Source organism: Pristiophorus japonicus, chromosome 14 (genome assembly GCF_044704955.1).
Source record: "Pristiophorus japonicus isolate sPriJap1 chromosome 14, sPriJap1.hap1, whole genome shotgun sequence".
Classification (NCBI taxonomy): domain Eukaryota; kingdom Metazoa; phylum Chordata; class Chondrichthyes; family Pristiophoridae; genus Pristiophorus; species Pristiophorus japonicus.
Window position 1 is genome coordinate 53,070,997 of NC_091990.1, and position 72,089 is coordinate 53,143,085.

The window sequence follows — 72,089 nt, forward strand, 5'->3', positions numbered from 1 at the left end:
TGCTGCTCACGATGTGGTCTACATTGGGGAGACCAAGCGTAGATTGGCTGATCACTTTGCAGAACACCTCCGTTCAGTCCATAAGCGTGACCCCGAGCTTCCAGTCGCCTGTCACTTTAATTTTCAGCTCCACTCCCACTCTGACTTTTCCATCCTCGGCCTCCTACACTCCTACACAAAGAAGCTCAACGTAAGCTCGAGGAACAGCACCTCTTCTTTCGTTTAGGCACTTTACAACCTTTTGGACTCAACATCGAGTTCAACAATTTCAGACCATAACCTCTGCCCATCATTGGCTCCATTTCCTTTTTTTAACCTCCCCCTCGATCCTATGTATTTTTTTCTCGTTCTGTTTCCAATGGCAGCTGGTAATTATTCCGCCATTCACACCCTATCCAGACTCATCTTTTTCTAATTTCTGCCATTACCATCTCAAGTTGACCCATCGTCCCCTTTGTCTCTCAAATCTCTTCTGCCTTCCACCCTATCATAGACCTTCCCTTTTGTTCTTTCCTCCCCTCCCCCTTTCAATGCTCCTTAAGAATCTGTTAATTTCGAACTTTCGCCAGTTCTGATGAAGGGTCGTCGACCCGAAACATTAACTCTGTTTCACTCCACAGGTGCTGCCTGACCGCTGAGATTTCTGTTTTGATTCAAGTTCCACTACCTGTGCTATCTGGAATAGGCGACAATCTAACCTTGTGAAGGGGACAATAATAAGCAGGGATGATAATAAGAACCGGTGACTTGTTTTTGGAGTTCTACTGGGCTGAGGCACAGGGAGCAGGCTGGCACCTGTGGAACTGTACCTGCAGGGTGAGGCAGTCACTTCAGGAAATGTTAGGATTACACTGGTTTGAAAAAAAAAATCTGTTGAAATAGCTCAAATATCCTGGCATGAAGACACAACAAAACTCACACAACCTGTGACATTTATAAAGCCAGCAGCTTTCAATATGTGCGAGATTGTGACCGACAGGGAAGCTACATACAAGTCGAGCTCCCACCACCACACAGTGTCTGCAGTGTGTACCATCTACAAGATACACTGCAGCAACTTGCCAAGGTTTCTTCGACAGCACCTTCCAAACCTGCATAACCTAGAAGGACAAGGACATCTGGCGCATGGGAACATCATAACCTCCATGTTCTCCTCCAAGTCACACATCATCCTGAAATGTGCTGCCTACTGGTGGGTGAAAGTCCATGTTGGGAATCACCGTTCCTGACTCAATGGGATAAAATTTGACTTTGTGTGATAGTGTAGAATGTGTGCTAGGCAGCCTGTTATACATCTCTCCCGATTTTGGTTGACTTCAAAAATGGGGAGAGATGTAAACATAGAAAATAGGAACAGGAGTAGGCCATTCGGCCCTTTGAGCCTGCACCACCATTCAATAAGATTATGGCTGATCATTCCCTCAGTACCCCGTTCCTGCTTTCTCTCCATACCCCTTGATCCCCTTAGCCGTAAGTGCCATATCTAATTCCCTCTTGAACATATCCAATGACTGACATCAACAACTCTCTGCGGCAGGGAATGCCACAGGTTAACAACTCTCTGAGTGAAAAAGTTTCTTCTCATCTCAGTCCTAAATGGCCTACCACTTATCCTAAGACTGTGTCCCCTGGTTCTGGACTTCCCCAACATCGGGAACATTCTACCCGCATCTAACCAGTCCCGTCCCGTCAGAATCTTACATGTTTCTATGAGATCCCCTCTCATCCTTCTAAACTCCAATGTATAAAGGCCCAGTTGATCCAGTCTCTCTTCATATGTAAGCCCTGCCATCCCGGGAATTAGTCTGGTGAACCTTCGCTGCACTCCCTCAATAGCAAGAATGTCCTTCCTCAGATTAGGAGATCAAAACTGAACACAATATTCCAGGTGAGGCCTCACCAAGGCCCTGTACAACTGCAGTAAGTCCTCCCTGCTCCTATACTGAAATCCCCTAGCTATGAAGGCCAACATAACATTTGCTTTCTTCACCGCCTGCTGTACCTGTATGCCAACTTTCAATGACTGATGAACTATGAAACCCAGGTCTCGTTGCACCTCCCCTTTTCCTAATCTGCCACCATTCAGCTAATATTCTGTCTTCACGTTTTTGCCCCCAAAGTGGATAACCTCACATTTATCCACATTATACTGCATCTGCCATGCATTTGCCCACTCACCTAACCTGTCCAAGTCACCCTGCTGTCCCCCTCACAGCTCACACCGCCACCCAGTTTAGTGTCATCTGCAAACTTGGAGATATTACACTCAATTCCTTCATCCAAATCATTGATGTATATTGTAAAGAGCTGAGGTCCCAGCATTGAGCCCTGTGGCACTCCACTAGTCGCTGCCTGCCATTCTGAAAAGGACCCGTTTATCCCGACTCTCTGCTTCCTGTCTGCCAACCAGTTCTCTAGCCACGTCAGTATATTACCCCCAATACCATGTGTTTTGATTTTGCACACCAATCTCTTGTGTGGGACTTTGTCAAAAGCCTTTTGAAAGTCCAAATACACCACATCCACTGGTGCTTCCTTGTCCACTCTGCTGGTTACATCCTCAAAAAATTCCAGAAGATTTGTTGAGCATGATTTCCCCTTCATAAATCCATGCTGACTGCTTTCCAAATGCGCTGCTATTTCATCCTTAATAATTGATTCCAACATTTTTCCCACTACTGATGTCAGGCTAACTGGTCTACATTTACCCACTTTCTCTCTCCCTCCCTTTTTAAAAAGTGGTGTTACATTAGCTACCCTCCAGTCCATCGGAACTGATCCAGAGTCGATAGACTGTTGGAAAATGATCACCAATGCATCCACTATTTCTTGGGCCACTTCCTTAAGTACTCTGGGATGCAGACTATAAGGACCCGGGATTTATCGGCCTTCAATCCTATCAATTTCCCTAACACAATTTCCCACCCAATAAGGATATCCTTCAGTTCCTCCTTCTCACTAGACCCTCGGTCCCCTCGTACTTCCGGAAGTTTATTTGTGTCTTCCTTAATGAAGGCAGAACCAAAGTATTTGTTCAAATTGGTCTGCCATTTCTTTGTTCCCCATTATAAATTCACCTGAATCCGACAGCAAGGGATCTACATTTGTCTTCACTAATCTTTTTCTCTTCACCTATCTATAGAAGCTTTTGCAGTCAGTTTTTATGTTCCCAGCAAACTTCTTCTCGTACTCTATTTTCCCCCTCCTAATTAAACCCTTTAACCTCCTCTGCTGAATTCTAAATTTCTCCCAGTCCTCAGGTTTGTTGCTTTTTCTGGCCAATTTATATGCCTCTTCCTTGGATTTAACACTATCCTTAATTTCCCTTGTTAGCCATGGTTGAGCCATCTTCCCCATTTTATTTTTACTCCAGACAGGGATGTACAATTGCTGAAGTTCATCCATTTGATCTTTAAATGTTTACCATTGCCTATCCACCGTCAACCCTTTAAGTATCATTTGCCAGTCTATTCTAGCCAATTCACACCTTAAACCATCGAAATTACCTTTCCTTAAGTACAGGACCCTAGTTTCTGAATTAACTGTGTCACTCTCCATCTTAATAAAGAATTCTACCATGTTATGGTCACTCATCCCCAAGGGGCTGCGCACAACAAGATTGCTAATTAGTCCTTTCTCATTACACATCACCCAGTCTAGGATGGCCAGCTCCCTAGTTGGTTCCTCGACATATTGGTCTCGAAAACCATCCCTAATACACTCCAGGAAATCCTCCTCCACTGCATTGCTACCAGTTTGGTTAGCCCAATCAATATGTAGATTAAAGTCACCAATGATAACTGCTGTACCTTTATTGCATGCATCCCTAATTTCTTGTTTGATGCTGTTCCCAACCTTACTACTACTGTTTGGTGGTTTGTACACAACTCCCACCAGCGTTTTCTGCCCCTTGGTATTCCGTAGCTCCATCCATACCGATTCCATATCATCCAAGCTATGGTGGTTTGTACACAACTCCCACCAGCGTTTTCTGCCCCTTGGTATTCCGTAGCTCCATCCATACCGATTCCACATCATCCAAGCTAATGTCTTTTCTTACTATTGCATTAATTTCCTCTTTAACCAGCAATGCCACCCCACCTCCTTTTCCTCTCTGTCCATCCTTCCTAAATGTTGAATACTTCTGGATGTTGCGTTCCCAGCCTTGGTCACTCTGGAGCCATGTCTTCGTGATGCCAATTACATCATACCCGTTAACTGCTATCTGCACAGTTCATTCATCCACCTTATTCCGAATACTCCTCGCATTGAGGCACAGAGCCTTCAGGCTTGTCTTTCGAACACACTTTGCCCCTTTAGAATTTTGATGTAATGTGGCCCGTTTTGCTTTTTGCCTTAGGTTCTCTGCCCTCCACTTTTACTTTTCTTCTTTCTGTCTTTTGCTTCTGCCCCCATTCTACTTCCCTCTGTCTCCCTGCATCGGTTCCCATCCCCCTGCCATATTAGATATGAGATAAAAGGGGCTTTCGATTCGCAGTCACCCATTTTACACAACTGGCAAAGTCAAAAACAACCCAATTAAAAATTAATGTTTGTGATTATTTTCTGGGGGGGGGCGGGTGGCGGGGTGGTAGCTGCCACTTTTGGTCCTAACTGCAAAGTAACTTATCGTGATGTCGTTAAGCACAACAGCTAAAAAGGAAATGTTTGGAGTACATAAGTGGTGCTTTCTGGGCTTCACCACCACTGGAGCATGTAAAATTTTGTAATTAGAAATGGGTTCACATTCCAAAGTCCAATTTACAGGAAACCAATACTCAGTCCAAAGAGGAAAGTAAACAGGACGATAATGATGATCTGCCCTCTAAAACCCTCAACATGATTTGTAAGTATGACCTGATATAGCTGTTCATAATGTGCCTGTGACACAGTTTCAACAGTGCATCAACCTTTAGTTTTACCAAACGCTCTACATTTTAATTCTTTCTGTCGTGCTGTTTCAGCAAGTCAAGTATCCAGTGGGAATTTACTCAAATATAGATATGTTTGAGATGGAAGTATTGGATTTTAAACAAAAGCAACTTGATGATGGATTTTGTGCTCAAGTCTCTGGAGTGGGACTTGAACCCACGACCTTTTGACTCGGAGGCGAGTGTGCTTCGCAGTATTTGATATTTTAATGCAGACGCTATCTGATTTAAAATAGGAATTTCATAGCAACATGCTAATGCACTCATTATCAATAACACACAGCACAATTTCAACCCATATGTGGTCAATAGCGGCAAGGGGTGACGTGGCGGTGGGAGGAGGAGGGGGGCGAGGACACAAATCACCCTGACCTCTTGAGGCCATTTTCCGAAAGCACAACAGAGCTCAACATGAGGAATAGTGGAGGGATTGGTACTCGGGAGGAGCCAAAGTTACTGCATTAAAAAACTTCATTCCTCTGTCCTAGCATCCCAGGAGATCATCCGAATGGTGTGACAGGGCTAGGAGGGTCCTTTACCCAGGTGTCACTCTCACTATTCCAGGAAAGAGCCTGGTGGGAGTTAAATGTTTGCTGTATTTGGGGAGGTGAGGCTTGCAAGCTGTGGAAAAATCGTGTTAAAAAGAAATGAAAGAGAGCATTGCATCAAGCCACAGACTTGTAAACAGAACGATCTCCAAATCACCAGTGAAGAAATAAAACCCATTCTCCAACACGCTCATCCCTCAGTTTAATGAGCGCACATAATAATAAAATAAAATAAACTGCAAAGGAAATAGTGAAATGAGTGTCAGTAGAACCACCTGTTGTCAATAAATAAAGACTACCCAGGGTGCAATTTGGATCACCACTGGAGCACTGAAAGGGACAACAATTACTACATCCTGGGGAAATAACGCTGCAAATAAATATTCGCTCTCAAAAGTCGCTGTGGAGCCTTGCTGTGAACAATTGCGAAGTAATGTCCCACTCTCGGCCCAGCCAGATAAATTACCAAACGAAAAGTGCATCGAGTGTGTAGCTAGCTCACAAGAGGGTGACTGATGCTAAATGCCGGCCTTAATTACCGATTGTTTTGGAGAGGAAGGTTTCTGAGTAATCACTCGCTTCTTTTAAATGCTGCTTCTCTCCGCAGGCAGTTTGTCCATATGTCACTCTCCATCTGGCTTGCTATTATACACGGCTTCTTTACTAATCAAAATAACATCACAAACAAATAAAAGTTTACATCAGGAGAGCAGTCAGAGCTGCACTGTAATTAAGATTTGTTTCTCATTTATAATTTCTCTTCTAAAATCTATAGACAAACAGTCTGTGCATGTAAAATATACAGCAACAACACACAAATTCTCATCCACTGGATGCACTTTTAATTAAATATTTCATAATTCTCAATGATAATACATTCCATTGAGAAATAAAAACTCCATGGGAAAAATGGCTAACTAAAGAGGTTAATGATAGTATTAGATTAAAAGAAGAGGTTTATAATGTTGCCAAGAAGATTAGTGAGCCGAGGATCGGGAGAATTTTGGAAAGCAGCAAAAAATTGATCAAGAGGGAGAAAATAGAATATGAGACTAAACTACCAAGAAATATAAAAATAGATTGTAAGAACTTCTACAAGTGTGTAAAAAGGAAGAGAGTAGCAAAAGTAAATGTGGGTCCCTTATAGGCTGAGACAGGAGAAAGTATTATCGGGAATAAGGAAGTGGCAGAGACATTAAGCAAATATTTTGTATCTGTCTTCACAGTAGAAGTCACAAAAAACATACCAGAACTACTGGAGAACCAAGCATCTAATGAGAGTGCGAAACGTAAAGTAATTAATATCAGTAGAGAAACTAATGGGACTAAAAGGCAAAAAAATCCCCTGGACTTGATGGCCTACATCCTAAAAGAGGTGGCTGCAGAGATAGTGTATGCATTGGTTGTGATCTCCCAAAATTCACTAGATTCTGGAATGGTTACAGTGGATTGGATGGTAGCAAATGTAACCCTGCTATTCAAGAAAGGAGGGAGAGAGAAAACTGGGAACTACAGACCAGTTAGCCTGACATCAGTCATTGGGAAAATGCTGAAATCCATTATTAAGTGGTAACGGGTTACTTACAAAATCATAATATGAGTAGGCAGCGTCAACATGGTTTTATGAAAGGAAAATCGTGTTTGACAGATCTATTAGAGTTTTTTGAGGATATAACTAGCAGGGTAGATAAAGGGAAACCTGTGAAGGCAATATATTTGGATTTTTAAAAGGCATTTGATAAGGTGCCACATGAAAGGTTGTTACACAAGATAAGGGCTCATGGGTTTGGGGGTAATATATTAGCATGGATAGAGGATTGGTTCAAGGACAGAAAACAGAGAGTAGGAATAAACAGGTCACTTTCAGGTTGGCAGGCTGTAACTAGTGGGTAATTTAAGGATCAGTGCTTGGGCCCCAGCTATTTATAATCTATATTAATAACTTGGTTGAAGGAATGGAGTGTCCTATATCCAATTTGTTGATATAATGCTAGGTGAGAAAGTTAGCTATGAGAAGGACACAAAGAACCTGCAATGGGATATAGACAGATTAAATGAGTGGGCAATAAGGTGTCAGCTGTGGCTCAGAGGGTAGCACCCTCGCCTCTGAGTCAGAAGGTTGTGGGTTGAAGTCCCACTCCAGGACATTGAGCACATAAATCTAGGATGACACTCCAGTGCAGTGCTGAGGGAGTGCTGCATTGCTAGAGATGCGGTCTTTTATATAGAGATAGTGGATGCATTGGTTGTAATCTACCAAAATTCACTGGATTCTGGGGCAGTCCCAGCGGATGGGCAAACCACAAAAGTAACGTCCCTATTTAAAAAAGGAGGCAAACAAAAATCAGGAAACTATAGACCAGTTAGCCTAACATCTGTCATTGGGAAAATGCTGGAGTCCATTATTAACGAAGCAGTAGCGAGACATTTGGAAAAGCATAATTCAATCAAGTAGAGTCAGCATGGTTTTATGAAAGGGAAATCATGTTTGATAAATTTTCTGGAGTGCTTTGAGGATGTAACGTGCAGGGTGGATTAGGGGGAACCAATAGATGTGGTCTATTTGGATTTGCAGAAGGCATTTGAATAGGTGCCACATAAAAGGTTACTGCACAAGATAAAAGTTCACTGGGTTGGGGGTAATATATTAGCATGTAGAGGATTGGCTAACTAACAGAAAACAGAGAGTCGGGATAAATGGATCATTTTCCGGTTGACAAACGCTAACTAGTGGGGTGCCGCAGGGATCGGTGCTGGGTCCTCAACTATTTACAATCTATATTAATGACTTGGATGAAGGCACAGAGTGTAATGTAGCCAAGTTTGCTGATGATACGAAGATGGATGGGAAAGCAAATTGTGAGGAGGACACAAAAAAATCTGCAAAGGGATATAGACAGGCTAAGTAAACATTTGGCAAATGGAGTATAATGTGGGAAAATGTGAGGTTATCCACTTTGGCAGAAAAAATAGAAAAGCAAATTATAATTTAAATGGAGAAAAATTGCAGTATAGAGGGACCTTGGGGTCCTTGTGCATGAAACACAAGAAGTTAGTATGCAGGTACAGCATGTAATCAGGAAGGCAAATGGAATGTTGGCCTTTATTGCAAGGGGAATAGAGTATAAAAGCAGAGAAGTCCTGCTACAACTGTACAGGGTATTGGTGAGGCCACAACTGGAGTACTGCGTACAGTTTGGGACTCCGTATTTAAGGAAGGATATACTTGCATTGGAGGCTGATCAGAAAACGTTCACTAGGTTGATTCTGGAGATGAGGGGGTTGACTTATGAAGATAGGTTAAGTAAGTTGGGCCTATACTCATTGGAGTTCAGAAGAATGAGAGGTGATCTTATCGAAACTTATAAGATAATGAGGGGGCTCAACAAGATGGAGGCAGAGAGGATATTTCCACTCATAGGGGAAACTAAAACTAAATAACATAGTTATTAGAATAAGGGGCAGCCCATTTAACACAGATGAGGAGGAATTTTTTCTCTGAGGGTTGTAAATCTGCCCTAGAGAGCTGTGGAGGCTGGGTCATTGAATATATTTAAGGTGGAGATAGACAGATTTTTGAGTGATAAGGGAATAGAGGGTTATGGGGAGCGGGCAGGGAAGTGGAGCTGAGTCCATGATCAGATCAGCCATAATCTTATTAATGGTGGAGCAGGCTCGAGGGGCCAAATGGTCTACTCCTGCTCCTATTTCTTATGTTCTCATATTCTTTTGGATGAGATGTTAAACCAAGTCTGCCCTCTCAGATATATGTAAGACTCCATGACAGTATTTTGAAGAAGAGCAGGGGAGTTAGCCCCAGTGTCCTGGCCAATTATTAAACCTCAATCAACATAACAAAAACAGATTATCTGGTCATTATCATATTGCTGTTTGTGGAAATTTGCTGTGCGCAAGTTGGCTGTTGCGTTTCCCACATTACAACAGTGACTACACTCTAAAAGTACTTCATTGGCTGTAAAGCACTTTGAGACTTCCAGTGGTATTGACATGTGCTCTAATTTTTCTATTGGGCTAGCCTTTCCATTATTGTGCAGATCACCCAAAAATGGGCGTTATTTCCAGCGTTGACGATTATTATGGGTTTTGAGATCACCGGATTATCGCCCATTTTCAAACCCCCTAGTTTCCACTTTATAAAATGGGCGTTAGCGGGAGCGACGTGAAATGGGCATTAGCGCTATTTTTTTTTTCTTCTGTCATAAAATGTCGGCATCCATAGCAGCGCCATAGCAATGGTCTTTTCTCACGTTTCAGGAGGTCAGGATTAATCAATACATGCGCAGAACAGAAGAGAGAGAGAGAGCAGAGGGTGGGGTGGGGGTGGGGTAGGGTGTTTTTTTGACTTTTAATAATGAATAATTACAAATGTTATCATTAAAAATGTTTTATTTAACATAACATTGTTGCGCATTTTCTCAGATAGCTGTAACGTTAAATACTGGTGATTCCTTAACATGAAAGGGGATAATTAAACATAACTTGAATCAACTTTAACTTTAACTGTCAGCAAGGTAATGCACACCATTCATTTATAAGCTGCAGACACAGCAGTCTTGCCGCTTTGTAAATACCACCAACGTTATTTCAAGCAAAGTGCTCATTTACGAGCTGCTGACGTAAGAGTCTTGCAGCTATGTAGCCACCACGGCCCTTTCCTGCGGTCTGCTGGCATATCTCACCGATGACCTCTTTCCAGAAGCACAGTCTCCTAAGGCAGATGTTATCGGACAAGTTCAGGTAAGACTGCTTCTCTCCAAGTGTGTGGGGTGTAAGTTCTCGTCCTCCTCCTCTGACTGCCATCTCTTTGATTGGGCACATAATGCTCTTGAATATACCTTCTACCATCTCTAGTCTGCAGCATGTGTGTGGTCATCAAGACAGGCTGAGAAATTCTGGCCCCAAAATAATAACAATCAATATTATACCTATTGTTCACAAACAATAAATTTACATACTAAAACACCTAAAATAATTTAAATTCATCCACAGTATGATAAGACGTTTGTTCAGATTTTCAAATCAGCTTAAAATAACTCCAGAGTACATCAAAACTCCCCAGAAGTTGCAGCAGCCTTCTATATGAAAAGTCCTCCGATTTACAAAATGGCGTCCATAACGCTGGGTTAAGGTCAGGTGAAAGCAACTTTCTTTCAGCGTTTTTTTCGGCAAGCAATATTTTCGCCGATATGTAGGTGAGATGCCAAAAGTAGCACTCGGCGATATTATGGGCGTTAGTTTCCGCTATTCTGACCGTTACGGCAAAAAAAAAATGGGCGTGTGGTATTAGTAATTCTCGGCGTTAACTAAATGCCGAAAGTAACGCTGGACGATAAGTGAGCGATAAATGGCCGTTAGTTCCCATTTTTTTGCGAAATGGGCGATATCTAGGCGGCATGCCTCATCCCAGCATTAAAATGAACGTTAAGTGGGCGGTAGCGATGCAAAACTAATGGAAAGTCTATCCCATAATGTGGGGAAATGTGAGGTTATTCAGCAAAACAGATTGGGGGAGGAATTCGGGCCGTTAGCGCCCTTAGGGGGCATAGAAACATAGAAATTAGGTGCAAAAGTAGGCCATTCGGCCCTTCGAGCCTGCATCGCCATTCAATAAGATCATGGCTGATCATTCAACCTCAGTACCCCTTTCCTGCTTTCTCGCCATACCCCTTGATCCCTTTGGCCATAAGGGCCATATCGAACTCCCTTTTGAATATATTTAACAAACTGGCCAAACGACTTTTCACCGGGCGCGGTGCCGCTAACGACTCCTGCTAAATTCCATGGCGGTAATCAAGCGCTGCACTCAAGTGAGCCGGCAATGACGACATCATCACCGTGCCCAGCAACCCGTTTTCTCCCCGGAGTAAAAATTTGGGCGTGCCCCTGAAGCTGCACTGGGAGATGCCAGCGACAGCTTCAGCGGGCGCGAACCGGGCTGTAGGCCACTCACTGGGCGCTCGTTAAAGGGGAGGGGACGTCTCGTTGCACGGTGGATCACAGGGTCCATGCCATGATCTTGCAGCCAGGCACTCCGCTTGAGTCTAACATGTGATTGATACCATGGCACCTCTCCCCCTGGTGGTCCAGGTAGGGACCCACAGAGTTGGCAGCTTGGCCCTCCCCGTTTATTAAGGGGAGGGCCCTTTCTATGCGGCAGTGCTATGCATCCCAACATGTGGTGCTGCACCCCTCTCGAACACCTTCCACCCCATTTGCGCCCCACAGAGCAAGTGGAGTGTGTTATTTTGCGATCCACTTGCTCTCGGGGGTGGTAACCCCATATCGTGAGTGGGGCGGGACTTCTGTGCCTGGCGCAGGAAATCCCGCCACGCGGCTGTTACTGCCCCCAAATGGGGTGCTATGCAATTACCCGCCCCCACCCCCGCCCAATATTTTTTAAATGGTGAGAAACTATTAAATATTTGTGTTCAGAGCAATTTGGGTGTCCTTGTACACGAAACACAGAGAGTTAGCATGCAGGTACAGCAAACAAATAGGAAGGCAAATGGAATGTTAGACTTTATTGCAAGGGGGTTGAAATACAAGAGTAAGGAAGTCTTCCTACAATTATACAGGGCTTTGGTGAGACCACACCTGGAATACTGTGCACATTTTTGATCCCCATCCCCAAGGAAGGATCTACTTTCCTTGGAGTCGGTGCAACAAAGGTTCACTAGATTGATTCCTGGGATGAGAGGGTTATCCTATGAGGAAATATTGAGTAGAATGGGACTATATTCTCTATAGTTTAGAAGAAGTGGAGGTGATCTCATTGAAACATATAAGATTCTGAGGGGGTAGACAGGGTAGGTGCAAGGAGGATGTTTCCCCTGGCTGGATGGTCTAGAACCAGGGATCACAGTCTCAGCATAAGGGGTCAACCACTTTGGACTGAGATGAGGAGAAAGTTCTTCACTCAGAGGGTTGTGAATCTTTGGAATTCTTGACTCCAGAGGGCTGTGGATGCTCAATATTTGAGTATATTTAAGGCTGAGATCGATAGATTGTTGGACACTAAGGGAATCAAGGGATATGGGGATTGGGCAGGAAAGTGGAGTTGAGGTCAAAGATCAGACATAGACTTATTGAATGGTGGAGCAGGCTTGAGGGGCGTTACAGTCTTAGATGTTATGTGGTGTTTCCAATCGATAGAATATTTTTTTCCCTCTGCACATCTCCCATCCTTTAGTCCTTAAATTTCTCGCTCTCTCTGCACGGCTGAAGCTGGGACAGTGTGAGTTAAAGAACGAGAGTGAGAGTGAGAGTGAGAGTGAGAGTGAGAGTGAAAGAGCGAGAGTGAGAGTGAAAGAGCGAGAGTGAGAGTGAAAGAGCGAGAGTGAGAGTGAAAGAGCGGGAGTGAGAGTGAAAGAGCGAGAGTGAGAGTGAAAGAGCGAGTGAGAGTGAAAGAGCGAGAGTGAAAGAGCGAGAGTGAAAGAGCGAGAGTGAAAGAGCGAGAGTGAAAGATGAGAGCGAGAGTGAGAGTGAAAGAGTGAGAGTGAGAGTGAAAGGGTGAGAGTGAACGATTGAGAGTGAGAGTGAAAGGGTGAGAGTGAAAGAGCGAGAGAGTGAAAGAGCGAGAGAGTGAAAGAGCGAGAGAGTGAAAGAGCGAGAGTGAACGAGCGAGAGTGAACGAGCGAGAGTGAAAGAGCGAGAGTGAAAGAGCGAGAGTGAAAGAGCGAGAGTGAAAGAGCGAGAGTGAGAGTGAAAGAGTGAGAATGAGAGTGAGAATGAGAGTGAAAGAGTGACAGTGAAAGTGATTGTTTTCTCCCAGCATCCATGGAATCTTCCTTTTGGCTCTACATTGTTCAGTAGATAAAGGACAGACAGGCGAACAGAATTCACATTTTACATATTTCTATTAATAATACAGAAATAGAGAGAGAAAGAGAGAAAGACCTTGCAGTTATATTGTACCATTCATGACCGTAGGATATCCCAAAGAGATTTACAGTCAATGAAGTATAGTCACTGTTGGATTGTAGAAACACAAAGTCACAATTCACTGACCCTTTTTATAATGAAATAGTTACTTGATTAATCTGAAAATCTGAGTGCTAATGCTAGTTTATGTGTTTAATAAAACAGTAGGGGCCGAAATAGCCCCTTTTCCTAAGGCCCATGCCCGCCTGAAAGCGGCAGGCAAGGGTCGATATGGATTGGCCACCGAGTCTCCGTGGAGCAGCTGCCATTTTATAAATTGCCCTTCCTCAGTTTTGGAGCAATGTCCGTGACCGCTCTGCCTGTTTTCCCGCCGCAGTGTGCACGCGCTGACCCCATACCAACCGGCGCCCACCCCTTCCCGATATTGACCTGCGGGAAATTGCCTCTTTGGAAAATTGCCTTGCGGGAGCATTGTCGCCCGTCGGTGGCCCCGACGGCTTTTGCTGTCATTGCCCTTTCTGTGGCTGGGTGACACAGTCGCCCTTACAGGGTGGTGGCAGTGCCCGTGACTCCAGAGCTTTTTTTGTCGGACAACTGCCAGATGGGGCTGACAATTATGGTCGCGGAATTTGGCCAGGCTGCTTGTTGACACCCCCTCTTGGGTGCCAGGCCGCTGGCCCAGCCAAAACCCTCCCTGGTGGCCCAGTGTTTGCTGCAGAGTTGTCAGCAGCCCTTTAACTGAAGGAGAGGGACGTTGTGACACGCCAGCGCGATGACGGTCATCAGCACGGCGCTGATGGCTTGCAGAGTCGGCCACTCTGCCCCGCCCCCACGATGTTGCTACTTCTGCCCCACTCCGAAAAAAAGCGCAATGTGCTGAATTTCTCTGGTTTGGCGTCCCATGCATTGGGGCGACCGGAACATTTCAAGAGCGGTAGATGCGACTCGTTTCGAGCAGTGGCCGATTTCGGCCCCAAGAATATATGTCGCAAACCAATAAAACAATGCTTTCAGACAAAGGCCAAGAGATTCGATAGTGCAGCGCCAGTTTTTTGGGCAACAGGGCACAAATGTCATGTGGGGCCTCAGTCTGCACCAGAAGTGTGCCGCATGCCATATTGGTTAAGTGTCCTGGACAACATATTTGCTTATGCAGATTAGGGGAGGGGAGGGGGGGGGGGGGGGCGGTAACGCCTGCGTTTAGCCACTTTGTGAAATTGGTTTGCGACTTATCGCCGCTTTAAGCATACTGCCCCAGTGATGGCTGCCATTTTTTATCAGGAATCTGCCAGTAACAGGTGGTCTTAAGGAGCCCAATTTCTAGGCCAATCCATTTTAATGATGTTGATTGAGGGATAATATTGGCCAGGACATCTGGGATAACTCCCCCGGCTCTTCTTCGAAATAGTGTTATGGGATCTTTTACATCCACTTGAGAGAACAGACGGGGTCTCGGTTAATGTCTCATCCGAAAGACGGCACCTCCGACAATGCTGCACTTCCTCAGCACTGCCCTGGAGTGTCAGCCTGGACTTTTGTGCTCAAGTCTCTGAAGTGGAACTTGATGCAGACCAGCCACAATCTAATTGAATGGTGGAGCAGGCCCGAGGGATTGAATGGCCTGTTGCTGTTCCAATGTATGAGACAACAGGATCGGACATGCTCACTGGGCTAGCTGCTCTTTCCCTGTCCTTCTTTGTCATATATTTGTCTGACTATCTCCTTTCGCAATGCTTGCGATTCTGTGATAATTCCGCTGGGTACACTTCCCCTTGAATTACAGTGGAGTCTGTCATCACATCCAATTTCTGCAACAACTCATTTGACTTCCAGCAACATAAAGTCCTTCCTCACATTTGCATTTGCCTTCAACAGCTTTCAGTGACACATTGCCTTTGTCTGTAAATATAGATCCAGCTTCTCTCATCTGTCTGGGTTTAATTTAATACCTGTCTGGCACCTCGCATTGGAGTGAGAATTTATTTAGTCATTATGTATAGTGACATTATAAATGTGTCTGCGAGGATTTCTCTGCTCACTATTTCTTGTGAAATTGTGAACAGGTTCTAAAACAATCTCTAAACCAGAGTTTGGTTAAATTTGGTCCTTTGTAATAGCCTCTGCCCTCCTTGAAAGCTAATTCTATTTTTTGGAAGTTTTGGTGGAATTTGATGATTCATTTGTTGAGGTCGATAAATAATATAACAACATATATATATGCCTTTACCTCAGAAAAATGTCCCACTGTGCTTTTCAGAGGCATAATCAAAATAAATGGACACTGAGCCAAAGATAAAGCTATTAGGAAGGCAGGCCAAAAGTTTAGTCAGCGATGTTATGTTCATAATAAAGTAATGTAACTGACTACTGTAGACGTGAGTAAGTGTGACCTTAGCTCCTTTATTCTAACTCCAGAGTGTTGGTACAGCATGGGAGACCTGCTTATATACAGTGCTCCCAAGGGATGCTGGGATCTGGTGGTGGTATGATACTGGTTACATAGGGTTGCATATATATCACTCCCTCCCAAAGTCAATAGTACACTTATTTACAGGATGAGATGATCTGGGGCCTTTCGCTCCCTCGTCGATTATCTTGGTACTAATGCAGGTGTAGGTGAGTTGGTTGGTTGTTCGCTTGGCTGTTGTGCAGCTGGGCAGCTGGCCTTGCTGGGCTGCTGGGGATGGTGAGTTCAGCTTCGTGGTCAACCGTGATGTCGGTTGCCACTTGTGTGTGTGTAGGAGGGCCGAAGTTGTTGGTGTCATCTTCAGGTTGCTCGTGGCTGTGAATCGCAGTTTAGTTTGGTCCAAATGCTTTCTGCAAGTTAGTCCATTTGCGAGTTTGACCTGAAACACCCTACTCCCTTCTTTGGCTATGACAATGCCAGCAAGCCATTTGGGACCATGTCCATAGTTGAGTACAAATACAGGGTCATTGGCTTCAATATCGTGTGACAAGTTTGCGCGATCATGGTACATGCTTTGTTGACGCCGCCTGTCCTCGATGTGATCATGGAGATTAGGGTGGACAAGAGAGAGCCTTGTTTTGAGCGCCCTTTTCATGAGCAGCTCGGCTGGGGGAACCCCGGTGAGTGAGTGGGGTCTGGTGTGGTAGCTGAGCAGGATTCGGGACAGGCGGGTCTGCAGGGAGCCTTCCGATAAGTGTTTCAAGCTTTGCTTGATGGTTTGGACTGCCCGTTCTGCCTGGCCGTTGGATGCGGGCTTGAACAGGGCAGATGTGACGTGTTTGATCCCATTGCGGGTCATGAATTCCTTGAATTCAGTGCTGGTGAAGCACGGCCCACTGTCACTGACAAGGACATCAGGCAGGCCATGCGTGGCGAACATGGCTTGTAGGCTTTCGATGGTGACAGTGGACGTGCTTACAGACATTATTACACACTCAATCCATTTTGAATAAGCATTCACAACAACCAAAAATATTTTGCCTAGAAACTGCCAGCAAAGTCAACGTGGATCCGAGACCACAGTTTGGAGGGCCATGTTCACAAACTCAGCGGTGCCTCCCTGGGTGCATTGCTCAGTTGAGAGCAAGTGTTGCATTGGTGTATGCAAGACTCCAAATCTGAGTCGATGCCGGGCCACTACACATGGGATCTGGCTATAGCTTTCATCATTACTATGCCTGGTTGGGTACTGTGTAGGTCGCGTATGAATATTTCCCTGTCTTTCTTAGGCAAAACCACGCGATTGCCCCACAAAAGACAGTCCCGCCTGTATGGACATTTCGTCTTTGCGCAGGTGGAACGGCTTGATCTCTTCATGCATCTCCGCTGAGATGCTGGACCAGCTCCCATGGACGACAGTTTTTTCCAAGGGACAGTAAAGGATCCTGGCTGGTGCAGGTTCTTTTCTGGCAGGCCGTAACGGGTGACTTTTCATTTTCAAATGCATCCATCACCAAGAGCAAGTTTGCAGGCTGTGCCATTTCCACCCCGGTGGTGGGCAATGATAGCCGATTGAGAGCATCAGCACAGTTTGCTGTGCCTTGTCTGTGGCGGATTACATAGTTATATGCAGACAGCGTGAGCACCCATCTTTGGATGCAAGCAGAGGCATTGGTATTAAACCCTTTGCTCTCTGAGAATAGTGATATGAACGGCTTGTGGTCAGTTTCTAACTCAAACTTAAGACCAAACAGATAATGGTGCATTTTTTTCACCCTGTAAATGCATGCCAGAGCTTCTTTTTTATCATGCTGTAGGCCCTTCCGGCCTTAGACAAACTCCTGGATGCATAGGCAACTGGTTGCAATGTTCCCGATTCATTTGCTTGTTGTAATACACATCCGACCCTGTACAAAGACGCATCGCAAGCCAGCACTAAATGTTTACATGGGTTATACAGAACAAGCAGTTTGTTGGAACATAACAGATTTCTGGCTTTCTCAAAAGCAGCCTCTTGTGATTTCCCCCATACCCAGTCATCTCCATTGCATAGCAACACATAGAAACATAGAAAATAGGTGCAGGCGTAGGCCATTCGGCCCCTCGAGCCTGCACCACCATTCAATATGATCATGGCTGATCATGCAACTTCAGTATGCCATTCCTGCTTTCTCTCCATATCCCTTGATCCCTTTAGCAATAAGGGACACATCTAACTCCCTTTTGAATATATCTAACGAACTGGCCTCAACAACTTTCTGTGGTAGAGCATTCCACAGGTTCACAATTCTCTGAGTTAAGAAGTTTCTCCTCATCTCGGTCCTAAATGACTTACTCCTTATCCTTAGACTGTGACCCCTAGTTCTGGACTTCCCCAACCTCGGGAACATTCTTCCTGCATCTAACCTGTACAATCCGGTCAGAATTTTATATGTTTCTATGAGATCCTCTCTCATTCTTCTAAATTCCAGTGAATATAAGCCAGTAGATCCAGTCTTTCTTCATATGTCAGTCATGCCTTCCCGGGAATCAGTCTGGTGAACCTTTGCTGCACTCCCTCAATAGCAAGAATGTCCTTCCTCAGATTAGGGGATCAAAACTGTACACAATATTCAAGGTGTGGCCTCACCAAGGCCCTGTACATCTACAGAAAGACCTCCCTACTCCTATACTCAAATCCCCTTGCCATTTGCCTTCATCACCCCTGCTGTACCTGCATGCCAACTTTCAATTACCCAGGTCTCGTTGCACCTCCCCTTTTCCTAATCTGTCACCATTCAGATAATATTGTGCCTTTCTATTTTTGCCACCAAAGTGGATAACCTTACATTTATCTACATTATACTCCTTCTGCCATGCATTTGTCCATTCACCTAACCTGTCCAAGGCACCCTGCAACCTCTTAGCTTCTTCCTCACAACTCACACTGCCACCCAGCTTAGTGTCATCTGCAAATTTGGAGATATTACATTCAATTCCTTCATCCAAATCATTATGTATATTGTAAATAACTGGGGTCCCAGCACTGAACCCTGTGGTACCCCACTAGTCACTGCCTGCCATTCTGAAAAGGACCCGTTTATTCCTACTCTTTGCTTCCTGTCTGCCAACCAGTTCTCTATCCATGTCAGTACATTAACCCCAATACCATGTGCTTTAGTTTTGCACACTAATCTCTTGTGCGGGACCTTGTCAAAAGCCTTTTGAAAGTCCATATACACCATATCCACTGGTTCTCCCTTGTCACTCAACTAGTTACATCCTCAAAAAATTCTAGAAGATTTGTCAAGCATGATTTCCCTTTCATAAATCAATGCTGACTTGGACCGATCCTGTCACTGCTTTCCAAATGCACTGCTATTACATCTTTAATAATTGATTCCAACATCTTCCCCACTACCGATGTCAGGCTAAACGGTCTATAATTTCCTGTTTTCTCTCTCCCTCCTTTTTTAAAAAGTGGGGTTACATTAGCTACCCTGCAATCTATAGGAACTGTTCCAGAGTCTAGAGAATGTTGGAAAATTACCACCAATGCATCCTCTATTTCTAGGGCCACTTCCTGAAGTACTCTGGGATGCAGACTATCAGACTTTGGGGATTTATCGGCCTTCAATCCCATCAATTTCCCTAACATAATTTCCTGATTAATAAGGATTTCCTTCAGTTCCTCCTTCTCGCTTGACTCTTGGTCCCCTAGTGTTTCCGGAAGGTTATTTGCGTCTTCCTTCGTGAAGACAGAACCAAAATATTTGTTCAATTGGTCTGCCATTTCATTGTTCCGCATTATAAATTCACCTGATTCTGACTGCAAGGGACCTACATTTGTCTTCACTAATCTTTTTCTCTTCACATATCGATGGAAGCTTTTGCAGTCAGTTTTTATGTTCCCTTCAAGCTTCCTCTCACACACTATTTTCCCCCTCCTAATTAAACCCTTTATCTTCCTCTGCTAAATTCTAAATTTCTCCCAGTCCTCAGGTTTGCTGCTTTTTCTGGCTAATTTATATGCCTCTTCCTTGGATTTAACACTATCCCTAATTTCTCTTGTAAGCCACGGTTGAGCCACCTTTCCCGTTTTATTTTTACACCAGACAGGGATGTACAATCGTTGAAGTTCATCCATGTGATCTTTAAATGTCTGCCATTGCCTATCCACCGTCAACTCTTTAAGTATCATTCGCCAGTCTATCCTAGCCAATTCACGTCTCATATCATCGAAGTTACCTTTCTTTAAGTTCAGGATCCTAGTCTCTAAATTAACTGTGTCACTCTCCATCTTCATGAAGAATTCTACCATATTATGGTCAATCTTCCCCAACAGGCCTCGCACAACAAGATTGCTAATTAATCCTCTCTCATTACGCAACATCCATCCAGTCTAGGATGGCCAGCTCTCTAGTTGGCTCCTCGACTTATTGGTCTGGAAAACCATCCTTTATATACTCCAGGAAATCCTCCTCCACGGTATTGCTACCAGTTTGGTTAGCCCAATCTATATGTAGATTAAGGGGTTCTCGCAAGGTGCTTAATCAGGGTAGGAAATTACCAAAATAATTGAGGAGTCCCAGGAATGACCGCAGCTCCGTCACGTTCTGTGGTCTCAGTGCGTTCTTGATGGCCTCTGTCTTGACGTCGGTGGGTCTGATGCCATCTGCTGCGATTCTTCTCCCTAAGAACTCGACCACTGGTGCCAGGAAAATACACTTCGAGCATTTAAACCTGAGTTCCACGTGACCTAGCTGACTTAGAACCCCTTTCAGGTTCTTTACGTGTTCAATAGTGTCCCAACCTGTGATCAATATATCGTCCTGGAAAACCACGGTGCGCGGAACTGACTAGCAGGCTCTCCATGTTCCTTTGAAAAATAGCCGCGGACGATCGAATCCCAAACGGGCATCTAATGTAGATGGAGATCTTTGTACTGTTGATGCAGGTGAGGCCTTTCGGAGATTCCACCAGTCCTGCGTCATGTAGGCCGAGGTCAGGTCCAACTTGGTGAACGTCTTTCCTCCTGCCACGGTTGCAAATATGTCGTCTGCCTTGGGTACTGGGTGCTGGTCCTGCAGCGAAAAACGGTTAATCATTACTTTATAGTCCCCACAAATTCTGGCCGTGCCATCGCCCTTGAGGACCGGAACAATCGGACTGGCCCACTCGTTGAACTCCACCAGCGCGATGATGCCTTCTCGCTGCAGCCTGTCCAGCTCGATCTCCACTTTCTCTCGCATCATATATGGCACCGCCCGTGCCTTGTGGTGAATGGGTCGTGTACTGGGAACCAAGTGGATCTGCACCTTCGCCCCCAAGAAACTTACGATGCTTGACTCAAACAACGACAGAAACCTGCTCAGAACCTGGGAAAACGAGGCGTCATTAACGGACGAAAGCGCTCGGATGTCATCCCAGTTCCAGCGGATTTTCCCCAGGCAGCTTTTGCCGAACAGCGTGGGGCCATCTCCTGGTACAATCCATAGTGGTAGTTCGTGCACCACTCCATCATTGGAGACTTTTACTGCTGCACTGCCAATTGCAGGGATCAGCTCTTTGGTGTAAGTTCTCAGCTTGGTATGAATGGGGCTAAGCTTGGGCCTGTGTGCCTTGTTGCACCACAGCCTGTCAAAGGCCTTTTTGCTCATGATTGACTCGCACCCATGTCCAGTTCCATGGATACTGGAATTGCATCCAGTTCGACTTTTAACATGATCGGTGGACAGTTTGTGGTGAAGGTGTGTACCCCGTACACTTCTGCCTCTTTGGTTCGAGTCTCGAGTTCAGTTTGATCTGCCATGGATTGATCTTCCTCTGCAACGTGGTGATTTGCAGGGTTTGCAGCTCGTCTGCACATTCGGAGGTGTCCCACTGTTCCACAGCCTTTGCACACATAGTATTTGAAGCGGTATTGATGGGCTCGATGATCACCTCCGCAGTGCCAACAAGGTGTTAACTGCCTCGCATTAACGTTTGATGGCGGACTCTGGGTCATCTGAGGTCGTGCAGCTGCAAGTGTGTACGTTCTGCCATATGCATTCCTGCCTGAAAACGATGTTACTTTGTGTACAGTACTTGCCGAAACCTTCATTATGCTGCAAAATTTGTTTGGTGTTATCGCTGGTGGACATAAATGCTTGGGATACTGTTATGGCTTTGCTCAGGTTCAGTGTTTCAACAGTGAATAGTTTGCGAAGGATAACCTCATGGCCAATGCCAAGCACAAAGAAGTCTCTTAGCATTTGGTCCAGAAATCCATCGAATTCGCAATGTCCTGCAAGGCGCCTTAGTTCGGCGACGTAGCTCGCCACTTCCTGGCCTTCAGACCGTTGACATGTGTAAAATCGATACCTTGAGATCAGAACGCTCTCCTTCGGATTTAGGTACTCCCGGACCAGTGTTCAATAGTTCTTCATATGATTTGGTTGTTGGTTTCACCGGAACAAGAAGATTCTTCATGAGGCCATAGGTTGTTGCCCCGCAGATGGTGAAGAGAATCGCCCTTCGTTTGGCAGCGTTCTCATCCCTTTCCAGCTCATAGGCCACAAAATATTGGTCGAGTCACTCCACGAAGGGCTCCCAATCGCCCCCTTCTGAGAAATTCGCCAACAGTTCTCTGCATTTTCGCGTGATGGTTCGTTATCTCATCACCAGTTGTTATGCTCATAATAAAGTAATGTAACTGAGTACTGTAGACGTGAGTAAGTGTGACCTTAGCTCCTTTATTCCAACTCCAGAGTGTTGGTATAGCATGGGAGGCCTGCTTATATACAGTGCTCCCAAGGGATGCTGGGATCCCTTGGGACTCCAACAGGTACGCCCTCTGGTGGCGTATGATACTCGTTGCATAGGGTTGCATACATAACAAGAGAAGTGGGTTTTGAAGAGCTATTAAAGGAGAGAGAGGTGGAGTGGTGAAGCAGGTAGAGAGAGAGAATTTGAGATTCTAATTAGCTGAAGGTGAGGTGAAAGGAGGGGGGTGCACAAGAGGCTAGAGTTGGAGCAGAAGTTGGGAGGGGTTGTATGACTGGAGGAGGTAATAGAGATAGAGAGGGGGAAGCCATGAAGGAATTTTAAAGATGAGAATTTTACATCTGAGATGTTAGGAGACTGGGAACCAATGTAGGTAGATGAGAACTGGGGTGATGGGTGAGCAGGACTTGGTACCAAGAAAGATATGGACAACAGAGTTTAGGATGACTGATGTTTATGGAGGGTGGAACATGAGTGGTTGTCCGGGAGAGCGTTAGAATAGCCAAGTCTGGAGGTAACAAAGGCATGGATCAGAGTATCAGCAACAGATGGGCTGAGGTAAGGGCAGAGCAAAAGCGGTGTTATGGAGTTTAAAATAGGTGGTCTTTGTGATGGAGAGGATATAGTGTTGCAAGCTCAGCTTGGGGTTGCTTTGGATACCAAGGTTGCGAACAATCTGGTTCGGCCTTGAGATAGTGGCCAGGGAAGGGGATGGAATATGGGGCAAGGGTACGGAGTTTACAATGTTTCGTGATGGGAAATTGTAGCTCAGCCAAGACTAGATGTTGGTTAGCGGGCAATGATAATTGGAGGTATTTGGGCATGATGCATAGTTTGGGGCTGATTTTTTCATAGTGCGAGATTGGGAGGTTGATTAGTAAGATGCGCTCTCTGTGTGTTATAAAGATCCTGGGACAGCTTGGTAGTTATAGTGACCCCTCGCTCTGAATTCTGGTGAGATTCATTTTATATTCTAACCTCAACAATTTCTATGCAGTCTGAGATGTTAGAACGGTAGATAATGGTGTCCCAAGCTACAGTGAAGCATGTTATCTGCACAGTGAGACTTTTTACATTCCATGCCCACTACCTTAACAGAAGGAAATGCAATCGGTCAACAGTCTTGTGAAGACTGGATTTATCATTCACTGAGGAGATTGGTCTGTAGGAAGCCCACAGGAGTGGGTCGCTTTTAATGGATTCTGAATACGGTCCCATATCTCCGACAGATTGGAAACATGCACTAATCATAAGTCTGAGTAAACTGTGTAGCTCAAGATCCAGCCCCACAGCTGTTTCTTTATCTCTTAGAAAGTTGCTTAAATCCAGGGCTTTTTCTGCTGAGCCTTTTATCACTGGAAAAATCGGGAAATCTAGCTGATTCTTTTCGCAGGTTTGGCTGGGCTAGTGCGAGATTAGGCAGCTATTCTTGGATGGATGTGACTTCCTCAAAGAGCCAGCTGCATCTAAATTGTGCCAGCCATAAGTAAATTTGGATTGATTCAGAAAAAGGCTAAAATATTTCACCCATCAGTAGTTTCCATCTTCAATGTAACAATGTACTCTATTTCTCTTTGTTTGCATTCCGTGTTAGTAGCAGCCAAATAAATAGTTGTCATTTATCCCCTTGTCTCTACTCGGAACTCCTACATGGCAAGCGAGCTCCAGGTGGGCAGAGGAAACGTTTCAAGGACACCCTCAAAGCCTCCTTAATAAAATGTAATCCCCACCGACACCTGGGAGTCCCTGGTCCAAGACCGCCCTAAGTGGAGGAAAAGCATGCGGGAGGGCGCTGAGCACCTTGAGTCTCGTCGCCGAGAGCATGCTGAAAACAAGCACAGGCAGCGGAAGGAGCATGCAGCAAACTAGGCTCCCCATCCAACCTTTCCTTTAACCATTGTCTGTCCCACCTGTGACAGAGACTGTAATTCCCATATTGGACTGTTCAGTCACCTGTGAACTCACTTTTAGAGTGGAAGCATAGAAACATAGAAACATATAAAATAGGTGCAGGAGTAAGCCTGCACCGCCATTCAATATGATCATGGCTGATCATGCAACTTTAGTACCCCTTTCCTGCGTTCTCGCCATACCTCTTGATCCCTTTAGCTGTAAGGGCTACATCTAACTCCTTCTTGAATATATCGAACGAACTGGCCTCAACAACTTTCTGTGGGAGAGAATCTTTGATTTCAAGGGACTGCCTATGATGATGATGATGTCATTGTAAAGCAAACCTTCATCTTTATGATCAAAAAATGGCCAAAATATAATTACAATAGAAATTTCAGTTTTCTTTTCCTTATTCATTCATGGGATGTGGGTGTCGTTAGCAAGGCCAGTATTTATTACCCACCCTTTATTGCCCTTAAGAAGGTGGTGGTAAGCCACCTTCTTGAACCGCTGCAGTCCGTGTGGTGAAGGTACTCCCACAGTGCTGTTAGGGAGGGAGTTCCAGGATTTTGATGCAGCGACGATGAAGGAACGGCCGATATGTTTCCAAGTCAGGTGGTATGTGACTGGGAGGGGAACTTGGAGGTGATGGTGCTCCCATGCACCTGCTGCTCTTGACCTCCAAGATGGTAGAGCTCATGGGAATGGTGCTGTCGAAGAAGCCTTGGCGAGTTAACTGCTAAGTTAGCGCATCTTGTAGATGGTACACACTGCAGCCATGGTGTACTGGTGGTGGAAGAAGTGAATGTTTAAAGTGGTGGATGGGCTGCTGATCAAGCAGACTGCTGTGTCTAGAATAGTGTTGAGCTTCTTGATTGTCGATGGAGCTGCATTCATCCAAGCTAGTGTAGAGTATTCCATCATAACCCTAACCTGTGCCTTGTAGGTGGTGGAAAGGCTTTGGAAAGTTAATTGGTGAATCACTCGCCAAAGGATATCCAGCCTCTGACCTGCTCTTATAGTTGTGGTGTTTATGTGGCCGGTCTAATTAAGTTTCTGGTCAATGGTGACCCCAGGATGTTGATGATGGGGGATTCGATGATGGTTATGCCATTGAATGTCAAGAAGAGATGGTTAGACTTACTTGTTAGAGTTGGTCAGCTGTGGCTCAGTTGTTAGCATGCTTGCCTTTGAGTCAGAAGGTCATGGGTTCAAGTCCCACTCCAGAAACTTTGAGCAGAAAATCCAGGCTGAAACTCCAACACCAGTACTGAGGGAATGTTGTAATGTCAGAGGTGTTGCCTTTTGGATTGAGGCCCTGTCTGCTCTCTCAGGTGGGTGTAAAACATCCCATGGCACTATTTTGAAGAAGAGCAGGAGAGTTCACTCCGGTGTCCTGGCTAATATTTATCCCTTAAACATAAAAACAGATAGTAAAAGCTTTTACCGATATATGAAACGGAAAAGAGTGGCTAAAGTAAATGTTGGTCCCTTAGAAGATGAGAAGGGGGATTTAATAATGGGAAATTTGGAAATGGCTGAGACCTTAAACAATGATTTTGCTTCGGTCTTCACAGTGGAAGACACAAAAACCATGCCAAAAATTGCTTGTCACGGGAATGTGGGAAGGGAAGACCTTGAGACAATCACTATCACTAGGGGGGTAGTGCTGGACAGGCTAATGGGACTCAAGGTAGACAAGTCCCCTGGTCCTGATGAAATGCATCCCAGGGTACTAAAAGAGATGACGGAAGTTATAGCAGATGCATTCGTTATAATCTACCAAAATTCTCTGGACTCTGGGGAGGTACCATCGGATTGGAAAGCAGCTAATGTAACGCCTCTGTTTAAAAAAGGGGGCAGACAAAAGGCAGGTAACTATAGGCCGGTTAGTTTAACATCTGGAGTGGGGAAAATGCTTGAAGCTATCATTAAGAAAGAAATAGCGGGACATCTAGATAGGAATAGTGCAATCAAGCAGACAGAACATGGATTCATAGACACAGACATAGACATAAACATAGAAAATAGGTGCAGGAGTAGGCCATTCGGCCCTTCTAGCCTGCACCGCCATTCAATGAATTCATGGCTGAACATTCAACTTCAGTACCCCATTCCTGCTTTCTCGCCATACCCCTTCATCCCCCTAGTAGTAAGGACCTCATCTAACTCCTTTTTGAATATATTTAGTGAATTGGCCTCAACAACTTTCTGTGGTAGAGAATTCCACAGGTTCACCACTCTCTGGGTGAAGAAGTTCCTCCGCATCTCAGTCCTAAATGGCTTACCCCTTATCCTTAGACTGTGACCTCTGGTTCTGGACTTCCCCAACATTGGGAACATTCTTCCTGCATCTAACCTGTCTAACCCCGTCAGAATTTTAAATGTTTCTATGAAGTCCCCTCTCATTCTTCTGAACTCCAGTGAATACAAGCCCAGTTGATCCAGTCTTTCTTGATAGGTCAGTCCCGCCATCCCGGGAATCAGTCTGGTGAACCTTCGCTGCACTCCCTCAATAGTAAGAATGTCCTTCCTCAGGTTAGGAGACCAAAACTGTACACAATACTCCAGGTGTGGCCTCACCAATGCCCTGTACAACTGTAGCAACACCTCCCTGCCCCTGTACTCAAATCCCCTTGCTATGAAGGCCAACATGCCATTTGCTTTCTTAACCGCCTGCTGCACCTGCATGCCAACCTTAAATGACTGATGTACCATGACTCCTAGGTCTCTTTCCACCTCCCCTTTTCCTAATCTGTCATCATTCAGATAATAGTCTGTCTCTCTGTTTTTACCACCAAAGTGGATAACCTCACATTTATCCACATTATACTTCATCTGCCATGCATTTGCCCACTCACCTAACCTATCCAAGTCGCTCTGCAGCCTCACAGCATCCTCCTCGCAGCTCACACTGCCACCCAGCTTAGTGTCATCCGCAAATTTGGAGATACTACATTTAATCCCCTCATCTAAATCATTAATGTACAGTGTAAACAGCTGGGGCCCCAGCACAGAACCTTGCGGTACCCCACTAGTCACTGCCTGCCATTCTGAAAAATACCCATTTACTCCTACTCTTTGCTTCCTGTCTGACAACCAGTTCTCAATCCATGTCAGCACACTACCCCCAATCCCATGTGCTCTAACTTTGCACATCAATCTCTTGTGTGGGACCTTGTCGAACGCCTTCTGAAAGTCCAAATATACCACATCAACTGGTTCTCCCTTGTCCACTCTACTGGAAACATCCTCAAAAAATTCCAGAAGATTTGTCAAGCATGATTTCCCTTTCACAAATCCATGCTGACTTGGACCTATCATGTCACCTCTTTCCAAATGCACTGCTATGACATCCTTAATAATTGATTCCATCATTTTACCCACTACCGATGTCAGGCTGACCGGTCTATAATTCCCTGTTTTCTCTCTCCCTCCTTTTTTAAAAAGTGGGGTTACATTGGCTACCCTCCACTCTATAGGAACTGATCCAGAGTCAATGGAATGTTGGAAAATGACTGTCAATGCATCCACTATTTCCAAGGCCACCTCCTTAAGTACTCTGGGATGCAGTCCATCAGGCCCTGGGGATTTATCGGCCTTCAATCCCATCAATTTCCCCAACACAATTTCCCGGCTAATAAGGATTTCCCTCAGTTCCTCCTCCTTACTAGACCCCCCGACCCCTTTTATAACCGGAAGGTTGTTTGTGTCCTCCTTCGTGAATACCGAACCAAAGTACTTGTTCAATTGGTCCGCCATTTCTTTGTTCCCCGTTATGACTTCCCCTGATTCTGACTGCAGGGGACCTACGTTTGTCTTTACTAACCTTTTTCTCTTTACATATCTATAGAAGCTTTTGCAATCCGTCTTAATGTTCCCTGCAAGCTTCTTCTCATACTCCATTTTCCCTGCCCTAATCAAACCCTTTGTCCTCCTCTGCTGAGTTCTAAATTTCTCCCAGTCCCCAGGTTCGCTGCTATTTCTGGCCAATTTATATGCCACTTCCTTGGCTTTAATACTATCCCTGATTTCCCTTGATAGCCACGGTTGAGCCACCTTCCCTTTTTTATTTTTATGCCAGACAGGAATGTACAATTGTTGTAGTTCATCCATGCGGTCTCTAAATGTCTGCCATTGCCCATCCACAGTCAACCCCTTAAGTATCATTCGCCAATCCATCCCAGCCAATTCACGCCTCATACCTTCAAAGTTAGCCTTCTTTAAGTTCTGGACCATGGTCTCTGAATTAACCGTTTCATTCTCCATCCCAATGCAGAATTCCACCATATTATGGTCACTCTTCTTTAAGGGGCCTCGCACAACGAGATTGCTAATTAATCCTCTCTCATTACATAACACCCAGTCTAAGATGGCCTCCCCCCTAGTTGGTTCCTCGACATATTGGTCTAAAAAACCATCCCTTATCCCTCATGAAGGGGAAATCATGTTTAACTAATTTACTGGAATTCTTTGAGGATATAAACAGCATGGTGGATAGAGGTGTACCGATGGATGTGGTGTATTTAGATTTCCAAAAGGCATTCGATAAGGTGCCACACAAAATGTTACTGCAGAAGATAAAGGTTAGGCGGAGTCAGATGAAATATATTAGCATGGATAGAGAATTGGCTGGCTAACAGAAAGCAGAGAGACGGGATAAATGGGTCCTTTTCGGGTTGGAAATCAGTGGTTAGTGGTGTGCCACAGGGATCGGTGCTGGGACCACAACTGTTAACAATATACATAGATGACCTGGAAGAGGGGAGAGAGTGTAGTGCAACAAAATTTGCAGATGACACAAAGATTAGGGAAAGCAGGTTGTGTAGAGGACACAGAGAGGCTGCAAAGAGATTTAGATAGGTTAAGCGAATGGGCTAAGGTTTGGCAGATGGAATACAATGTCGGAAAGTGTGAGGTCATCCACCTTGGAAAAAAAAAAACAGTAAAAGGGAATAGTATTTGAATGGGGAGAAATTACAACATGCTGCGGCACAGAGGGACCTGGGGGTCCTTGTGCATGAATCCCAAAAAGTTAGTTTGCAGGTAATCAGGAAGGCGAATGGAATGTTGGCCTTCATTGCAAGAGGGATGGAGTACAAAAGCAGGGAGATCCTGCTGCAACTGTACAGGGTATTGGTGAGGCCGCACCTGGAGTACTGCGTGCAGTTTTGGTCACCTTACTTAAGGAAGGATATACTACTTTGGAGGGGGTACAGAGACGATTCACTCGGCTGATTCCGGAGATGAGGGGGTTACCTTATGATGATAGATTGAGTAGACTGGGTCTTTACTCGGAGTTCAGAAGGATGAGGGATGATCTTATAGAAACATTTAAAAAAATGAAAGGGATAGACAAGATAGGGGCAGAGAGGTTATTTCCACTGGTTGGGGAGACTAGAACTAGGCGGCACAGCCTCAAAATACGGGGGAGCCAATTTAAAACCGAGTTGAGAAGGAATTTCTCCTCCCAGAGGGTTGTGAATCTGTGGAATTCTCTGCCCAAGCAAGCAGTTGAGACTAGCTCATTGAATGTATTCAAATCACAGATAGATAGATTTTTTTTTAACCAATAAGGGAATTAAGGGTTACGGGGAGCGGGCGGGTCAGTGGAGCTGAGTCCACGGCCAGATCAGCCATGATCTTGGTGAATGGCGGAACAGGGTCGAGGGGCTAGATGGTCTACTCCTGTTCCGAATTCTTATGTTCTTATTTATTCATTCACAGGATGTGGTCATCGCCGGCAAGGCCGGCATTTATTGCCATCACTAATTGCCCTTGAGAAAGTGGTGGTGAGCTGCCTTCTTGAACCGCCGCAGTCTGTGTGGTGAAGGTACTCACACAGTGCTGGCTTTGTTGTAGCGGTTTGGTGCAATTAAATGGCTTCCTCGGTCATCTCAGAGGGCAGTTAAGAATCAACCACATTGCTGTGGGTCTGGAGTCACATAGAGGCCAGACCAGGTAAGGACAGCAGATTTCCTTCCCTAATAGGCTTTAGTGAACCAGGTGGTTTTTGCTGACAATTCAGTAGGTCCATGGTCACCATTACTGATACAAGCTTTTTAATTTCCAAATATATTTAATTATCTGAATTTAAATTCCCCAGCTGCCGATGTGGGATTTGAACTCACGTCACTGGATTATTAGTTCTAGACTCTGGATTACGAGCCCAGTAACATAGCCACTGTGCTACCATACCTCAATTAACTTCATAAAAAACAAATTATCTGGTCATTCTCACATTGCTGTTTGTGGGACCCTGCTTTGCCCAAATTAGCTGCCGCATTTCCTACATTACAGCAGAAATTGCACTTTAAAAGTACTTGGTTGACTATAAAGCGCTTTGGGACTGTCATGTATCTTACATTATTATATATAACTGTATCCTAACATGCTATACATGACTGTAATAAGATATGACCTGTAACCACCAGCATACTTTACCACCAGGGGTGCACTTGCAAGAGACAGGTATATAAGGACAGGTCTCAGGCAAGTGCGGCATTCCAGAGCTGTGAAATAAAGGTGCAGGTCCAGAGTGACCTTGACTTCACTACATGCCTCGTGTGAATCTGTACTGAGGGGATAGGACTTTACAGGGACATCCTGAGGTCCTAAAAGGCAAGTATAAATGCAAGTCCTTATTTGATTTATTTTTCATTGCCGGGCTCCAACAACCCCAACCATCTTCCTTTGTGCTAGATATGACTCCAGCCAGTGGAGAGTTTTCCCCCTGATCCCAATTTACTTTAGTTTTACTTGGTGCCACAAATGCTGCTTTGATGTCAAGCGCAGTCACTCTCACCTCACCTCTGGAATTCAGCTCTTTTGTCCATGTTTGGACTAAGGCTATAATGAGGTCTGGAGCCGAGGGGTCCTGGCAGAATCCAAACTGAGCATCAGTGAGCAGGTTATTGGTGAGTCATCATCATAGGTGGTCCCTCGAACGAGGATGACTTGCTTCCACACCAGAAGGGACGAGTTCACAGATGTTTCAATAAAGGACCAGATATTCCAGTCCTGATCTCCAAGGGTGGAAGATGCCTGTGCATGGATTTTTTTAACATGTGGTGACCGTTGCACATCAGCCACCACACGGGCTTGACAGAGCTCGGCCTTTATCCAGTGGCAAGGGTAAACCAGAACAACTGGAGACCTGCTCTGCAGTACGAACCTAGCGCGAACACATAACGCAATGTGAGCTGGCCCGTGCTGCCCCTGGGCCCTCAGCTCTTCTGGGCCCCGTACCCTCATTTGCCGCACCTCCGCTTCGACCTTCCTGCTCCTCCACTGTACCAAGGCCCTGCTGATGTTCCAGCCCACGCTCTAACCGGCGACCTGGGCCTTGATGATGTCACCCAGCCGTCCACCTCAAAGTCGTCGCACACTTGGGACAACTCGCGTTGGAAGCTGTAGTGGCTTTTTATACAGTTATTTATCCTCTCGACCTGCGGTGATGTCCTCTCACAGGGTGGGGTGGCCCACTTATTGGTGAGTAAGTGCTTCTTGATAGCATTTTCAACCACACCTTCCATCACTTTGCTGATGATTGAGAATTGGTTGATGGGGCAGTAATTGGCATGATTGGATTTGTCCTACTTTTGTGGACAGGACATACCTGGGCAATTTTCCACTTTGTCGGTAGATGCCAGTGTTGTAATTGTTCTAAAGGATGTGATGCAAGGGAAATTCCTGAGAATAGCATTATATCAGGAAATAATGTCACTAAGAATGGTTGAATTGTTGTAAAATGAAGGTATCGTCTCACCCCCTGCCCAACCACCACCATTAATTATACACACTGGAAAACGTCTGGTTTGTAAATTTGATTTCTCAACTCACTTTTACATAGGTTAGTGAAAAGAGGAAAAAAATTGCTGTCCTGAATAGTTTAAGATCCTCTTACATTCCACATATTTTCCCAATCCTGTTGCCGGTTTCTGTTTTGTTAATTCCACCGGGTCTTGTTTATTTTCTGTAAAATGCATTTTTCAATCGCTTTTCCCCTTTAAAATAATTAATTAAAAGGATAAACATAGAAACAGACAATAAGAGCAGGAGTAGGCCATTGGGCCCTTCGAGTCTGCACCGCCATTCACTATGATCATGGCTGATCCTCTATCTCAACACCATATTCCCGCTTTTTCCCCATACCCCTTGATGTCTTTTGTGTCTAGAAATCTATCTATCTCCCTTTTAATATATGTTCAGTGACGGCCTCCACAGCCTTCTGTGTTAGAGAATTCCACAGGTTCACCACCCTCTGAGTGAAAACATTTCTGCTTATCTCGGTCCTAAATTTCCTACCCCGCATCCTGAGACTTTGACCCCTTGTTCTAGACTTCCCAGCCAGGGGAAACATCCTCCCCGCATCCTATTCAACATATCAAGCTGTATTTTCTCTTGTTAAGTGAAAAAGAATGGCCACGGTGAGTCAAGGGCCAAAGGAACGAGACACCTAAAGGTACCAACAATTCATCAACCTTGCTTCACCATCGATTCTTACTCATCACTTTATCATCATCATCATAGGCAGTCCCTCCGAATCGAGGAAGACTTGCTTCCACTCCCAAAGTGAGTTCTTTGATGGCTGAACAGTCCGATATGAGAGCCACAGACCCTGTCACAGGTGGGACAGACATTCATCGAGAGAAGGGGTCGGTGGGGCTGGTTTGCCATGCGCTCCTTCCGCTGCCTGCGCCTGGCCTCCTCACATTCTTTGCGTTGAGACTCGAAGAGTTCAACGCCCTCCTTAATGCACTTTCTCCACCTCAGGCGGTGTTCGGCCAGGGTCTCCCAGGAGTCAGTGGTGATGTCGCACTTTACCAGGGAGGCTTTGAGTGTGTCCTTGTAACGTTTCCACTGTCCTCCTTTGGCTCATTTACCACGAAGGAGCTCCGCATAAAGCATTTGCTTCGGGAGTCTCATATCTGGCATGCAAACTATGTGGTCTGCCCAGCGAAGCTGATCTAGTGTGGTCAGTGCTTCAATACTGGGGATGTTAGCTTGGTCGAGGACATTGATATTGGTGCGCCTGTCCTCCCAGGGGATTTGCAGGATCTTGCGCAGACATCGTTGGTGATATATCCCCAGCAATGTATTCACTGAGGCATATGAAAGCATGGGCCTTACACTTAACATCTGTAAGATAAAGGCCCTCCACCAGCCTGTCACCGCCGCACAGCACTGCCCTCCAATCATCAAGATTCATGGCGCGGCCCTCGACAACGTGGACCATTTCCCATATCTCGGGAGCCTCTTATCAACAAAGGCAGACATTGATGTGGAGATTCAACATTCCCTCCAGTGTGCCAGTGCAGCCTTCGACCGTCTGAGGAAAAGTGTTTGAAGACCAGGTCTTCTAATCTACTACCAAGCTCATGGTCTACAAGGCTGTAGTAATACCCGCCCTCCTGTAAGGCTCTGGCTCATGGACGATGTATAGAAGGCACCTCAAGTTGCTGGAGATATATCACTTTAACCCTTTTCATATCTGCAGTCGAGCAAGTGAACCACACAGACAGGACTCTCGTTAAACCAAAGGACTCCTTTATGAGTCATGGCTGGTTCTCTGAAAACGATACTGTCGAATTCGGTCAGTACCAACATCAGTGCGAGTATGGGCCGGAAGGACTTTTGGACTTTTAAAATGGATCTGTACCCTTTTAATATGGAGATGCACATGGGCTGTGTTTCATAATGGAGTTTGGACTTTTGGACTGATTTTTGGTTTCTGTGAAGTATTGCAGGAGCTGTCTGTCTCTTGGGTTGCCATGGGACCAGTCTCAACGCTGACATCATGAAAGGCAGAGGCCTTTTCATTTTGAACTTTGTGTGATTTGTAGAAAAACACCTTTTGTCCATCGAGCCGGGATGTCTGAATGGACAATGAGGTTTGCAGGCCAAATGTAATTAATTAATGCAGTTAATTCGTCCACCTTATTCCAAATACTCCTCGTATTGAGGCACAGAGCCTTCAGGCTTGTCTTTTTAAACACACCTTGCCCCTTTAGAATTTTGCTGTAATGTGGCCCTTTTTATTTTTTGCCTTGGATTTCTCTGCCCTCCACTTTTACTATTCTCCTTTCTATCTTTTGCCTGTGTCTCCCTTTTATTTCCCTCTGCCTCCCTGCATAGGTTCCCATCCCCCTGCCATATTAGTTTAACTCCTCCCCAATAGCCCTAGCAAACACTCCCCCGAGGACATTGGTTCCGGTCCTGCCCAGGTGCAGACCGTCCGGTTTGCACTGGTTCCACCTACCCCAGAACCGGTTCCAATGTCCCAGGAATTTGAATCCCTCTCTTCTGTACCACTCCTCAAGCCACGCATTCATCTGAGCTATCCTGCAATTTCTACTCTGACTAGCACATGGCACTGGTAGCAATCCTGAAATTACTACTTTTGAGGTCCTACTTTTTAATTTGGCTCCAAGCTCCCAAAATTCTTCTCGTTGGACCTCATCCCTTTTTTTACCTATATCGTAGGTACCTATATGCACCACGACAACTGGCTGTTCACCCTCCCTTTTCAGAATGTCCTGCACCTGCTCCGAGACATCCTTGACTCTTGCATCAGGGAGGCAACATACCATCCTGGAGTCTCGGTTGCGGCCGCAGAAACACCTATCTATTCCCCTTACAATTTAATCCCCTATCACTATCGCTCTCCCACTCTTTCTCCTGCCCTCCTGTGCAGCAGAGCCAGCCACGGTGCCATTAACTTGGCTGCTGCTGTCTTCCCTTGAAGAGCCCCCCCTCAACAGTAACCAAAGCGGTGCATCTGTTTTGCAGGGGGATGACCACAGGGGACTCCTGCACTACCTTCCTTGCAATGCTCTTCCTGTTAGTCATCCATTTACTATCTGGCTGTGTACCGTTTACCTGCGGTGAGACCAACTCGCTAAACGTGCTATTCACGTCATTCTCAGCATCGTGCATGCTCCAGAGTGAATCCACCTGCAGATCCAGTGCCGCAATGCGGTCTGTCAGGATCTGCAGGCGGATACACTTCCCACACACAGTCGTCAGGGACACTGGAAGCGTCCCTGAGTTCCCACATGATACAGGAGGAGCATAACACGTGACCGAGCTCTCCTGCCATGACTTAACCCTTGGATTAACTTAATTGGGCAACAATGTTAAAAGGTTACTTACTGATAAAGAAAGAAATCGAAAAACTACTTACCAATCACCAGCCAATCAATCACTTACCCCCTTGGCTGTGACGTCACCTTTCAATTTCTTTCTACTTCTTTTTTGCCTTCTGCCCCTGCTGCAGCTGCACAAGCCACGCCTCTCCGACTCACCAACCGCCGCTGCCTCATCAACTGCGGCTGGGCCTATTTATAGGCCTCCCCACGCTGCCTCTCCGACTCACCAACTGCCGCTTAATGGATATAATGTAATTGGCATCACAGAGACATGGCTCCAGGATGACCAAGGCTGGGAACTCAACATCCAGGGGTATTCAACATTTAGGAAGGATAGACAGAAAGAAAAAGGAGGCAGGGTGGCGTTACTGGTTAAAGAGGAAATGAATGCAATAGTAAGGAAGGACATTGGCTTGGATGATGTGGAATCGGTATGGGTGGAGCTACGGAATACCAAAGGGCAGAAAATGCTGGTGGGAGTTGTGTACAGACCACCAAACAGTAGTAGTGAGGTTGGGGACAGCATCAAACAAGAAATAAGGGATGTGTGCAATAAAAGTACAGCAGTTACTATGCGTGACTTTAATTTACTTACAGATTGGGCTAACCAAACTGGTAGCAATGCGGTGGAGGAGGATTTCCTGGAGTATATTAGGGATGGTTTTCTTGACCAATATGTCGAGGAACCAACTAGAGAGCTGGCCATCCTAGACTAGGTGATGTGTAATGAGAAAGGACTAATTAGCAATCTTGTTGTGCGTGGCCCCTTGGGGAAGAGTGACCATAATATGGTAGAATTCTTTATTAAGGTGGAGAGTGACACAGTTAATTCAGAAACTAGGATCCTGAACTTAAGGAAAGCTAACTTCGAAGGCATGAGGCGTGATTTGGCTAGAATAGACTGGCAAATGATACTTAAAGGGTTGATGGTGGATAGGCAATGGCAAACAATTATAGATCACATGGATGAACTTCAACAATTGTACATCCCTGTCTGGAGTAAAAATAAAACAGGGAAGGTGGCTCAACCATGGCTAACAAGGGAAATTAAGGACAGTGTTAAATCCAAGGAAGAGGCATATAAATTGGCCAAAAAAGCAGCAAGCCTGAGGGCCGGGAGAAATTTAGAATTCAGCAGAAGAGGACAAAGCGTTTGATTAGGAGGTGGAAAATAAGAGTGTGAGAGGAAGCTTGCTGGGGACATAAAAACTGACTGCAAAAGCTTCTATAGATACGTGAAGAGAAAAAGATTAGTGAAGACAAACGTAGGTCCCTTGCAGTCGGACTCAGGTGAATTTATAATGGGGAACAAAGAAATGGCAGACCAATTGAACAAATACTTTGGTTCTGTCTTCATGAAGGAAGACACAAATAACCTTCTGAATGTACTCGGGGACCGAGGGTCTAGTGAGAAGGAGGAACTGAAGGATATCCTTATTAGGCAGAAAATTGTGTTAGGGAAATGGATGGGATTGAAGGCCGATAAATCCCCGGGGCCTGATTGTCTGCATCCCAGAGTACTTAGGGAAGTGGCCCTAGAAATAGTGGATGCATTGGTGATCATTTTACAACAGTCTATCAACTCGGGATCAGTTCCTATGGACTGGAGTGTAGCTAATGTAACACCACTTTTTAGAAAAGGAGGGAAAGAGAAAATGGGTAATTATAGACCGGTTAGCCTGACATCAGTAGTGGGGAAAATGTTGGAATCAATTATTAATGATGAAATAGCAGTGCATTTGGAAAGCAGTGACAGGATCGGTCCAAGTCAGCATGGATTTATGAAAGGGAAATCATGCTTGACAAATCTGGAATTTTTTGAGGATGTAACTATTAGAGTGGACAAGGAAGAACCAGTGGATGTGGTGTATTTGGACTTTCAAAAGGCCTTTGACATGGTCCCACTTAAGAGATTGTTGTGCAAAATCAAAGCACATTGTATTGGGGGTAATGTACTGGCATGGGTAGAGAATTGGTTGGCAGACAGGAAGCAGAGAGTCGGGATAAACGGGTCCTTTTCGGAATGCCAGGCAGTGACTCGTGGAATGCCGCAGGGCTCAGTGCTGGGACCCCAGCTATTTACAATATACATTAATGATTTGCATGAAGGAATTTAATGTAATATCTCCAAGTTTGCAGATGACACTAAATTGGGTGGCAGTGTGAGGAGGATGCTAAGAGGATGCAGGTGATTTGGACAGGTTAGGCGAGTGGGCAAATGCGTGGCAGATGCAGTATAATGTGGATAAATGTGAGGTTATCCATTCTGGAGGCAATTACACAAAGGCAGAATATTATCTGAATGGCGGCAGATTAGGAAAAGGGGAGGTGCAACGAGACCTGTGTGTCATGGTTCATCAGTCATTGAAAGTTGACATGCAGGTACAGCAGGCGGTGAAGAAGGCAAATGGCATGTTGGCCTTCATAGCTAGGGGATTTGAGTATAGGAGAAGGGAGGTCTTACTGCAATTTTACAGGGCCTTGGTAAGGACTCACCTGGAATATTGTGTTCAGTTTTGGTCTCCTAATCTGAAGAAGGACGTTCTTGCTATTGAGAGAGTGCAGCGAAGGTTCACCAGACTGATTCCAGGGATGGCTAGACTGATGTATGAGGAGAGACTGGATCAACTGGGCCTTTATACACTGGAGTTTAGAAGGATGAGTGGGGCTCTCATAGAAACGTTTAAGATTCTGATGGGACGGGACATGTTAGATGCGGAAAGAATGTTCCCGATGTTGGGGAAGTCCAGAACCAGGGGACACAATCTTAGGATAAGGGGTAGGCCATTTAGGACTGAGATGAGGAGAAACTTCTTCACTCAGAGAGTTGTTAACCTGTGGAATTCCCTGCCGCAGAGAGTTGTTGATGCCAGTTCATTAGATATATTCGAGAGGGAGTTAGATATGGCCCTTACGGCTAAAGGGATCGAGGGGTAAGGAGAGAAAGCAGGAAAGGGGTACTGAGGTGAATGATCAGCCATGATCTTATTGAATGGTGGTGCAGGCTCGAAGGGCCGAATGGCCTACTCCTGCACCTATTTTCTATGGTTCTATATAACACCTCTGGACTCTTTCAATGAAGGAGCAGTCAAGAAGTCAACAAACAGACAGCACTTTGTGAACTGATCATTTACAGAAATGGCCTAGCATTGTTTTCATCACGATGACCAATCCAGGACAGAGACATCACCAGGAGGACTAAATAGCATCTCTGCGACTATGGTAACCAGGAATCGCCAGTTTTGTGTATTATGTGGGGTATAAATATGCTGAACTTTGGGGAATTCAGTGGCTTACTTTTCTCTACTATCTGGAACGGGGTTCCCCGCATGGCTACGCGTCTGTCAATTCTCCAGGAACGCTCGAAGTGAGTGCCTCACTGTACCGCCTGAATGTAACTCTCTCGGCCTCATCGCATGCCTCTGTTAGACATGGTTTTGGCTTTAGATTTGAACGGATCCGGGGCCGCGTGAATCAACGACAAGGGCTGGAAATTATATCCAGCATACACCTCTGGAAATCGTCAAGACCGCCAGCGTGTTTGGCTGCTGAGGAACTGCAAGTTTCCAAGACTCAGGCTAAAACGAGTGTGTGTGAGGAGGCTTCCAAGTGTGGGTTCTGACCAAACCGAGAGAGGGGTTTAGTTAGAAGGGTTTCCATTATCTAGGCTTAGATTCTGGGAAGGGGGTTGGTTCGGCATAACCGACAGGGTGGGTGTTTAGTCTAAGGTTTTAAGTTAGTGTCCACAGTCACCCAATCTTTAAGCCATAAGCGAGGGGAGTAGGGGTTGTCATTTTGAGAGTGTAAAAAAAGGAATCGATCTTTGACCAACCTGAACCATTTCGTTTTGTCTGAGTCAATAATAATCTATCCAATAGGAACTCCTTGTGTCTGAACTTGGGGGTTGTGGGGCTTGTGTTTTGCGGTATAATTCGGAAGACCAACCAGGTGGCATCCGCTCACGGACGGGTTACACAGTAATCCCGCTGGGGACGCTGAGCATCGGGAATGGGAGAAGACCTATCTGACCTTGGTCTCTCTCTCTCTGTGGGATTACCCGCTAATCGACGGGCTAGGCAGGAACTATTGGCAAAAGCCCTTGCCGTCCAAAGGGAAACAACCCGAATCGGGGAGTTTTAAAGCACAGGTCAACTCAAAGGAGATTCATAGAGACACGAGGCACACAAAACGCCCGACAGTACTGAGAGGATAAGACATGATCAGGTTATCAGTAACCATGAGCATTAGCAGATTGTCGTGTTAGTTTGCAAAATAGTGTTTAACTTATTGCACTGGAAGCCAGATAATCTTCAAACTTACCTGTTCCCAATGCCACACTGAATTATTTTCATATATCTCACCATTTCCATCAGTTATTCAGTTGTTAAAAGTACATTTGAAGGAAATGGAAGAATCTAAGGATCATTTACAAGCGTTATAAATGAAAGGTCAACCGTAACCACCTGTGTCGAATGGAAATGATCTCCAAAGGAAAGGGTGACAGCATAAATCACAAGTGGCAAAATCGCAAGTGGATTGCGATCAACATCTTGAATAAAAACTGATTCCTTTAATGGAAAGTGCGGTTAAAAATCATCCTGTGTTGGCTTTGCTGCTTTCCTATTGTTTTTCAATCTCCAAAAAGTTAAGATGTTCCCTAGAAGTTTACAGCACAGAAGTCGGCCACTTGGCCCATTGGGATGGAGTTTCTGCTTTTCTGTTTTCGGGGGCGGGGCGAGAAAGTTACCGGCCGGGAATAGTCTGCGCTTTAGTACGGAATTTCCACCATCTGGGCCCTACATCAGGGGGCGCAGCGCGAAGGGAGACGTTGTACAACTTTTGAGGTGCAAAAATGGGAACCTCCCGAACTAAAGTGCTGGGCCGTGTGCGCTCCGAGGCCGGCCTGGGGGGAGTCGGGAGTAGGGGGAACCTTATTAAACAAAACCCACAAAAGCATAAAGCATTCCCAAAACATTGCCCATGCCACCACAACACAAATCACGAAAAAAATTAAAAGAACACTTACCGTTACAGCACTTTACCGTTCTCTGTGCCGCCGGCACGGCTGGACCGCTCTGGTTTCCCAGGCCGTCACTGCGAGGTGCGATTCCAGGCGTACGGGTCGGGTTCACATCAAAACTCGGACGGTGTCGCAACGAGAGGCGTTGTACACCCGGCGCAGCTCTTCCCGCAGCACCGCCGTTAAACCCGACCCGAAGCATGCGACCGGACGCAGGAGACCTCACCACCCCATTTCACGCCACTCCGGAGTGAGACCCGCAGTGCAAAGGACCGGAAAATCCAGCCCAAATGTATCTGTGCTGCCTCTTTGCTAAAGCAATGCAAAATTAATGTCATTGTGCTCATGGCCTCTTCAGTCAAGTTAGTGAGGTAAGTAGAAAATATGTGTTTCGATCATTTATTTTCTTTGTACAAAATAATGCAAAAAAATGGATGAGTTAACTGCACTCAGTTGGGATGGCTATGCAATGGGGGGTGCGATTGGCACCAAGAATTCTGGACTCAGAAGAGGAGGGGGAGGGAATAGATCAACCAAGGTTTTCACTCCTGAGCACTATCCAGTGACTACTGTTGGTGAGAGTTCACCTGCTCATACATTAGGATCAGGATTGGCTGGAGAGCCCTTTTCCCTCTCCTCCCACCCCCCGCACACACCCAAAGTGGAATGGCCTGCTGATATACCCGATTGTGTTTCACAAATAAGTAACGGTGATTCAGCACCTTCAAGAAAGGTGAAGAGAGGAGAAATAAAAATTAATCAGATCGTGGAATTAAATACTAGAGCACGGCTCTCTGTGTTAAATATAGAATTGTTCAGTGTTTAAGTTAGATTAAGAATGTCAATTATTTATTCCCTGTGTCAACCATCGCTAGATTGAATTCAAATTCTGGATTCTTACCCCTTCAGTACACAATGTTTCAGACATGGTTCGAGGTTACGTTCCTATGTGGAACGTGGGGCTAAATGGAAGAGAAGCAGAGTAAATGTGCATTGGGGAGATAATTGAACAGGTAGTGGAAATGATCAGAAGAATTTAAGATATTTAAAATGTGGGAAACACAGAGCAATGGAAGAACATCTAAAATAGCAAAGAATTGTTCATTCGGTGCATATAAACTGGTGGTGGGGGGGGGGGGGGGTGTGCATGCGATTCCATGAAAGAAAAGTAAAATAGAAAAGAGATTTATGATATGTCTGTGAAGAATCAACACTGCTAGAGCCCCAAATTTATCGACATACCGGCATACCGTCCACTACCGCCCGCTTACCACTCAAAAATGAAATTCTGGTGAAAAAACAGGTACATACCGCCGACATAGTGCTCGACGGAAGATTCTTCATTGGCATACCGCCGAGCGGTATGCACACCGTCCGCTATACCACCCAAAAAAATCTAATTTTTATGACAAACCGCCAACATACCACCGGAGCTGCATATCGTCCTATAGAAGGTGGTTTAATTCAATCTTAAGTGGGCGGGAATGGGCGGTAGTGCTCGGAGCCGCTATTTTGAAATCGAGAACAGTAGGCAAAAGCAGCACGTCAATATTTCTGAGATGAACAGTGACTTTACAGTGTGATTTACAGTGGGAAAGGTATTTTTATTGGTATTGAGTACATTATTAAGATCGAATGCATTTTAGTTATATTTTTTTCATTAAAAAATCTGGAGATTTAAAAAGAATGGGGCCGGAATATCTCAGCTTGTATTGCTGACTAGCTGGATACAGGATCCAGATGGGAGAAGGTTTATTGAGCAGAATTAGCAGGGTAATGGAGGAGGTCGCAGATTGATGAGGAGGAGGAGGCTTTACCCCCAAAGGATTTTCAGGGAGAAGCGCTCATACTTGGACCTGACCGATCGACAGGGCGTTCGAAGGCTGAGCTTCCAAAAAGAGGTGATCAATGAGATTTGCCAGCTCATTAAGGCAGACCTGCAGCCCAGTACCACCAACATTACTGCACTCTCTGTCGAGGTGAAGGTGACTGCAGCACTTTCCTTTTATGAATGCGGCTCTTTTCAGGCATCAGCTGGGGACATATGCTGTATTTCTCAGCACGCTACTCATCGCTGCATTCGACAGGTAACCGAAGCACTGTATGCACACCGGATGGAATTTATAAACTTCCCAATGACCAGGGAGGCACAGAGTGAGAGGGCTTTGGGATTTGCACGCATTGCCGGCTTCCCCAAAATGCAAGGTGCTGTTGACTGTACCCATATTGCCCTGCGAACACCATTACAGGAGGCGGAGGTGTACCGAAACCGTAAGGGATTCCATTCCCTCAATGTGCAGCTTATCTGTGACCATACGCAGCGCATAATGGCAGTGAATGCCAACTTTCCAGGGAGCATCCATGATGTGCACATCTTGCATGAGAGCACTGTGTCTGACCTGTTGAAGTCTGAGCCACAAGGTAAATACTGGATGCAGGGGGACAAAGGGTACGGCCTCGCCACCTGGCTCTTGACCCTCCTGCAGCGCTTTCGATGCTTGGACCACTCAGGAGGCAGGCTGTAATACTACCCTGAGCAGGTTGCTTAGTTCACAGTGGTGTGCTGCATGTTTTAGCGCTCATGCGGGGCCAGAATGACCACAGTTGACTGTGGGACCACCTGAGGAGAGAGTGCAGGAAACGGAGGAGAAAGAGGAGAAAAATGAGAGGGCAAGGAGGATGAGGAGGAGCTTCCAGATTAATCCATGGCACGACACCCCCTCCCCCCCAAAACCCCACAGCGGAGGGCACGCAGAGCGTATGCCACAACAAAATTGTTACATCAGCAGCTCCTAAATGAATGCTTTGCTTGAATGTGGAGAGCTGCATTTGGGGACCCTGATGACTGTTACCCAAAAAGTTTGACACTGTACAAGAGAGTGCTTAAATTCAATTCAAAAGTTTATGTAAAAATGTAAAAATATACAACAATTTTAAAACTTTGTAAATCTTATAACTATAGCTTTGAAGAACAAACAACTTTAATAACTACATTAACAAAACTTTAACAACTTGAATAAACTTTTAAAAATCAAACTTCAATTATTAAATGCACAACTACAACAAAAGACCCTTTACTGGCCTCGACCTCGACCGCGTGCCCCACCACCGTTATTCCCCCCTTTCTTACTTGCGCCCTTTCCTTTCCCACTGCTCCCGAGCCCAGACCTCCCCGCGGTAGTACCAAGCCGGCGTGCATCAGTGAACCCCGAGTGCCGTTGCTGTCGTTGGGGGGGGAGGGTCAGACATTGTAGGCGCAATAAATGGGGCCTCAGGAGAAGCTCGTGATGTGGAAGGTGCAGCTTCAGGGCTGGGAGATGATGTCAGCTCCACACCCTCAGGTGCTGTCGACCCGACTACTATGGAACGGGGGGATTCTGCGCCATGTCCCGATCCCATCGATTGCCGCATGGCATTGACGGAGTCGGTGGTTCGCTCCATCGCGGTGATCAGACGCGACATTTTTTCTGACTGTCGTCCTGATAGAGCTGTGATGTTTCCGGCTATCGTAGCCATGGCCTTGAGCAGCTCTTGACCTATGTCGAGGCTGGCCTGTGACAGATGCACCATGTCCTGGTACATACCTCTCTGTTGTGCAGCAACCGACCTTTTCTACACCAACCTCCGTCGCTGCGGCAAAGGTGCTGTGACACTGGGGGTGCCTTGCTGCACACATAAGAACATAAGAACATAAAAAGTAGGAGCAGGAGAAGGTCATATGGCCCTTCGAGCCTGCTCCGCCATTTAATACGATCATGGCTGATCCGATCATGGACTCAGGACCACTTCCCTGCTCGTTCCCCATAACTCCTTATTCCCTTATCAGTTAAAAAACTGTCTATCTCTGTCGTAAATTTATTCAATGTCTCAGCTTCCACAGCTCTCTATGGAAGCCTCTGAGAGAAGACATTCCTCCCTATTTCAGTTTTAAATGGGCGGCCCCTTATTCTAAGATTATGCCCTGTAGTTCTAGTCTCCCCTATCAATGGAAACATCTTCCTTGTCAAGCCCCCTCATCATCTTATACATTTTGATAAAATCACCTCTCATTCTTCTGAATTCCAATGAGTAGAGGCCCAACCTACTCAACCTTTCCACATAAGTCAACCCCCTCATCTCTGGAATCAGCCTAGTGAACCTTCTCTGAACTGCCTCCAAAGCAAGTATATCCTTTCATAAATATGGAAACCAAAACTGCAAGCAGTATTCCAGGTGTGGCCTTACCAATACCCTGTATAACTGTAGCAAGACTTCCCTGCTTTTATACTCAATCCCCTTAGCAATAAAGGCCAAGGGCTAGATTTTCCATCTCACATCGCCCATATATCACCCACATATCGCCCAAAATGGACGCTTATCGCCCATTTTGAGCAAAAAATGGAAACTCAGGCCTCAACATCGCCAGAAAATTAAGCCCCTAAGTTTCGACTCACTTCGCCAAGCTGATCACCGAGCTGATCGCTCGCACATCGCCGATTTGAACTTTCGGCACATCGTCATCACATTGCTGTATAATAGTTGCTTTTTCCGGGCTTTCCTGACCGAACTGGGCACTATGGATGCCATTTTGAATTTCAGAGGAAAGGAGGAGGCAGCTAAGAATATCGAGCTAATATATTTGTGAGTTCTTTAAGGGTTTTTTATAGATAGATCCACTCAGATTTCTATTTATTTTTAATTGTTCTAATAGTAGCTTAGTAGATTAGGCATTTTTTACTGAAAGTGCATTTGTAGCAAGTGAAAATAATTATTGATAGTGATGGGGCCTATGCTTTCTGCATCATTTCTCGTAACTGCTCACACGCTGGTTTCTGAAAGGATCAATCGAAGAGGTGGCAGAGTAATCCATAGACAGAGGCAGAGGAGACAGAGGAGGCGAGCGTACAGCTGACGAAGGTACAAAGAAACGCAATCTTACCTCAACTTGACTGAAAACGCGTGTCATAAGAGGCTGCGCTTCCGGAAGGAGGTCATCGATGAGATTTGCCAGCTCATCAAGGGGGATCTGCAGCCTTCCAGCACCATCAGAACTGCACTGTCCATTGAAGTGAAGGTTACTGCGGCACTATCCTTCTACACATCGGGATCTTTTCAGGCTTCAGCTGTTGACATCTATCTTATCTCTCAGCACGCCACACACTGCTCCATTCGGCAGGTGACTGAAGCCCTTTATGCTCGCAGAATGGACTTTATAAGCTTCCCTATGACCAGGGAGGCACAGACCGGGAGGGCTTTGGGTTTCTCGAAAATAGCAATCTTCCCCAAGGTGCAGGGAGCAATAGACTGCATGCACATTGCCCTGAAAGCCCCCTTACAGAACGTGGAGGTGTTTCGTAAGAAAGGGATTCCACTCCCTGAATGTGCAGCTTGTTGTCGACCACAACCAAATAATCATGACAGTAAGTGCTATCCCTGACCTGTTTGTCAATCAGCCAGAAGGTCGTGGTTGGATGCTGGGGGATAAGGGATATGGCCTTGCCAGTTGGCTGATGACCCCAATGAGTAATCCCATCACTGAAGCAGAGAAATGTTACAACGAAAACCACATAGCGACACGCAACATCGTCGAAAAGATAATTGCAGTCCTAAAGCAGCGCTTCAGATGCCTGGATCACCCTGGTGGCAGCCTACAGTACCACTCTGACAAGGTCGCTGAGTTTATTGTGCTGTGTTGCATGCTGCATAACCTAGCTATAAGGAGAGGACAACTAATGCCAGATGGGGCTGCAGGTCCACCTCCAGAAGGAGAGGAGACGGAAGAGCCAGCCGGCGAGGAGCAAGAGGAGGAGGAGCCAGAAGAAGAGGCTGGTGAGGACCTCAGGGAGGCCAATTAACCTGGTGATATAGCCATGCTCCCCCCCTCTGCCACCCCTAGAAGACTAGTACCCAGCGGGAGTTACGCAGCTGCTAAGCTGTTGCGTCAGCAGCTCATTTATGAACGCTTTGCATGAACTTACATTGAGGATAGTCACATTTATATTTACAGTTACAGTTAAACAAAATTTGCATTTACCTTGAGTTACATTTTTGCCTTGCCTGCACTGGCCTGCCCTTTGTTTTACAACATTTGCATTAATGCTTAACTTAAGTAAACTTATGTTATTATAAGAGCATGCACAACAAATGCAGAACAATTGTTAAAATGTTACATTTAAAAAAAATGCTTAACTTAACTATAAGAGAATGCACAATTGCTAAATTCAGTAAAATAAATTATTTAAAACAACGAATTTGAATTTTTTAAAAAATCAACACCCTCTTCTCCCCCCGCTCCCCCACCCCCACCCCCACTCCCCCCCTCCAAACAACTATGAACGCACGTGAACTATAAAAAATGTAACATTAACATTGCAAAAACAACCCCCTCCCTACCTGCGGCCACGTTTCCCTCCAGGTCCTTTACCACCCCGTGTTTTAACACCACTCACCTGTTTTGGTCCCCGCAGACCGAGACGAAGCTGGCATGCAGCAGGCGATGGCAAGACTTCCTGCAGTGGTTGAGATATTAGAGTGGAAGACAAAGCTGGCTGTTCGTCTTCCGAGTCAAGAGGAAGTGTATCCTCCGTACTCGCTTGAGTGCTCGGGGTTGTACTCAGACCCAACACGACACCTTGGGGTGCAGCGCCGTGTCCAGCCAGCAGCGCATGCCGAAGGGTATTGGTTGCGGCGGTGTGTTCGCGCATCCTATCGCGAGCGTCTCCGAGTGCAGGGAGATCAAGCCCTCCATCTGACTGTCCGAGGTCGGCGATTACTGACCTCGATAGCCCGGCCTCCGTGGGGTCGGCGTGCGCAGTATGATGCGCCTTGGCGTCGCCAGCTGCATACCGCTTGGTCCCAGTGCCTCTTCTATCTCCATTGAGATGACCATCCCCCCCTCCACAGCTGTATGCAGCTACTGCTGGTGCTCGTCCTCCTCCTCTTCCTCCACGAGCTCAGTGGTGATCAGAATATTCTTCAGCTCCTCCTCCTCCTCCTCCTGCTCTTCAGCAGGTGCTGGTTGCACCGCGACCAGCCTCCCAGGATGACCATAAAAATACATATGACCTTATTACAGAGCTTACTAGAACATAACGATGCACATTAACGAGAGACGTTACATATCAATACATTTCACTATCCCAGAAAGCTGTAGCGGCTGCATCCCTTGCATCCCCTGCTTCTTATGCACAATGGCTGCATGCATGACATGACATGACATCATTTGTACATTGCATATTGCATTATAATTACAGGACATTACATTACTCACGAGACGCATAGCTGGGCTCCGCCAGACCACAGGTGGTGCCGAACGCGGGTTTTGTGGCCAACGAGCGCGGTTGCACGCTCCTCCACGTCGGTCAGCGGTTGAAGCTGAGCAGAGCCCCCCACCCGCCTGGTGCACTTCTGGTCAGCCCTATTGATTGATATCTTCTTCTGCAAACGAGAAAAGAGGATAGCATAAGCTAATTGACTAGGTAGTATCATGGAGTCACAACAGTTTAAAACGTTATATGATACATCTTGACACATATACATCTCTCTATACTGCAGCAACCAGAGTAAAGCTCCCTCCACACTCCCAGGGCAGCTGCAGCATGGGGTTACATACAGAGTAAAGCTCCCTCCACACTGTCCCATACATAATCCCAGGATCAGAGCCCTGTCCGAATCTTAATATGTAGTTAATGTAAAACATTTATGAATAAACAAATTAAATTCAATACAGGAGATTCATTATTATAATTAATATTTTCATCAGTACAATATAAAATGCAACTTACTCTTGCTGCAGCTACCAAGCTGTTCCAACGTTTATGGCACTGTCCGACCCCCTCGCCTCATGGGATGTGGAGGACACCACCGCAGCGATCTCCGCCCAAATTTTTCTATAAATTCGGGGTGGGGATTTCCCGTGTGCACTCCGAGTCAGTTTGCCCACCGGGAATGGACCTTGTTCACTAGGGCCTCATTGGCCTCGTCACTAAAGGGCTTTGCCCTCTTTCTCTCCCCCTCAGCATCATAACGCAAATCCGACATTCTTAAAAAACAATTTGAAATATTGCAAGATGTTTACAAAAAACATTTAAATATTGCAAAGTGTTTACAATTAAAGCACTTATTTAAACTCTTTCACAATTAAACCACTTATTTAAACTCTTTCTCTGTCACTGCCTTCCTCTTTTCTCTATCCTCTCTCTCTCTCTCTTTCTCTCTGCCCCTCCCTGTGCCTTCTGCGTATGTGTGGATGTCCCCTGACCTCCTAAAACACGGGAAAACCAGTCATGTAAAAAAAAAAATCAGATGCGCAGCAGGCCGTTGCTAGGGAAGCTTTGGCCTTCCACATCGCTGGCCATTCGATGGGTGAATGTCACATCGTCGACCTTTCACATTGCCCATTTCACATCGCTGGCCTATCGCTGAGTGGAAATTCAATATTCAAAAAAATGGGCTATGTCCCAGCGATCAGTAAGGCTGAGACAGTTTTTGGGCGATAGACAGCAAAGTGGAAAGTCTAGCCTACCATGATTCCATTTGGTCCCGCAGAATCCGAGGAGGCATAGTGGAATCCCCTGACACCTTTCCCCGGTATGTACCATGATACTTGTGGAGGACACAGCTTCCCCGATCTCGTCCCATATTCTGTTGTACTCCTTTGCGGGGGGGGCTTTCCATCCTTTGTTAGGTCGGAGTATCTCTCCGTGATATTCTCCTACAGGGCAGGTAGCTCCATCTCGTCGAAGGTGGGTGCCCTCAACATCCTATCCTTCTCGTTGTTCCTGCACTTCGACTTCTTTTGAGCATTTCCATTATATTTATATTATGATTTTTGATTTCTAAAATATGTCTTATTATTGTTGAGATTGTATAATTATTATTTGTTATTAAGATTTTTAAACTCTACAATCTGTGATTAAACCAACTGACTCTCGAATAGCTTGCTGCTCCTTCTCACTCTTTCTCCCTTGACTTCAACTCACTGCGCATGCGCGGGTGACCCCTGACCCCCGAAATCACAGGTAAAAAGCTTCTCTGAAAAAAAAGAAAAAAAAATTGGCGCATGCGCAGTGCAGTGCCGCACCGACCATCGACAAGATTTGGATCGACTACAATGCTACCTACCGCCCGCTGCACACCGCTCACATACCCTATTTTCTATGTTTCTATTTCTCTACCACAGAAAGTTGTTGAGGCCAATTCACTAAATATATTCAAAAAGGAGTTAGATGAGGTCCTTACTGCTAGGGGGATCAAGGGGTATGGCGAGAAAGCAGGAATGGGGTACTGAAGTTGAATGTTCAGCCATGAACTCATTGAATGGCGGTGCAGGCTAGAAGGGCCGAATGGCCTACTCCTGCACCTATTTTCTATGTTTCTATGTTTCTATGTTTCTCTCACATACCGCTGCAAAAAAATCCACCAAAATTGCGCTCTTCCGTCTCGGCGGTATGCCGGCGGTTTGAAACGGCACTGAAATGGGCAGACCTTATGCCCGACCAGTTTCCGGCCCCTAGGAGTTTAAGATCAGTTACCTTCACCTGGGAGTTCCACGCCCATTGAAGAAGAAAATAACATTGGAGAGATGAAGCAACAATATTTAGTAATGAAGAAATGATAAAGTGAATCATTGGACCGGGGGTGTAAATTGTTCCATCAACACAATTCAAAGCAAGACTGTCAATTTTTTTATTGCCACTTACACCTTTTATTCTTGATTGCTATCAAATGTGGTTTCAGTGTGTTAATAGATTCAGTTAATCTCAGATTTACTAAAAGTGAAAATGTACTGTAGGAACATTGATAAGCGTCAGTCTTCATGCATGGGCTAAACAAATAAGGAGAGTCTATCATTTAAAAATGACACAAATCTTTAATAGCTGATGAACATGTATGTGTGTTTGGTCCCGATAAAAATAGCAACAATCACGTGGCAAGCATTGAATTTCAGTAACTCCTTCAGTTTAAATCAAACCTCCCAATGTCTGTCTAGTGTTGGAACAGAATGAATCTTCGAACCACTGTCATTCGTGTTGATGATACTTTTAATAAATCTAAAATTTCTACCTAAAACCTGAATGTAAATTAGATATTTAAGACTAATGTACAGCCCTTATAACACTTAAAGGTCACTACCCATGGCCAGTTCACCACCACCAACCCACAGGTCATCTCTCCACTGATGGACCAGCTCTCCACCAGAGCCCATGGGTCAGTTCTACACCACAGCCCATGGGTCAGTTCTACACCACAGCCCAAGGGTCAGTTCTACACCACAGCCCATGGGTCAGTTCTACACCACCAACCATGGGTCAGTTCTACACCGCCAACCATGGGTCAGTTCTATACTACAGCCCAAGGATCAAATGCCAACAGCTCTAGAACACAGCAGAAAGTCTGATGACCACACACTCGATGTCAAGAAATGCTTTTGAGTGACACTGTGCTACTATATTATGACCCATTTCACTCCAACAATGGCCCTTGTGTATATTCTGGAATCTGAGGTAGGCTCTGCCAAGTCCAAATTATTAGTCTGTAAACTATTGTAAGTGATGTTATTGTACAAGTGCTTCACACAATTGTATGAAATTCCTCTCCATTTAAAAAGTTTATGCCTCTGTTAAAAAAATGGAGACAGAAATTCGATATGGCCATGTTATGCATTCATACAATAAAATTACTCACTGTCTTGTATTTTTATTATTTAGAATCTGGGTGAAACAATGTGGAGGTTTCCGTCTTCACCTCCTGGGCAGCGATCTAGCGGGGCAGTTTGTCCACCCTTTATCAAACCCACTAGATTTTTATTCCATTGATCTCAATGGGTAGACGATCTGCCCCCTCCGGATTACTGCCATGGTGATAAAGCTGAAAATCTAGCCCAATGCCTCATAATGCAGGACATCAACAAAAATTGAAAAGTGTAACAGAGAAACTGAGATAAGTCAAGGAGTAGTGATTAGATGAACAACAACTTGCATTTATATAGCGCCTTTAACATGGTGTTTCACAGGAGTATTATGAGATATAAATTTTGACACCGAGCCACATAAGTAGTTGACCAAAAGCATGGTCAAAGAGTTAGGTATTGAGGAGCATTTTGAAGGAGGAAAGAGAGGTAGAGAGGTGGAGAGGTGGAGAGGTTTAGGCAGGGAGTTCCAAAGTTTGAAGCCTAGGCAACAGAAGGTACGACCATCAGTGGTTGAGCGATTATAATCAAGGATGCTCAAAAGAGCAGAATTAGAGGAGCGCAGACATTTCATGGGGGTTGTCGGGCTGGAGGAGATTACAGAGATAGAGAGGGGCGAGGCCATGGATGGACTTGAAAACAAGGATTAGAATTTTGAAATCAAGGCGTTTCTTAACCAGGAGCCAGTGTAGGTTAGCGAGCACAGGGGCGATTGGTGAGCGGGACTTGATGCGAGTTAGGACATGGGCAGCTGGGTTTTGACTCAGTGATTGAGCTGAGGCAGGGGCGGAGACGGGTGATGTAACAGAGGTGGAAATAGGTGGTCATAGTTATGCTGCGGATATTTGGTCGAAAACTCATTTAAGGGTCAAATATGACACCAAGGTTACGAAAAGTGTGGTTCAGCCTCAGACAGAAGTTGGGGAGAGGGATGGAGTCAATGGCTAGGAAACGGAGTTTGTGGCGGAAACAATGGCTTCCGTCTTCTCAATATTCAATTGGAGAAAATTTCTGCTCATCCAGAACTGGATGTCGGACAAGCAGTCTGACAATTTAGAGACTGTGGAGGGGTCAATGGAAGTGGTAGTAAGGTAGAGCTGAGTATCATCAGCGTACATGTGGAAACTGACGCTGTGTTTTCGGATGATTTCGCCAAGGAGCAACATGTAGATGAGAAATAGAAAGGGGCCATGGATAGATCCTTGGGGGACACCAGAGGTAACGATGCGGGGGTGGGAAGAGAAGCTGTTGCAGGTGACTACAATTAGATAGATAAGAATGGAACCAGGCAAGTGCAGTACCACCCAACTGGACGACAGTGGAGAGCCGTTGGAGAAGGATAGAGTGGTCAACCATGTCAAAGGCTGCAGACAAGTCAAGAAGGAGAAGGAGGGTTAGCTTGCCTTTGTCACAGTCACAAAGGATGTCATTTTTGGTACTGTGGCAGGCGTGGAAACCGGATTGGAGGGATTCCAACATGGAGTTGCGGGAAAGATGGGCACGAATTTAGAGATGTAACAGGTTTTAAGCAAGTACAGGTGCAGTGTTCAAAATCCGGAGTTACGGAATCCAGACTCCAGGACGATCCGTGGCAGGATTGTCCGGAAACCGTGAAATGTTCTGGAATCCAGACCGGACGACCCTGCCGACCTCGGGGCCTTGCCGCTGCCCGACCTCGGGGCCTCGCCTCGCCGCCGCTTGCCTCGCCGCCCTTACCTCGGGACCTCCTCTCCGGCCCACCCGAACACCAACGACATCCTTGGTGGGGCCCTGCCCGACAACAACCTCGGTGGGGCCGGACGATCCGAACAGTTCTTTGGCGGGAATTCCCCCTGGCTTTCAGAAGTTACGAAATCTGGAAATACCTGAACCTGAGCTCGGGTGTTTCCGGAATCGTGATGTCAGAAAACAAATCGAAAATCCGGGAAAACCTGGGATCCGGAATGGCCTCGGTCCCGAGGGTTCCAGATTTTGGACGCTCAACCTGTATAGACGCAGGGAAAGGGGGAGGGGAGGAAAGAACAAAAGGGAAGAACTGTGATAGGGTGGAAGGCAGGAGAGAGTAAATGACAAAAGGAGTGATAGTACAAAGCAAAAGGATATGGTAATGGGACAGGTAAAGAAAAGAATACGTGTCTAGAGGAGCTGTAAAATGGCGACTGTAGAATCATTACCCGCAGCTGCTGTCTGCAAAAACGGGAACAGTGGTTATGCTGTTGAACTCAATGTTGAGTCCGGGACAATGCCGACCTGCTGGATAGTTCCAGCATTTTATGTTTTTATTTCAGATTTCCAGCATTGGCAGTATGTTACTTATGTATTTGGGTTTTAAAAGCCTGGGCGGAAATGGAAGTGTTGTGTATTGCTCTGGTACATTAAATGTATGATAAGTACAATGGTGCACCACAGAGGGTGCTGTGGGGGGAGACCTGAAAGTACCTGCACGAGGCAGTATAAAAGGCTGCCCACCACACCTGTGGAGCACTCTGGAGCTGTTCAATAAAGGACTAAGGTCACAGCAGTTAGATCAACACCAGACCGTGTGGAGTCAGTGATTTGTGTGCTACATACATCACATTGGCGACAATGAAGCAGACGAACTCCACGCAACCATGGCTACTCTGGGCTCGCTAAAGGACTTTACCGTGGGCAATGATTGGGAGGCCTTTACAGAAAGGCTCGAGTACTACTTCACAGCAAACGATCTGACGGAGGACATGAATGCACTGAGAGAGAAGCGTAAGGCGATATTGCTTTCCAGTTGTGGCGATGAGGTTTACTGTCTTGTCAGGGATTTGCTGGCACCCGGGAGCGCCAAGGACAAGTCATATGAGGAGCTAATTGAACTCATTCGTGACCAGTTGAAACCGAAGGAGAGCATCTTCACGGCCAGATACAAATTTTACCATCACTGCAGATCTGAGGGCCAGGATGTCACCAAATACGCTGCGGACCTCAGGAGACTCACGGCACCGTGTGATTTGGGGGCTCACCTTGACGAGGCTTTGTGGGACGTTTTTGTCATGGGGATCGGCCATGAGGGGCTCCTTCACAAGCTGCTAGCCACGGAACCCACAGTCACCTTGACAAAGGCCATCACCATCAGCCGGGCATATATGACCTCGACTTGCAGCACCAAGCAGATGATCCACACAGTCTCAAACCCGGCAGGCACTGTCCACAGGATAGCTCCCACCACGGACAAAACTGCAGAATGTGGCTCTGCCCGGGGTCCTGGAACTCAGAGTCCGCTGAGGGGGGCCAATCAAGCAGCACCATGCTGGTGCTGCGGAGGAAGTCATGGGGCTCACCGGTGCAGGTTTGCGGAGTACACGTGCAATATCTGCCACATTAAAGGCCACCTTCAGCGCATGTGCAAAAGAACTCTGACTCACCATGTGGCTGAGGAGATGGGGAATGATCCACTGTTCAGTGAGGAGCAGGCAGAAGAAGATGAGGTGCTGGGACTGTAAATGTGCACCGATGACTCGCCCCCAGTGATAATGGAAGTAAAAATTGATGGAATCCCAGTGAGTATGGCAGTGTATACGGGATCGGGTCCGTCGTTGATGAGTCAGGGAACTTTTGATAAACTGTGGGGTAACCCGGCTGCATGACCCAAGCTAGTCCCGGTCACGGCAAAGCTGCGTACTTACTCCAAGGAACTGATACCTGTTCTCGGCAGGGCGGATGTACAGGTGTCCCACGGGGGCGAGACGCACGGTTTACCTTTATGGGTCATTGCAGGCGATGGGCGGACGCTCCTCGGCAGAAGATGGATGGGAAAGGTCCGTGGGAGCTGGGAAGACTTCTTCACTCCTCCACAGACTGCTGCTCCCCGGGTTTCCAAAGGGCAGCGGCAACCGAGCTGGAGCTGCAGCAGCAGCAGCCCAGAACTCCTGGCCCCAAGCAATCCTGCAGCCTCAGCCTCCACTCAAGGTTACAGGTGCGGGCCCATTGCTGGGGTGCGGGCTGGTGGGGAGCTGCGATCCATCGGTGGCCGGGGCACCCACGCAGCGGAACAAGCGGGCAGCGGCAGCGGCCGCGATGGTGGCGGCCATGGAGACAGCAGGAGAGGCGGCCACGGAGGCAGCAGGAGAGGCGGCCATGGAGGCAGCAGGAGAGGTGGCCACAGCGGGAGCGGAGGCTGTAACGAAACGCCGCGCCGAGTTTGAAAGCGCCAGCATCGATTAAGTCTAGTATCAGCGCCAGAGGAAGAGGATCGTGAACAAATGCCTGAAACTTTTCCCCAAAATTCCCTCTCCCCACCTTCTGTGTTTCCCTTTCCCTCCTTCCGTGTTCCTTCTTCTTCTTTCTAGGCCAGCTGGACACCTAAGATGGCGGCGCCCAACGGAAGCCTCGTGGGAGCCACAAGATGGCGTCTTAAAAGAGAAATGCTCCCGGGTGTCTTAAAAGAACCTCACATCACTGCGGTCCCCACATAAAGACTTTTGGACTTTTGCAATGCTAGAGCGAGCCTAAGTGTGCCATGTGAATGTAGGATGATGGATTTATGACAAGAAATAGTATTTTAATGCTGGGGGTGGTCACTGTTTTTAAAATAATGGACATGAATTGCGAATTACGACAAGAGTTAATATTTCAATGCTAAATGGTCACTGTGTTTAAATTCAGGGACGTGGATTCGTGACCAACATTACCAAAGGGCTAATGCATTTCTCGATTTAGGGGATTCTCGCAGCGGCTTTTTGAATGGGGGGGGGGGGGGGCGGGGGCAGTAATGTTGTGTATTGCTCCGGTACATTAAATGTATGATAAGTACAATGGTGCACCACAGAGGGCGCTGTGGTGGGATACCTGAAAGTACCTGCATGAGGCAGTATAAAAGGCTGCCCACCACACCTGTGGAGCACTCTGGAGCTGTTCAATAAAGGACTAAGGTCACAGCAGTTAGATCAACACCAGACCATGTGGAGTCAGTGATTTGTATGCTACATACATCACAGGAAGGGTAGACGAAGGAAGGGAGAAAAGGAAGACCGCAGTTTTGAGGTCCTGGTTATGCTACTGGACTAGTAATCCAGAGGCCTGGAGTAATGATCGAGAGACGTGAGTTCAAATCCCACCACGGCTGCTGGGGAATTTAATTAAATAAGTCTGGAATAAAAAGCTAGTGTCAGTAATGATGATCATTAAACTATCGAATTGTCATTAAAAACTCATCTGGTGCACTAATGTCCTTTAGGGATGGAAATCTGCCATCCTTACCCGGTCTGGCCTATATGTGACTCCAGACCCACAACATAGTTGACTCTTAATTGGCCTCTGCAGTTCAAAAAGGTGGCTCACCACTACCTTCTCAAGGGCAATTAGGAATGGGCAATAAACGCTGGCCTTGTCAGAGATGCCGACATCCCGTGAGCGAATAAAAAAAAATGATTAGGAGATGGTGTGATGGTCTTTATTCCAATGCACTGAGGTTGATATTGTGAATAATTTGGTAGTGTCAGTGTCAACACTCACTTAAATATGATTAAAATATTTTTGGCAGCCATTTCCATTTTTTCAGAGGCCAAGACTAACTCATGAATTCCCAACAACAGCACTGGGTCTTATTTCACACCCCATACTACAATGATGCAGCACATTCGTTATAATTGACAGTTCTCCTTATGAAATGATCATAGCCAGTGTTCCTACTGCTACAGGAATACTTGCACTGTAAAAACACTGACCTCTGTACAGCTGGAGGAAGGAAAATAAGGAAAGATTAGCGAGCTTCAAGAATAAGTGAGTGAGCAGATGTGACCTGGTGTCTCATTTGTCACCCACGAAAAGATTACCGTGATTTTAAAGCAAGGACATTGCAAGATTCATAGAACAGAATGGTAGGGTACGTGAAACTTCGATGGAACCATGACTCATTACATCTGTTCGTCGATAAATCAGTTTAAACCCAAGGCGTCCTCAATCTAATTATGTGACCGTTTCCAATACATGGCCCCAATTGCAGAATGAAAGCTTGTGGACCTGTGAGATTTGACAGTCACAACCAGGAGGGACCTGTTGTAGTCCTTTATTATTTAGTGACAGTGTCGGAACAATTTCATTATTTCAATGCTTTTCTGAGAGCTAAACCAAAAGGAAAGAATGTGCCCAATGTACGAGAAAGGTTTGATTGTGACCCATTATCTATTATACCCACTGTGTATTATTTTACAATAAGACTTAAAGTTAATTTGAGGAAAATATCAGGATAGCCAGCCTCCCAAATCACACAAGAATGCTTGAGCTGGTGAACATTTGGTGCAGTTGGATAATTGCAACAGGGTAAATATTCAATGCTCAAGCTCAATCATCCGTCATCTTAGTCAGCAACAAAAGCCTCTGTTAATGAACATCTGGCAGCAGCTCCAAAAGGCTCTGTTAATGTACAAGATGATAGGAATATAATGATTTCTTTCAATATTAATTTTGCAATTCAGTTCTTCATAATAAGGCACGAAGTGCTTCGTAGTATTCCACTGTTAGTTTCCCAGCTATCAGCACTTTTGTACAAGTCGTTCATCATCAACTACAAAATGGTGCATCGCCCAAGTTCAGCTGAATTAGTTATCAGACTATCTAAATACCCCATTCAAAGTGTCAGGCTGACTGCTGTTGGAGACAAATCACCACATATAGTTAAGTGCTGTTACAGCAAAGATTAGTGCCCTAACCACACAAATAAAAATGCTTTGGATGCAAAATGGCGATGAATGGATAAAAGTCAAGTGCTACCAAATATCAGAGTTCTGATAAAAGGTATAAACCTTGTCATGTATTTAACCATCATACAACTGTAACCTTCATGTAACTGTAACCTTCATGTAACCACTGCACACTGTACACATATCCTAGAAATGCACACCTTGACCACAGGGGGTGAACTTGTGGGAGACACTCCTCACCTGGGCATTCAGGTATTTAAAGGGAGGTCCCACGCAGGGTCAGCACTTCTTGGTCCTGGGGAATAAAGGAAGGTCACGTAGTGACTGTGTCTGCAGTACATGCCACGTGTGACTTTGTAGCAAGGTGCAGGGACACCACAGTTGGCGACGAGAAATGGGAATCACCGAACCACGAGGATGGCCACTGGTAGCACAGAGGAACGTTACTGTGTGGGTGAGGACTGGGACGATTTTGTGAAGAGACTCCAGCAGAGCTTTGTCATGAAGGACTGGCTGGGAGCGGCAGCGGCTGACAAGCGGAGGGCGCATCTTCTGGCTAGCTGCGGACCAAAGACATATGCGCTGAAAGACCTGCTCGCCCCCCAGAAGCCGGCGGACAAGTCCTTTGAAGAGCTCAACCAGCTGATCAGTGAGCATCTCAAACCGGTGAGTAGCCTGCACCGGTTCTACACACACCGGCGTCAGGAGTGACAAAACATCACAGACTTCGTTGTGGACCTGCGGTGCTCAGCCAGTCTCTAAGTTCACAGATGCCTGCAAGGGGGGATGTTAAGGGATTTCTTCATTGAGGACATTAGTCACGCCGGGACTTTCAGGAAGCTCATAGAGACCAAGGACTTGACTTTAGAAAGGACGGCATTGATAGCTCAGACCTTCATGGCAGGGGAAAGAGGAGACCAAGCTAATTTATGCGCGCAGCCCTGGTTCCAACATGGCAATGGACCAGGGAGTTAACATTGTTAACGCGGCTCAAGACCCCGCAGGCAGGCAAGGGCATTTCGAAACTGCCCAGGCAGCAACAGACTCTAGGGTGGGTCCGCAACAGGGACAATGGAAAGGGGATCGGCAATTCATGCCATCACAAGGAACAATGCGTCCCGTGATGGGACCTTTGACACCCACCATCAGAGTGCTTAGAAACAACCAAAGGGACAATCAGAGAGGAATGCCTAGTAACAGTCCTTTTGTTAACAACAATCTCAGCTCATGCTGGAGGTGCGGGGGTAGACACACTGTGAAAAGCTGCAGGTTCCAGCAATTTATCTGTAGGAATTGTAACGTCAGTGGACATTTGGCCAGAATATACAGAAAGGCTGTAGCAAGGCTAATCTACGAGACAGAGGAACCAGAAGAGAGGTCTGCAATGCAGGATGACGCCTGGGGCAAAGCCATGGATGCTGAGGTTCAGTGGATTCATGTGGCTGACGTCCACAGCTCATACACCAAAACGCCACCCATGATGATGAAACTTTTATTGAATGGCATCCCGGTGTGCATGGAACTGGACACAGGGGCCAGCCAGTCACTTATGAGTGCCCAACAATTTGAGAGACTATGGCCACACAGAGCTAGCAGGCCCAAACTGGAACGCATTGACACGCAGCTACGGATGTACACCAAAGAGATCATCCCAGTGCTAGGCAGTGCAAACTTGGTGGATCACAGGACCGCTGCCACTCTGGATTGTCCTGGGAAATGGCCCCGCGCTTTTGGGGAGGAGCTGGCTAGCCGAGATGAACTGGAAATGGGGGGGATGTGCACGCCATTTCATCTGTGGAGCGAAGTTCATGCTCACAGGTCCTACAAAAATTCAGGTCACTGTTTCAACCCGGTGTCGGAACTTTCAAGTGCACCAAAGTAGTGATACGTATCACCCCAGACACCAGACCAGTGCACCACAAAGCCAGAGCGGTGCCGTATGTGATGCGTGAGAAAATTGAAAGTGAATTGGACAGGCTGCTCAGAGAGGGCATAATTTCGCCCGTGGAATTCAGTGACTGGGTAAGCCCATTGTTCCTGTCCTTAAAGCGGATGGCTCGGTCAGGATTTGTGGCGACTACAAGACCACCATCAACCGAGTGTCACTGCAGGACCCGAGAGCGGAGGATTTTTGCCACGCTGGCAGGTGGCAAGCTGTTCACTAAGTTGGACCTCACCTCGGCCTACATGACTCAGGAACTGGCTGAAGAATCCAAGCTTCTGACCACCATCACGATGCACAAGGGGTTATTTATCTACAACAGGTGTCCATTTGGCATTCGTTCGGTGGCCGCTATCTTTCAGAGGAACATGGAAAGCTTGCTCAAATCTATTCCAGGAACAATTTTATTCCAAGACGACATCCTAATAACGGGTCGAGACACCGAGGAACACCTCCACAACCTGGAGGAGGTGCTACGCCGACTGGACCGGGTAGGCTTGCGGCTGAAAAAGGCCAAGTGTTTGTTTTTGGCCCCAGAGGTCAAGTTTTTGGGCAGGAGGGTTGCCGCAGACAGGATCCGGCCGACCGAATCTAAAACAGAGGCGATCTGTCGTGCGCCCAGGCCCGGCAGCACATCGGAGTTGCGATCATTCCTGGGACTATTGAACTATTTCGGGAACTTTCTGCCGAACTTAAGCACATTGTTGGAGTCGTTACACATGCTCCTGCATAAAGGTGTGAATGGTTTTGGGGGGACTGTCAAGAATGGGCTTTCAATCGGGTGAGGAACCTGCTTTATTCCAACAAGTTGTTGACCTTGTACGGCCCCTGTAAACAACTGATTTTAACGTGTGATGCATCATCCTATGGGGTTGGGTGCATGTTGCAGCAGGGTAATGATGAAGACTGACTCCAACCGGTGGCTTATACCTCCAGGTCGCTCTCCCAGGCAGAGCGGGGATACGGCAGGTCGAAAAGGAAGCACTCGCTTGTGTTTACGGGGTGAAAAAGATGTACCAGTACCTTTTCGGTGGACGGTTTGAGTTAGAAACGGACCACAAGCCGTTAACATCCCTGTTGTCCGACAGCAAGGCTGTCAATGCCAATGCGTCAGCTCACATACAGCGATGGGCTCTCATGCTGGCTGCGTATGACGATACCATACGGCACCGGCCAGGCACCGAAAATTGTGCTGACGCGCTCAGCAGGCTCCCACTGGCCACCACGGAGGGGGCGTCGGAGCAAAGTGCTGAGATGGTCATGGCAGTTGAGGCTTTTGACACCGCAGGCTCCCCCATCACAGACCACCAGATCAAAATCTGGACCAACAGAGACCCCCTTCTGTCTATGATAAAGAAATGTGTACTGACTGGGGATTGGACGCCCACACACGGGGCATGCCCCGAGGTCAGACCGTTTCACAGATGGATGGATGAACTCTCCATCCAAGCCGACTGCCTACTATGGGGCAGCCGGATAGTCATGCCCCAGAAAGGAAGGGAAGCATTCATCAGGGAACTCCACAGCGAGCACCCTGGCATTGTGCTAATGAAGGCCATTGCCCGGTCATATGTATGGAGGCCGGGAATTGACTCAAACCTGGAACACTGGGTTCGCAGGTGCACGACGTGCGCCCAGCTGGGCAGTGCCCCCCAGAGAGGCCCCACTCAGCCCGTGGCCCTGGCCCACCAGGCCATGGTCATGTGGGCTCGTTCATGGGAAAAATGTTCCTAATTGTTGTCGATGCATACTCGAAATGGATCGAGTGCATCATATTAAACTCGTGCATGACATCCATCACCATGGAGAGTCTGCGTACGGTTTTCGCGACCCACGGCTTGCCGGACATTCTGGTCAGCGACAATGGCCCGTGCTTCACCAGCCATAAATTCCAGGAGTTTATGTCGGGTAATGGTATCAAACATGTCCGGACAGCGCCGTTCAAGCCGGCTTCCAATGGCCAGGTGGAACGTGCGGTCCAAGTCATAAAACAAGCTATGCTTCGTATCCAAGGACCCTCCCTTCAGTGCCGCCTATCGCGCCTCCTGCTGGCCTATATGTTGCGCCCGCACTCAATCATGGGAGTCCTGCCAGCGGAACTCCTCATGAAACGCATGCTTAAAACACGGCTGTCCCTCATTCATCCAGCCCTGGCAGACATTGTTGAGGGCAAGCACCAGTCCCAAACCGAGTGCCGTGATCAAAACTTAAGGGGGAGGTGTATAGAAATGGATGACACGGTATTTGTTCTTAACTATGCTTTGGGACCCAAGTGGCTTGAGGGCACCGTAATTGGCAAAGAGGGGAATAGGGTCATAGTGGTCAGACTCAACAATGGGCAGATATACCGCAAACATTTGGACCAAGTAAAGAAAAGGTTCAGCATAGACACTGAGGAACCTGAGGAAGAGCATGAAATGTCACCCACACCGCTGCCAGTGGACGAGCAACAAGGACATTCACCAGCATGCACAGTCCCTGCGGCCAGCCCGGACAGGCTGGAATCACCTCAAGTGACAGAGATGCATACCAAGGCTCAGCCACCAGAGCCCCAGCTGCGGCGCTCCACGAGAGAGCATCGACCACCTGAAAGACTTGACCTTTGACACAAAAAGACGTGAGGGAGGAGGTGATGTCATGTATGTAACCATCATACAACTGTAACCTTCATGTAACTGTAACCTTCATGTAACCACTGAACATTGTACACATATCCTAGAAATGCACACCTTGACCAACTTGTGGGAGACACTCCTCACCTGGGCATTCAGGTATTTAAAGGGAGGTCCCACGCAGGGTCAACACTTCTTGGTCCTGGGGAATAAAGGAAGGTCACGTAGTGACTGTGTCTGCAGTACATGCCACGTGTGACTATGTAGCAAGGTGCAGGGACACCACAAACCTTTTATACATGTTAATAAAATCGCTCAGTCACACATCCCGGGCAGGATACAGGAAAAAGCTTGATGACTGATATGCAATACATCTCCGACCACTAGCCACCAATAACTCCCTCTATTGACTTTCCATATTCTATCAATAATACAATGCTTATTGCCTTGCTGAACTTTCCTGCTTTGCCTCCTAAATTCTGAGCAAACATTCTTCCTGCAGCTTTTCTGCATTGATGTTAAGAGTGATTGGACCTGCTCCCATTGGAATGTAGTGTTTTCCAGGGCAGAAAGCTACAGAATTCCTCAGTCTGCCTTTCCAACCTGATTTATAGGTTTTTAATACCCAGGCTTGGCATTACCTGACCACTGTTTCATAATTTATCTGGGCTTCTCTCAGCATTGATGTTGTCCTGGACAAATGGAGGGATAAACCTGACAATATATAGATTATAAACAGTAATGCATAAAGGGGACTGATTTCAATACAGTGATCTCAACTGCAGCTCTGGATGGCAGTTGTAAATCACTTTTGCAGTTTATGTCATCAATTGAACCTCTTGATTAGATTACAGCTTGTAATCACTCCTGGGCATTCCATTATTTTACATGGAAACTATGTGAAAGTCTATTAGATTACAGCCTGTAAATTGCTTCCAGATAAGATTTATGCTCAGTATAATCTGCACTTAAAGGCTTTTAGAAACAAGCACTACACAGATCAAAAGACAGCTGAAATATTTCTAAAAGTGAGATTTCTTTCCCCACAAACCATAACAAAAATGAATTCTAAACTTACTTTGTTCTCGAGGTGATGTATTATACAGCACTGCATTATAATAGGCTCTGATTAACCTTGAATCAAAGCCTTGTTGACTTAGATCTTCCTCTTTGCAGTAAAAGTTATTCCATTTGTGAATAAGCTTCATCACTGATAACAGTGGTAACCATCATCATAGGCAGCCCCTCGGAATTGAGGAAGACTTGCTTCCACTCTAAAAATGAGTCCTTAGGTGGCTGAACAGTCCAATATGAGAACCACAGTCCCTGTAACAAGTGGGACAAATAGTCATTGAGAGAAAGGGTGGGTGGGACTGGTTTGCCGCACACTCTTTCCGCTGCCTGCGCTTGATTTCTGCATGCTCTCGGCGATGAGACAGTGGTTACCATGCCTAGTATCTAACTGGTGCTACTGACGCACTGCAAGAGTCAAAATAAAGCAGTCAACAACCCTTTATGTTGAAGGGCGCAATCCCCACCATTGCCTCGCTCCAGCGAGTCTCTCAGGAGCAGTGCAACATGATTCATCAAAGACTGATGGGTCACGGGTCTGTGCCTAGCGAGTTCCTGATTTCAATCATGAAACTCTGGGGAGTTGTCAAGCAGGAACCAAGCAACCTCCTTCCCCCTACAGGGAGAAGGGAATAAAAACTGTAGGACATTGTACATTACATTTGACGTAAGGAAGCTGGGATAACTGTCTTCTAATAACAGCAAACAATAACTTGCATTTATATAGGAACATAAGAAAAGGAGCAGTCCATTCAGCCCCTTGAGTCTGTTCCACCATTCAATGAGATCATGACAGATCTGTATCTCAACTCCATCTACCCACCTTGGTTGCGCAACCCTTAACACCCTTGCCTAATATGAACAGTTTTGACTTTTTTTTTTAAATCGACCCAGCCTCAACAGCTTTGATCACTACATTTGAATGATCTGTGAACATGCAGCCCAAAACCTTTCTGCACATCCACTGTTCCTCGCCTCTCGGCGTTTAGAAAATACTCTGATCTATCTTTCTTAGGGTTCACACTGCATGGCCTCACACTTTCCTACATTGAACTCCATCTGCTACACTTTATTTTTATGCTTCCGTCTATACCACTTATGATACCACCAATCTTTGTGTCATCTGCAAACTTGGATATATGGCTGTGTATTGTGTTATCTAAGTCATTAATAAATACAGTGAATACATGACACCCCGGCACAGATCCGTGTGGGACACCACTAGTCACTTCCTTCCAATTCGAGTACATACTCATTATGCCTACTTTCTAGAGTCACCATGGCCTTGGGTTAATGGCCACTAAAAATGGATGAAGCGGTACAAGAGAAAAATTTGAGCTGGGGGCTAAAGACTTTTAGCTCATCCCTAACTTACTGTGTAACGCCCTCCTGGTGGTGTTAGTGCCTGCATCGGAGGCGAAGTTGCCGTCCAGAAGCGGTGTTCCAGCTTCTCACAGACTCTGGAAGTGAGACAGTAGTGTTGGTCGGCATTGTGGGAAATTAAACAGGCAATAAATTAAAGGGGTAATGCCTTCTGAACGAATAAAAATTAAAATGAAGTGAAAACTGCAGTCTTTAGCTCTTACTGCCTTTTAAAACAAATTAACATTAAAAAGAAGTCCCAAATGGGAGTCTTCAGCTCTTAAAGCTAATTCCCTTCTGAACCTCAAAAAATGGGGAAAGTGCTTTAGCACTAACACAATTGGCTCAGCAAGCCAGGGAAGGTGCGCCCAGGGTCCCGCACACAGCACTCCAACTTTATGCAGGGGGTCAACACTGCAAGAGTGGCCCTCGACCCACAGGGGCCTGGAAGCCTCCAGAAATAATGATGTGGGACCACATCACCGATGCCATCAATGCCAGAAATGTCACCCCCACCACCTGGCTCCAGTGCCCAAAGAAGCTTCATGACCTCAGACCACTGGTCAAGGTCAGTGAATGCATCTTCAAAAGCCATCTCCTACCAACTGCACCACTAGCCTCACACTCTGCCCAATCTACAAGTACCATCCCCCAATCACTCATCTGCTAACAATCTGCACCAATCATGAGGCACATCTCCCATTCCTAGCCTCACCCCACCCCCTTCGAGGAGACAGTGCAGGCCATTCTTGGCAGAGGCATGGCTAAGCCCTTGGCCAGCAGTAAGGCAGAAAAGATACAAGATGCAGTTATCCTCATACATTAACCTCCTTTGGCATGCAGCTCTTGCTTTCCCAACCTCCCCTCACCACAACTCCACCCGTGTGCCTTCCTCATTTCACACACCCAAAAAATGCAGTCTGCCCAGCCAGTGGGTGACCAAAACGAGGGAGAGGAGAGTGAAGAAGAAGAAGAGCAGCAAGGCCATTTGCCGTGTCCCCCATTGAAGGTCAGCAGCCTTCCACCAGCCCTGCTGCAGTCACTGGGGTAGCACTGCATGACATCAGTAGGATAGGCAAAGGCACACACAAGGTAAGTCACTACGAGAATGCGTACGGGTGATAAGTTGATTTCTTGATGTTGTATTGGATGGATAGATGTATAAAGTTGGAAACTTGCTTTGTGGTGGCTTTTATTTCAGCACTAGAGATGATGGTTAGAGTAACAGAGGGAAGGTAAGGTGTGGGACAAATTTTCAAAGGGGTATTGGGGTTGTGGTCACTGGTGCCGAGGAAGATGATTCCACCATGGATATCCGGGCCAGAAAGGGGCTGTCTGGGTCACATCCTTCCTTCTGCTTTCTCCTCTTCTGTTTCCTCCTCTTGGGCTTCTTCCTCTTCTGCATCGTCCTCTTCCCTCTGTGAACGGATGCCGTAGATCTGAAATAGCATAAAATGCTGGAAATACTCAGCAGGTCAGGCAGCATCTTGACCTGAGATGTGGACTCTGTTTCTCCCTCCACGGATGTTGCCTGATCTGTTGAGTATTCACAGCATGTTCGGTCTTCTCAGAAGCCTTCCTTTACCATCTGAAGCCATGCAAGCATCCAGCAGCACTCCCTACACACTTAAAAAAAACATTTAACTTGTATTTCAGCAAGCCACTACTTCAATAAAAGCAAAAAAACTCAGACCTAAAGCTTAAATGCAAACTTAAAGATGTGTGTGTCCCTTCTAGAGGTGCTGACAGTGTCTCTGTCAGTCTGCTGCATGCTAGGTTTACATGACAAGCTTAGCACCGAGGGCTGAACTCAGCGCAAAGGTTGAAGTTCGCGTCCCTCATTTCAATTTTCAGGGTGATGGGTGTTACTGGCAGTGCAGCCGGGCCTTGGAAAATGGTGAGCGTTGAAAGGAGAAACTTAACACAGATTCTAGGGGGGTGAAATTGCATAGAGCGGCGGCCGCCCTCGTCAAAACTTTTTGCTGGTAACAGGTGGTGTTAAGCTCTTGAATTTTTAGCCCTCTGTCTTCTACTGTCTAACCAATCTTTTAACCAGGTCAATAATTTGCCTTCAATTCCATGAGCTTTAATTATAGCTCAGAGTCTCTTATGTGGAACCTTATTGAATGCTTTCTGGAAGTCCATATGAACGACATCCACAGTCATTCCCCTGTCTACTACTTTAGTTTATTGCAACAACAAAAAAATTAGATTCGTTAGACATGACCTACTCTTTACAAATCCATGTTGGCTCTCGTTAATCAGCTCAAATTTCTCTAAGTACTCAGTCACTCTGTCCTTAATTATAGATTGCAATAACTTCAGCACAACAGATGTTAGACTAATAGGGCTATAATTTTGTGGTTTCTCTCTCTCGCCTTTCTTAAATAATGGAGTTACATTTGTAATCTTCCAATTTAATTGGACAGGTGATGAATTACAAGAGCTTTGGAAGATTATGGCTAAAGTATCTGCAATTTCCTCACCTACTTCCTTTAAAACACTTGGGTGGAAACCGTCAGGTCCTGGAGATTTGCCATTATATTTTCTAATAGTTTTCTTGCTTACATTAACTTTAGTGAATTCCAGTCCTTGATTCATTATTAATTTCCATGGAATATCAGGTATAATTATGCTCTACTGTGGAATCAACCAATTCCTTATTTTCATTTGCAGTACTACCTGCATATGCTCCTAAAGGGCACAGATTACCCTTGACTACCCTTTTACTTTTGATATAATTATAAATTTATCTCTTTCTTGTCTTCCTTTGCTATTCTTCATATTGCTCCCAGTCTGCTGAATCTACACTATTTTTTGCACTTTTGTATGCTCTTTCCTTTGGTTTTATATTGCCTGTCATATCTTTTGCCAACCAGGGATGTTTTATTTGGTGAATGGAGTTCTGTCCCTTTTGTGATATATTCTGGGTCCTGTATTAAGCTAAATTCTTTTTTGAACATCTCCCACTGTTCATCTGTAGTTTTACCCGATAACAGTTTTGAGCCGTTTGTTGCCAGTCAGATCTTATCAAATGGCAGAGTAGGCTCAAGGGGCCAAATGGCCTACTTCTGCTCCTATTTCTTACGTTCTTATGCCCACTACACTATGGCTCCAGAAAGGAAGTGGATCGTGTTATTTTGCACTCCATTTCCTTTCGGGGGGAGGGGGTAACCTGAATTTTTCGAGCGAGTTGAGACGTCGTGACTGGCACAAAATGACCCTCCGCCACGATGTTCCGGCCCCAAACGGGGCGCTATGCAATTTCACCCCCCAAGAATCTGTGTTAAGTTTTTCCTTTCAAACCTAACATTGAAGTCGATCACTGTTAGGTAAATGTTCCCTTACTGTTAGATCATTAACTAAGTCTGGATCATTGCTTATTACTAAGTCTAGTATGGTCTGCCTCTTGTTGGTTCTGGAAAACAGTTGTTAATGCACTGAAGAAATTTGGTGCAGTAGAGCGGGGCACTACGGGTTACCGAATTTAGCGAGAGTCGTTTGTGCGCGGCGCACAGTCACAGATCTGTTTGTACTCCCTGATTTTCTAGGTCAGAGTTTCTGCTGATTGCTTTCCCTTACCTCTATGCCTCTTTTACTAATGTAATATACGGGGGGGGGGAGATTTTTATTCAAGCTGCGAGTTATGATGATCAGGTATGCACTACCTGAAAGGGTGGTGGGAGCAGATTCAATATTCGCTTTCAAAAGGGAATTGGATAAATATTTGAAAAAGAGAAACTTGCAAAGGCTGTGGGGAAAGAGCAGCAGAGTGGGGACTAATTGACTAGTTCTTTCAAAGAGCTGGCACAGATACAATGTGCCAAATGGCCTCCTTCTATGTTGTATAATTATATACTTCTAAGTCGAACCGAGTTTCCTAGGCTCTGTAGACCAGATTGCGAAGACCGACAGGTCACCTGTTCTCTGATTGGTGGGATGTGACAAGTGGCATTCCACAGGGATCTGTACCAGGGCCTCAGCTTTTCACTATTTATGTCAATGACTTAAATGAAGGAACAGAGAGTTGTATATCCAACTTTGCGGATGGCATCAAGTTAGGAGGCACAATAAGTTGTGTAGATGGGAGCAGGAAGTTACAAAGGAACATAGACAGATTAAGTGAGTGGGCAGAACTGTGACAGATGGAGTTCAATGTGGGGAAGTGTGAGGTCATCCAGTTTTGATGCAAAGCAGAATATTTTTTAAATGGGGAGAGCTTAGAGACTGCAGAGGAGCGAAGGCATTTAGCTCGCTATGTACACAAGTCACTAAAAGCTAGTGCACAGGCACAAACAGTAATCAAAAAGGCTGATGGAATGTTGGCCTTTATCTCAAGGGAGCTGCAATATGAGAGGAAGGAATTTATGCTTCAGTGTAGAGCCTTAGTCAGACCCCACCTGGAGTACTGGGTTCAGCTCTGGCCACCGCACCTCAGCAAGGATATATTGGCCTTGAAGGGGTAAAACGCAGCTCACCAGAATGAAGAAGTGTTTAATTGGAATGACAGATTATGTAAAATCAGCGTGTATTCCCCTGAGTTTAGAAGGATGAGGGGTGATCTAACTGAGGTATTTAAAATGATGAAGAGATTGTATAGGCAGGTACAAAGAAACAATTCTTCTGGTGGGATATTCAGAACAGGGGGGCACAATCTTAAAATTAGAGTTAGGTCATTTAAGAGTGAAATCAGGAAGCACTTCTTCACACAAACCGTGGTGAAAATCTGGAACTATCGTCCACCTGTTCCTCTGACCTCAACAAGGTGCTGACATTGTGATGTATGTGACACTCAAATCACTGACTCCACACAATCTGCTGTTGTAGTAACTGCTGACCTTGGTCCTTTATTGTGTAACTCCAGAGTGCCCTTCAAGTGTGGTGGGCAGCCTGTTATACTCTGTCTCGCAGGTACTCCCGGGTCTCCCACCACAGTGCCCCCTGTGGCGCACCATTGTAACTATACACTTAATGTACATGGACAATACATAACATCTCACTTCCCCCCCCCAAGTTCCAAAAGCAAATTGCCAGTAACCTCGGCCTGGTTCGTCCTGGTTGATTTGTGAGTGTGAGTCCATGACCATCCTCTTCCCTCTTCCCCCCCCATGTAGAGATTATGCTTGTGATCCGGTGCAAGCATATGGTATTTGCAGTCCTTACATGGGTGATACAAGTACACAAACATAATCTCCAGTAGAAAGCAGGTACACATGGACAGTACATTAGTATGCATTGAAGAGTTATGTCAAAAGGTTGCAGGTACACTGAACAGTTATTAAATCTCAACTCCACTGGGTGAGGTGTGGTGGCGGCATACTGCCCCTTTTTGCCCGAGGTAATGAGCTGCGCTGAGACAGGGTATGGCAACTGGTGCGTTGCCTCTGTTCTCAGAAAATAGTTGCCTTTTGCGGCTTGTCTGCAGCCGCTGAACAATTGCATAAATCACATAAAATCTGAAATCGCATTAATCCATTAGTCGTGTTAGTCAAAGATCCATTAACCCTTTTAACTGTGCATTGTGATATTAACTCTTTTCACCAATCATCTCAATCATTTTAATCACAGTAATCATTTTGCATCAAAATATTAACTCTTGTCATAAATCACGTCATCATACAAATCACAGTAATCATTTTGACTCACTCTTGCCCTTACAAAAGTCTCTTTGTGGGGTTCGCCAATGGTGTAAGGCCCCTTTAAGACTCCCGGGTACGTTTCCCTTTTAAGACGCCATTTTGATTTTTCCACGAGGTTTCTACTGGGCGCCACCATTTAAGGTGCTCTGCTGGTGCCTGCCTGCCTTTCTCGGCAGAGCTCTGCTGCCACGAGGTTCGCCTCCATCTTGAACTCGCTGTGCTGCTGCCTGCTCTCTCCCTCTCTCTCTCCGCAGACAGCTGGCGACCAAAGTGGCCCGGAAGAGCACTCCGGCCACAAGCGGAATGAAGAAACCTCATCGCTACAGACCCGGCACCGTGACTCTGAGGGAGATCTGCCGCTACCAGAAATCCACCGAGCTGCTGCCTGCTCTCCCTCTCTCTTCTCCAGCTCGGTCGGCGCTGCTGCTGGTTCCAGCGCCTCTTTCTCACTCTCAGACTTTGCAGGGGAGAGTCGACGGCCAACCCCACACACACTTCCTTCGCTGCCATCCGATCCGAAGGTGGAGGCCTGCTCTGCCTGTGAACACGGGGGACAGCGGTCTGTGGAGGAATGAAGTCTTCCCAGCTCCCACGGACCTTCCCCATCCATCTCCTGCCGAGTAACGTCGGCCCATCACCTGCAATAATCCACAAAGGTAAACCGTGCGTCTCGCCACCGTGAGATACCTGCACATCCGCTCTGCCAAGAACAGGTATTAGTTCCCTGGTGTTGGTGCGCAGCTTGCCGTGACCGGGACCAGCTTGGGTCGTGCAGCTGGGTTGATCCACAGTTTATCAAAGTTTCCTGACTCATCAGCAACTAACCCGATCCCGTGTCCACTTCCATACTCACTGGGACTCCATTAATCTTGACTTCCATAATCACTGGGGCCGAATCGTCGGTACACGTATACAATCCAAACGCATCATCTTCTTCTACCTGGGGCCGGGATGCCCATCGAGCCAAACCGCAATGCTCCTCGCTGGATAGCAGATCATCTACCATCTCCTCAGCCACACGGTGAGTCGTGTTTTTTTTGCACGTACGCTGAAGGTGGCCTTTCGTGTGGAAGGTATTGCATGTATACTCCACAAACCTGCACCAGTGAGCCCCATGGCTTCCTCCGCAGCGCCAGCATGGTGCTGCTCGATTAGCCCCCCCCTCAGCGGACTCTGAGTTCCAGGACCCTGAGGTTCGTGCTCTCTGCCCTGGGCAGAGCCAAGTTCTGCAGTTTTGTCCGTGACGGGCGCTATCCTGTGGATAGTACATGCCGGGTTCGAGACCGTGTGGATCATCTGCTTGGTGCTGCAAGTCGAGGTCATAAATGCCCGGCTGATGTTGATGGCTTGCTGCAGGCTGACTTTAGGTTCAGTAGATAGCAGTTTGTGAAGGAGACCCTCATGGCCAATCCCCATAACAAAGACGTCTCGCAATGCCTCATCAAGGTGTGTGCCAAAATCGCACGGCGCCGCAAGTCTCCTGATGTCCGCAGCATATTTTGTGACGTCCTGGCCCTCAGGTCTGCAA

At 46.2% G+C, this 72,089-nt stretch overlaps 1 long non-coding RNA gene across 1 annotated transcript; it reads right to left on the reverse strand.

Annotated features, from left to right (window-relative positions):
* Window positions 1-9,868: 9,868 nt before the first annotated feature.
* On the reverse strand, window positions 9,869-40,942 carry LOC139279909 (uncharacterized). The gene is made up of 2 exons (XR_011596547.1): window positions 40,602-40,942; window positions 9,869-10,392 (listed from the first exon to the last, which is right to left on the reverse strand). It is a non-coding gene; the product is annotated as an uncharacterized lncRNA (long non-coding RNA).
* Between the last annotated feature and the right edge of the window lie 31,147 nt (window positions 40,943-72,089).